We start from the raw sequence: 72,089 nt of genomic DNA on the forward strand, positions 1-72,089 counted from the left end.
AGCAACCTCCAGTTCCCTACTCTCCCCTGACTCACCGATCTCCAGCCCCCTTCTCTCCCCTCGGTCACCAGCCTCCAGTCCCCTTCTCTCCCCTGACTCACAAACTCCAGTCCCCTACTCTCCCCTGACTATCCATCCTCCAGTCCCCTACTCTCCCCTGACTCACCGATCTCCAGTCCCCTACTCTCCCCTGACTCACTGACCTCCAGTCCCCTACTCTCCCATGACCCACCAACCTCCAGTCCCTACTCTCCCCTGACTCACCATTCTCCAGTCCTCTACTCTCCCCTGACCCACCAAACTCCAGTACCCTACTCTCCCCTGACTCACCAACCTCCAGTCCCATACTATACCCTGATTCAGCAACCTCCAGTCCCCTACTCTACCCTGACCCACCAACCTCCAGTCCCCTACTCTCCCCTGACCAATGAATCTCCAGTCCCCTACTCTCCCCTGACTCTCCAATCTCCAGTCCCCTACTCTCCCCTGATCCAACAACATCCAGTCCCCTACTCTCCGCTGACTCTACAATCTCCAGTCCGCTACTCTCCCCTGACCCACCAACCTCCAGTCCCCTACTCTCCACTGACGCAGCAACCTCTAGTCCCCTACTCTCCCCTGGGTCACCAAACTCCTGACCCCTACTCTCCCCTGGGTCACCAACCTCCAGTCCCCTACTCTTCCCTGACTCACCAACCTCCAGTCCCCTACTCTCCCCTTACTCACCGATCTCCATTCACCTCCTCACCCCTGACTCACCAACCTCCAATCCCCAACTCTCCCCAGACCCACCAACCTCCAGTCCCCTAATCTATCCTGACTCACCTATCTCCAATCCCCTACCCTCCACTATTCCACCAACTTCCAGTTCCCTACTCACACCTGACTCACCAACCTCCAATCCCCTACTCTCCTCTGGGTCACCAACCTCTAGTCCCCTACTCTCCCCTGACTCACCAATCTCCAGTCCCCTACTCTCCCCTGACTCACCAATCTCCAGTCCCCTACTCTACCCTGACTGACCAACCTACAGTCCCCTATCCCCTGGGAGACCAACCTCCAGTCCCCTACTCTCCCCTGACTCACCAACCTACAGTCCCCTAATCTCCCCTGACTCAGCAAACTCCAGTCCCCTATTCTCCCCTGACCCACCAACCTCCAGTCCCCTACTCTCCCCTGACTCATCAACCTCCAGTCCCCTACCCTCCCCTGACCCACCAATCTCCAGTCCCCTACTCTCCCCTGACTCTACAATCTCCAGTCCCCTACTCTCCCCTGACTCACCAACCTCCAGTCGCCTACTCTCCCCTTCTCACTGATTTCCTGTCCTCTACTCGCCCCTGACTCACCCACCTCCATTTCCCTACTCTCCCCTGCCTCACCAACCTCCAGTCCACTTCTTTCCCCTGACTCACCAAACTCTAGTTCCCTACTCTCTCCTGACTCATCAACCTCCAATACCCTACTCTCCCCTGACTCACTGAACTCCAGTCTCCTACTCTCCCCTGACCCACCAACCTCCAGTCCCCTACTCTCCCCTTGATCACCAACCTCCAGTCCCCTACTCTCCCCAGACTCTCCAACCTCCTGGCCCCTAATCTCCCCTGACTCACCAGCCTCCAATCCCCTACTCTCCTCTGGCTCACCGATCTCCAGTCCCCTACTCCCACCTGGGTCAACAACCTCCAGTCCCCTACTCTCCTCTTACTCACTCATATCCAGTCCCCTAGTCTCCCCTGACCGACCAACTTCCAGTCCCCTACTCTCCCCTGGGTCACCAACCTCCAGTCCCCTACTCTCCCCTGACTCACCAACCTCCTGTCTCCTACTCACCCCTGACTCACCAGCCTCCAGTCCCCTACTCTCCCCTGGCTCACTGATCTCCAGTCCCCTACTCCCCCCAGACCCACCAATCTCCAATCCCCTACTCTCCCCTGACTCACCAATCTCCAGTCCCCTACTCTCCCCTGACTCACCAACATCCACTCCCCTACTCTCCCCTGAATCACCAACCTCCAGACCCCTACTCTCCCCTTAGCCACCAAACTCCAGTCCCATACTCTCCCCTCACTGACCATTCTCCAGTCCCCTACTCTCCCCTGACCCATCAACGTCCAGTCCCCTACTCTCCCCAGACCCAGCAACCTCCAGTTCCCTATTCTCCCCTGACTCACAACCGCCAGTCCCCTACTCTCCCCTGACTATGCAACCTCCAGTCCCCTACTCTCCCCTGACTCACCGATCTCCAGTCCCCTACTCTCCCCTGACTCACTGACCTCCAGTCCCCTACTCTCCCCTGACCCACGAACCTCCAGTCCGCTACTCTCCCCTGACTCACCAATCTCCAGTCCTCTACTCTCCCCTGACCCACCAAACTCCAGTACCCTACTCTCCCCTGACTCACCAACCTCCAGTCCCATACTATCCCCTGATTCAGCAACCTCCAGTCCCCTACTCTCCCCTGAATCACCAACCTCCAGTCCCCTACTCTCCCCTGCCTCACCAACCTGCAGTCCACTTCTTTCCCCTGACTCACCAAACTCCAGTTCCCTACTCTCCCCTGACTCATCAACCTCCAATCCCCTACTCTCCCCTGACTCACTGACCTCCAGTCTCCTATTCTCCCCTGACCCACCAACCTCCATTCCCCAACTCTCCCCTGACTCACCAACCTCCAGTCCCTTCTCTGCCCTGACTCACCAGCCTACAGCCCACTATCCCCTGGGACACCAACCTCCAGTCCCCTACTCTCCCCTGACTCACCAACCTACAGTCCCCTAATCACCCCTGACTCAGCAAACTCCAGTCCCCTATTCTCCCCTGACCCACCAACCTCCAATCCCCTACTCTCCCCTGACTCACCAACCTCCAGTCCCCTACCCTCCCCAACCCACCAAACTCCAGTCCCCTACTCTCCCCTGACTCATCAACCTCCAGTCCCCTACTCACCCCTGGGTCACCAACCTCCAGTACCCTACTCTCCCCTGACACACCAATCTCCAGTCCCCTACGCTCCCCTGTCTCACCAACCTCCAGTTCCCTACTCTCCTCTCTCTCACCAACCTCCAGTCCCCTACTCTCCCCTGACCCTCCAACCTCCAGTCCCCTACTCTCCCCTTGATCACCAACCTCCAGTCCCCTACTCTCCCCTGACTCACTGATCTCCAGTCCTCTACTCACCCCTGACTCACCCACCTCCAGTCCCCTACTCTCCACTGCCTCACCAACCTGCAGTCCACTTCTCTAGCCTTACTCGCCAACCTCCAGTTCCCTACTCTCCCCTGACTGATCAACCTCCAGTCCACTACTCTCCCCTTGATCACAAACCTCCAGTCCCCTACTCTCCCCTGTCTCACAAACCTCCAGTACCCTACTCTGCCCTGACTCACCAACCTACAGTCCCCTATCCCCTGGGACACCAACCTCCAGTCCCCTATTCTCCCCTGACTCACCAACCTACAGTCCCCTAATCTCCCCTAACTCACCAACCTCCAGTCCCCTATTCTCCCCTGACCACCAACCTCCAGTCCCCTACTCACCCCTGACAAACCAACCTCCAGTCCACTACTCTCCCCTGACTCACCGATCTCCAATCCACTACCCTCCACTGATCCACCAACTTCCAGTTCCCTACTCACAACTGACTCACCAACCTCCAATCCCCTACTCTCCTCTGGGTCACCAACCTCTCGTCCCCTACTCTCCCCTGACTCACCAACCTCCAGTCCCCTACTCTCCCCTGACTCACCAATCTCCAGTCCACTACTCTCCCCTTGGTCTCCAACCTCCAGTCCCCTACTCTCCCCTGACCCACCAACCTCCAGTCCCCTACTCTCCCCTGACTCACCAACCTCCAGTCCCCTACTCTCCCCTGGATCACCAACCTCCAGTCCCCTACTCTTCCCTGACACACCAATCTCCAGTCCCCTACTCTCCACTGACTCACCAACCTCTTGTCCCCTACTCTCCCCTGACTCACCGATCTCCAGTCCCCTACTCACCCCTGTGTCACCAACCTCCAGTCCCCTACTCTCCCCAGACTCTCCAACCTCCTGTCCCCTAATCTCTCCTGACTCACCAGCCTCCAATCCCCTACTCTCCTCTGGCTCACCGATCTCCAGTCCACTATTCCCCCCTGGGTCACCAACCTCCAGTCCCCTACTCTCCTCTTACTCACTCATCTCCAGTCCCCTACTCTCCCCTGACTACCAACCTCCAGTCCCCTACTCTCCCCTGGGTCACCAACCTCCTTTCCCCTACTCTCCCCTAACTCACCAAACTCCTGTCTCCTACTCTCCCCTGACTCACCAGCCTCCAGCCCCCTACTCTCCCCTGGCTCACTGATCTCCAGTCCCCTAGACCCCCCAGACCCACCAATCTCCAATCCCCTACACTCCCCTGACTCACCAATCTCCTGTCCCCTACTCTCCCCTGACTCACCAACCTCCAGTACCCTACTCTACCCTTACTCACCAATCTCCATTCACCTCCTCACCCCTGACTCACCAACCTCCAATCCCCAACTCTCCCCAGACCCACCAACCTCCAGTCCCCTAATCTATCCTGACTCACCTATCTCCAATCCCCTACCCTCCACTATTCCACCAACTTCCAGTTCCCTACTCACACCTGACTCACCAACCTCCAATCCCCTACTCTCCTCTGGGTCACCAACCTCTAGTCCCCTACTCTCCCCTGACTCACCAATCTCCAGTCCCCTACTCTCCCCTGACTCACCAATCTCCAGTCCCCTACTCTACCCTGACTGACCAACCTACAGTCCCCTATCCCCTGGGAGACCAACCTCCAGTCCCCTACTCTCCCCTGACTCACCAACCTACAGTCCCCTAATCTCCCCTGACTCAGCAAACTCCAGTCCCCTATTCTCCCCTGACCCACCAACCTCCAGTCCCCTACTCTCCCCTGACTCATCAACCTCCAGTCCCCTACCCTCCCCTGACCCACCAATCTCCAGTCCCCTACTCTCCCCTGACTCTACAATCTCCAGTCCCCTACTCTCCCCTGACTCACCAACCTCCAGTCGCCTACTCTCCCCTTCTCACTGATTTCCTGTCCTCTACTCGCCCCTGACTCACCCACCTCCATTTCCCTACTCTCCCCTGCCTCACCAACCTCCAGTCCACTTCTTTCCCCTGACTCACCAAACTCTAGTTCCCTACTCTCTCCTGACTCATCAACCTCCAATACCCTACTCTCCCCTGACTCACTGAACTCCAGTCTCCTACTCTCCCCTGACCCACCAACCTCCAGTCCCCTACTCTCCCCTTGATCACCAACCTCCAGTCCCCTACTCTCCCCAGACTCTCCAACCTCCTGGCCCCTAATCTCCCCTGACTCACCAGCCTCCAATCCCCTACTCTCCTCTGGCTCACCGATCTCCAGTCCCCTACTCCCACCTGGGTCAACAACCTCCAGTCCCCTACTCTCCTCTTACTCACTCATATCCAGTCCCCTAGTCTCCCCTGACCGACCAACTTCCAGTCCCCTACTCTCCCCTGGGTCACCAACCTCCAGTCCCCTACTCTCCCCTGACTCACCAACCTCCTGTCTCCTACTCACCCCTGACTCACCAGCCTCCAGTCCCCTACTCTCCCCTGGCTCACTGATCTCCAGTCCCCTACTCCCCCCAGACCCACCAATCTCCAATCCCCTACTCTCCCCTGACTCACCAATCTCCAGTCCCCTACTCTCCCCTGACTCACCAACATCCACTCCCCTACTCTCCCCTGAATCACCAACCTCCAGACCCCTACTCTCCCCTTAGCCACCAAACTCCAGTCCCATACTCTCCCCTCACTGACCATTCTCCAGTCCCCTACTCTCCCCTGACCCATCAACGTCCAGTCCCCTACTCTCCCCAGACCCAGCAACCTCCAGTTCCCTATTCTCCCCTGACTCACAACCGCCAGTCCCCTACTCTCCCCTGACTATGCAACCTCCAGTCCCCTACTCTCCCCTGACTCACCGATCTCCAGTCCCCTACTCTCCCCTGACTCACTGACCTCCAGTCCCCTACTCTCCCCTGACCCACGAACCTCCAGTCCGCTACTCTCCCCTGACTCACCAATCTCCAGTCCTCTACTCTCCCCTGACCCACCAAACTCCAGTACCCTACTCTCCCCTGACTCACCAACCTCCAGTCCCATACTATCCCCTGATTCAGCAACCTCCAGTCCCCTACTCTCCCCTGAATCACCAACCTCCAGTCCCCTACTCTCCCCTGCCTCACCAACCTGCAGTCCACTTCTTTCCCCTGACTCACCAAACTCCAGTTCCCTACTCTCCCCTGACTCATCAACCTCCAATCCCCTACTCTCCCCTGACTCACTGACCTCCAGTCTCCTATTCTCCCCTGACCCACCAACCTCCATTCCCCAACTCTCCCCTGACTCACCAACCTCCAGTCCCTTCTCTGCCCTGACTCACCAGCCTACAGCCCACTATCCCCTGGGACACCAACCTCCAGTCCCCTACTCTCCCCTGACTCACCAACCTACAGTCCCCTAATCACCCCTGACTCAGCAAACTCCAGTCCCCTATTCTCCCCTGACCCACCAACCTCCAATCCCCTACTCTCCCCTGACTCACCAACCTCCAGTCCCCTACCCTCCCCAACCCACCAAACTCCAGTCCCCTACTCTCCCCTGACTCATCAACCTCCAGTCCCCTACTCACCCCTGGGTCACCAACCTCCAGTACCCTACTCTCCCCTGACACACCAATCTCCAGTCCCCTACGCTCCCCTGTCTCACCAACCTCCAGTTCCCTACTCTCCTCTCTCTCACCAACCTCCAGTCCCCTACTCTCCCCTGACCCTCCAACCTCCAGTCCCCTACTCTCCCCTTGATCACAAACCTCCAGTCCCCTACTCTCCCCTGTCTCACAAACCTCCAGTACCCTACTCTGCCCTGACTCACCAACCTACAGTCCCCTATCCCCTGGGACACCAACCTCCAGTCCCCTATTCTCCCCTGACTCACCAACCTACAGTCCCCTAATCTCCCCTAACTCACCAACCTCCAGTCCCCTATTCTCCCCTGACCACCAACCTCCAGTCCCCTACTCACCCCTGACAAACCAACCTCCAGTCCACTACTCTCCCCTGACTCACCGATCTCCAATCCACTACCCTCCACTGATCCACCAACTTCCAGTTCCCTACTCACAACTGACTCACCAACCTCCAATCCCCTACTCTCCTCTGGGTCACCAACCTCTCGTCCCCTACTCTCCCCTGACTCACCAACCTCCAGTCCCCTACTCTCCCCTGACTCACCAATCTCCAGTCCACTACTCTCCCCTTGGTCTCCAACCTCCAGTCCCCTACTCTCCCCTGACCCACCAACCTCCAGTCCCCTACTCTCCCCTGACTCACCAACCTCCAGTCCCCTACTCTCCCCTGGATCACCAACCTCCAGTCCCCTACTCTTCCCTGACACACCAATCTCCAGTCCCCTACTCTCCACTGACTCACCAACCTCTTGTCCCCTACTCTCCCCTGACTCACCGATCTCCAGTCCCCTACTCACCCCTGTGTCACCAACCTCCAGTCCCCTACTCTCCCCAGACTCTCCAACCTCCTGTCCCCTAATCTCTCCTGACTCACCAGCCTCCAATCCCCTACTCTCCTCTGGCTCACCGATCTCCAGTCCCCTATTCCCCCCTGGGTCACCAACCTCCAGTCCCCTACTCTCCTCTTACTCACTCATCTCCAGTCCCCTACTCTCCCCTGACTACCAACCTCCAGTCCCCTACTCTCCCCTGGGTCACCAACCTCCTTTCCCCTACTCTCCCCTAACTCACCAAACTCCTGTCTCCTACTCTCCCCTGACTCACCAGCCTCCAGCCCCCTACTCTCCCCTGGCTCACTCTTCTCCAGTCCCCTAGACCCCCCAGACCCACCAATTTCCAATCCCCTACACTCCCCTGACTCACCAATCTCCTGTCCCCTACTCTCCCCTGACTCACCAACATCCACTCCCCTACTCTCCCCTGAATCACCAACCTCCAGTCCCCTACTCTCCCCTTAGCCACCAACCTCCAGTCCCATACTCTCCCCTCACTGACCATTCTCCAGTCCCCTACTCTCCCCTGACCCATCAACGTCCAGTCCCCTACTCTCCCCAGACCCAGCAACCTCCAGTTCCCTATTCTCCCCTGACTCACAACCTCCAGTCCCCTACTCTCCCCTGACTATCCAACCTCCAGTCCCCTACTCTCCCCTGACTCACTGACCTCCAGTCCCCTACTCTCCCCTGACCCACCAACCTCCAGTCCCCTACTCTCCCCTGACTCACCAATCTCCGGTCCTCTACTCTCCCCTGACCCACCAAACTCCAGTACCCTACTCTCCCCTGACTCACCAACCTCCAGTCCCATACTATCCCCTGATTCAGCAACCTCCAGTCCCCTACTCTCCCCTGACTCACCAACCTCCAGTCCCCTACTCTCCCCTGCCTCACCAACCTCCAGTCCACTTCTTTCCCCTGACTCACCAAACTCCAGTTCCCTACTCTCCCCTGTCTCATCAACCTCCAATCCCCTACTCTCCCCTGACTCACTGAACTCCAGTCTCCTACTCTCCCCTGACCCACGAACCTCCAGTCCCCTACTCTCCAATGACTCACCAACCTCCAGTCCCTACTCTGCCCTGACTCACCAACCAACAGTCCCCTATCCCCTGGGACACCAACCTCCAGTCCCCTACTCTCCCCTGACTCACCAACCTACAGTCCACTAATCACCCCTGACTCAGCAAACTCCAGTCCCCTATTCTCCCCTGACCTACCAACCTCCAGTCCCCTACTCTCCCCTGACTCACCAACCTCCAGTCCCCTACCCTCCCCTGACCCACCAACCTCCAGTCCCCTACTCTCCCCTGACTCATCAACCTCCAGTCCCCTACTCACCCCTGGGTCACCAACCTCCAGTACCCTACTCTCCCCTGACACACCAATTTCCAGTCCCCTACGTTCCCCTGTCTCACCAACCTCAAGTTCCCTACTCTCCTCTCACTCACCAACCTCCAGTCCCCTACTCTCCCCTGACCCACCAACCTCCACTCCCCTACTCTCCCCTTGATCACCAACCTCCAGTCCCCTACTCTCCCCTGTCTCACCAACCTCCAGTCCCCTACTCTGCCCTGACTCACCAACCTGCAGTCCCCTATCCCCTGGGACACCAACCTCCAGTCCCCTATTCTCCCCTGACTCACCAACCTACAGTCCCCTAATCTCCCCTGACTCACCATCCTCCAGTCCCCTCTTCTCCCCTGACTCACCGATCTCCAATCCCCTACCCTCCACTGATCCACCAACTTGCAGTTCCCTACTCTCACCTGACTCATCAACCTCCAATCCCCTACACTCCTCTGGGTCACCAAACTCTAGTCCCCTACTATCCCCTGACTCACAAACCTCCAGTCCCCTACTCTCCCCTGACTCACCAATCTCCAGTCCTCTACTCTCCCCTGACCCACCAAACTTCAGTACCCTACTCTCCCCCGACTCACCAACCTCCAGTCCCATACTATCCCCTGATTCAGCAACCTCCAGTCCCCTACTCTCCCCTGACCCACCAACCTCCAGTCCCCTACTCTCCCCTGACCAATGAATCTCCAGTCCCCTACTCTCCCCTGACCCACCAATCTTCAGTACCCTACTCTCCCCGACTCACCAATCTCCAGTCCCCTATTCTCCCCTGATCCAACAACATCCAGTCCCCGACTCTCCCCTGACTCTACAATCTCCAGTCCCCTTCTCTCCCCTGACTCACCAACCTCCAGTCCACTACTCTCCCCTGACTCACCAACCTCCAGTCGCCTACTCTCCCCTTCTCACTGATCTCCAGTCCTCTACTCGCCCTGACCCTCCCTACTCCAGTCCGCTACTCTCCCCTGCCTCACCAACCTCCAGTCCACTTCTTTCCCCAGACTCACCAAACTCCAGTTCCCTACTCTCCCCTGACTCATCAACCTCCAATCCCCTACTCTCCCCTGACTCACTGACCTCCAGTCTCCTACTCTCCCCTTACCCACCAAACTCCAGTCCCCTACTCACCCCTTGATCACCAACCTCCAGTCCCCTACTCTCCCCTGACTCACCAACCTCCAGTCCCCTACTCTGCCCTGACTCACCAACCTACAGTCCCCTATCCCCTGGGACACCAACCTCCAGTCCCCTACTCACCCCTGACTCACCAACCTACAGTCCCCTAATCTCCCCTGACTCAGCAAACTCCAGTCCCCTAGTCTCCCATGACCCACCAACCCCCTGTCCCCTACTCTCCCCTGACTCACCAACCTCCAGTACCCTACTCTCCCCTGACTCACCAACCTCCAGTCCCCTACTCTCCCCTGCCTCACCAACCTCCAGTACCCTCCTCTCCCCTGACACACCAATCTCCAGTCCCCTACGCTCCCCTGTCTCACCAACCTCCAAACCCCTACTCTCCTCTCACTCATCAACCTCCAGTCCCCTACTCTCCCCTGACCCACCAACCTCCAGTCCCCTACTCTCCCCTAGATCACCAACCTCCAGTCCCCTACTCGCCCCTGTCTCACCAACCTCCAGTCCGCTACTCTGCCCTGACTCACCAACCTACAGTCCCCTATCCCCTGGGACACCAACCTCCAGTCCCCTATTCTCCCCTGACTCACCAAACTACAGTCCCCTAATCTCCCCTGACTCACCAACCTCCAGTCCCCTATTCTCCCCTGACCCACCAACCTCCAGTCCCTACTCTCACCTGACTCACCAACCTCCAGTCCCCTACTCTCCCCTTACTCACAGATCTCCAATCCACTACCCTCCACTGATCCACCAACTTCCAGTTCCCTACTCTCACCTGACTCACCAACCTCCAATCCCTTACTCTCCTCTGGGTCACCAACCTCTAGTCCCCTACTCTCCCCTGACTCACCAACCTCCAGTCCACTACTCTCCCCTGACTCACCAATCACCAGTCCCCTACTCTCCCCTTGGTCACCAACCTCCAGTACCCTACTCTCCCCTGACCCACCAACCTCCAGTCCCCTACTCTCCCCTGACTCACCAACCTCCAGTCCCCTACTCTCCCCTGGATCACCAACCTCCAGTCCCCTACTCTCCCCTGACACACCAATCTCCAGTCCCCTACTCTCCCCTGGCTCACTGATCTCCAGTCCCCTACTCCCCCCAGACCCACCAATCTCCAATCCCCTACTCTCCCCTGACTCACTGATCTCCAGTCCCCTACTCACCCCTGTGTCACCAACCTCCAGTCCCCTACTCTCCCCTGGATCACCAACCTCCAGTCCCCTACTCGCCCCTGACACACCAATCTCCAGTCCCCTACTCTCCCCTGACTCACCAACCTCTAGTCCCCTACTCTACCCTGACTCACCGACCTCCAGTCCCCTACTCTCCCATGACTCACCGATCTCCAGTCCCCTACTCACCACTGTGTCACCAACCTCCAGTCCCCTACTCTCCCCAGACTCTCCAACCTCCTGGCCCCTAATCTCCCCTGACTCACCAGCCTCCAATCCCCTACTCTCCCCTGGCTCACCGATCTCCAGTCCCCTACTCCCCCCTGGGTCACCAACCTCCAGTCCTCTACTCTCCTCTTACTCACTCATCTCCAGTCCCCTACTCTCCCCTGACCGTCCAACCTCCAGTCCCCTACTCTCCACTGACTCACCAACCTCCTGTCTCCTACTCTCCCCTGACTCACCAGCCTCCAGTCCCCTACTCTCCCCTGGCTCACTGATCTCCAGTCCCCTACTCCCCCCAGACCCACCAATCTCCAATCCCCTACTCTCCCCTGACTCACCAATCTCCAGTCCCCTACTCTCCCCTGACTCACCAACATCCACTCCCCTACTCTCCACTGAATCACCAACCTCCAGTCCCCTAGTCTCCCCTTAGCCACCAACCTCCAGTCCCATACTCTCCCCTCACTGACCATTCTCCAGTCCCCTACTCTCCCCTGACCCATCAACGTCCAGTCCCCTACTCTTCCCAGACCCAGCAACCTCCAGTTCCCTACTCTCCCCTGACTCACCGATCTCCAGCCCCCTTCTCTCCCCTCGGTCACCAGCCTCCAGTCCCCTACTCTCCCCTGACTCACAAACTCCAGTCCCCTACTCTCCCCTGACTATCCATCCTCCAGTCCCCTACTCTCCCCTGACTCACCGATCTCCAGTCCCCTACTCTCCCCTGACTCACTGACCTCCAGTCCCCTACTCTCCCCTGACCCACCAACCTCCAGTCCCTACTCTCCCCTGACTCACCCTTCTCCAGTCCTCTACTCTCCCCTGACCCACCAAACTCCAGTACCCTACTCTCCCCTGACTCACCAACCTCCAGTCCCATACTATACCCTGATTCAGCAACCTCCAGTCCCCTACTCTACCCTGACCCACCAACCTCCAGTCCCCTACTCTCCCCTGACCAATGAATCTCCAGTCCCCTACTCTCCCCTGACTCTCCAATCACCAGTCCCCTACTCTCCCCTGATCCAACAACATCCAGTCCCCTACTCTCCCCTGACTCTACAATCTCCAGTCCGCTACTCTCCCCTGACCCACCAACCTCCAGTCCCCTACTCTCCACTGACGCAGCAACCTCTAGTCCCCTACTCTCCCCTGGGTCACCAAACTCCTGACCCCTACTCTCCCCTGGTTCACCAACCTCCAGTCCCCTACTCTTCCCTGACTCACCAACCTCCAGTACCCTACTCTCCCCTTACTCACCAATCTCCATTCACCTCCTCACCCCTGACTCACCAACCTCCAATCCCCAACTCTCCCCAGACCCACCAACCTCCAGTCCCCTAATCTATCCTGACTCACCTATCTCCAATCCCCTACCCTCCACTATTCCACCAACTTCCAGTTCCCTACTCACACCTGACTCACCAACATCCAATCCCCTACTCTCCTCTGGGTCACCAACCTCTAGTCCCCTACTCTCCCCTGACTCACCAATCTCCAGTCCCCTACTCTCCCCTGACTCACCAATCTCCAGTCCCCTACTCTGCCCTGACTGACCAACCTACAGTCCCCTATCCCCTGGGAGACCAACCTCCAGTCCCCTACTCTCCCCTGACTCACCAACCTACAGTCCCCTAATCTCCCCTGACTCAGCAAACTCCAGTCCCCTTTTCTCCCCTGACCCACCAACCTCCAGTCCCCTACTCTCCCCTGACTCATCAACCTCCACTCCCCTACCCTCCCCTGACCCACCAACCTCCAGTCCCCTACTCTCCCCTGACTCTACAATCTCCAGTCCCCTACTCTCCCCTGACTCACCAACCTCCAGTCGCCTACTCTCCCCTTCTCACTGATTTCCTGTCCTCTACTCGCCCCTGACTCACCCACCTCCATTTCCCTACTCTCCCCTGCCTCACCAACCTCCAGTCCACTTCTTTCCCCTGACTCACCAAACTCTAGTTCCCTACTCTCTACTGACTCATCAACCTCCAATACCCTACTCTCCACTGACTCACTGAACTCCAGTCTCCTACTCTCCCCTGACCCACCAACCTCCAGTCCCCTACTCTCCCCTTGATCACCAACCTCCAGTCCCCTACTCTCCCCTGACTCACCAACCTCCAGTCCCCTACTCTGCCCTGACTCACCAACCTACAGTCCCTATCCCCTGGGACGCCAACCTCCAGTCCCCTACTCACCCCTGACTCACCAACCTCCAGTCCCCTACTCTCCCCTGACTCACCAACCTACAGTCCCCTAATCTCCCCTGACTCAGCAAACTCCAGTCCCCTATTCTCCCCTGAACCACCAACCTCCAGTCCCCTACTCTCCCCTGACTCACCAATCTCCAGTCCCCTACGCTCCCCTGTCTCACCAACCTCCAGTTCCCTACACTCCTCTCACTCAACAACCTCCAGTACCCTACTCTCCCCTGACCCACCAATCTCCAGTCCCCTACTCTCCCATGGGTCACCAACCTCCAGTCCACTACTCTCCCCTGACTCACCAATCTCCAGTCCCATACTCTCCCCTGACCCACCAACCTCCAGTCCCCTACTCTCCACTAACGCAGCAACCTCTAGTCCCCTACTCTCCCCTGGGTCAACAACCTCCAGACCCCTACTCTCCCCTGAGTCACCAACCTCCAGTCCCCTACTCTCCCCTGACTCACCAACCTCCAGTCCCCTACTCTCCACTGACTCACCAATCTCCAGTCCTCCACTCTCCCCTGACCAACCAAACTCCAGTACCCTACTCTCCCCTGACTCATCAACATCCAGTCCCATACTATCCCTGATTCAGCAACCTCCAGTCCCCTACTCTCCCCTGACCCACCAACCTCCAGTCCCCTACTCTCCCCTGACCAATGAATCTCCAGTCCCCTACTCTCCCCTGACCCACCAATCTCCAGTACCCTTCTAACCCCTGACTCACCAATCTTCAGTCCCCTACTCTCCCCTGATCCAACAACATACAGTCCCCGACTCTCACCTGACTCTACAATCTCCAGTCCCCTACTCTCCCGGACTCACCAACCTCCAGTCCACTACTCTCCCCTAACTCACCAACCTCCAGTCGCCTACTCTCCCCTTCTCACTGATGTCCAGTCCTCTACTCGCCCCTGACTCACCCTACTCCAGTCCCCTACTCTCCCCGGCCTCACCAACCTCCAGTCCACTTCTTTCCCCAGACTCACCAAACTCCAGTTCCCTACTCTCCCCTGACTCATCAACCTCCAATCCCCTACTCTCCCCTGACTCACCAACCTCCAGTCCCCTACTCTCCCCTTGATCACCAACCTCCAGTCCCCTACTCTCCCCTGACTCACCAACCTCCAGTCCCCTACTCTGCCCTGACTCACCAACCTACAGTCCCCTATCCCCAGGGACACCAACCTCCAGTCCCCTACTCTCCCCTGACTCACCAACCTACAGTCCCCTAATCTCCCCTGACTCAGCAAACTCCAGTCCCCTATTCTCCCCTGACCCACCAACCTCCAGTCCCCTACTCTCCCCTGACTCACAAACCTCCAGTCCCCTACCCTAACCTGACCCTCCAACCTCCAGTCCACTACTCTCCCCTGACTCACCAACCTCCAGTCCCCTACTCTCCACTGGGTCACCAACCTCCAGTACCCTACTCTCCCCTGACTCACCAACCTACAGTCCCCTAATCTCCCCTGACTCACCAACCTCGAGTCCCCTATTCTCCCCTGACCCACCAATCTCCAGTCCCCTACTCTCCCCTGACTCAACGATCTCCAATCCCCTACCCTCCACTGATCCACCAACTTCCAGTTCCCTTCTCTCACCTGACTCACCAACCTCCAATCCCTTATACTCCCCTTGGTCACCAACCTCCAGTCCCCTACTCTCCCCTGACCCACCAACCTCCAGTCCCCTACTCTCCCCTGACTCACTAACCTCTAGTCCCCTACTCTACCCTGACTCACCGACCTCCAGTCCCCTACTCTCCCCTGACTCACCGATCTCCAGTCCCCTACTCACCCCTGTGTCACCAACCTCCAGTCCCCTACTCTCCCCAGACTCTCCAACCTCCTGGCCCCCAATCTCCCCTGACTCACCAGCCTCCAATCCCCTAGTCTCCCCTGGCTCACCGATCTCCAGTCCCCTACTCCCCCCTGGGTCACCAACCTCCAGTCCCCTACTCTCCTCTTACTCACTCATCTCCAGTCCCCTACTCTCCCCTGACCGACCAACCTCCAGTCCCCTACTCTCCCCTGGGTCACAAACCTCCAGTCCCCTTCTCTCCCCTGACTCACCAACCTCCTGTCTCCTACTCTCCCCTGGCTCACCAACCTCCAGTCCCCTACTCTCCCCTTAGCCACCAACCTCCAGTCCCATACTCTCCCCTCACTGACCATTCTCCAGTCCCCTACTCTCTCCTGACCCACCAACCTCCAGTCCCCTACTCTCCCCTGACCCACCAATCTCCAGTACCCTACTCTCCCCTGACTCACCAATCTCCAGTCCCCTAATCTCCCCTGATCCAACAACATCCAGTCCCCTACTCTCCCCTGACACTACAATCTCCAGTTCCCTACTCTCCCCTGACTCACCAACCTCCAGTCCCCGACTCTCCCCTTCTCACTGATCTCCAGTCCTCTACTCGCCCCTGACTCACCCACCTCCAGTCCCCTACTCTCCACTGCCTCACCAACCTCCAGTCCACTTCTTACCCCTGACTCACCAATCTCCAGTTCCCTACTCTCCTCTCACTCAACAACCTCCAGTACCCTACTCTCCCCTGACCCACCAATCTCCAGTCCCCTACTCTCCCATGGGTCACCAACCTCCAGTCCACTACTCTCCCCTGACTCACCAATCTCCATTCCCATACTCTCCCCTGACCCACCAACCTCCAGTCCCCTACTCTCCACTAACGCAGCAACCTCTAGTCCCCTACTCTCCCCTGGGTCAACAACCTCCAGACCCCTACTGTCCCCTGAGTCACCAACCTCCAGTCCCCTACTCTTCCCTGACTCACCAACCTCCAGTCCCCTGCTCTCTCCTTACTCACCAATCTCCATTCCCCTACTCACCCCTGACTCACCAACCTCCAATCCACAACTCTCCCCAGACCCACCAACCTCCAGTCCCCTAATCTATCCTGACTCACCTATCTCCAATCCCCTACGCTCCACTGATCCACCAACTTCCAGTTCTCTACTCACACCTGACTCACCAACCTCCAATCCCCTACTCTCCTCTGGGTCACCAACCTCTAGTCCCCTACTCTCCCCTGACTCACCAACCTCCAGTCCCCTACTCTCCACTGACTCACCAATCTCCAGTCCTCCACTCTCCCCTGACCAACCAAACTCCAGTCCCCTACTCTCCCCTGCCTCACCAACCTCCAGTCCACTTCTCTCCCCTGACTCACCAACCTCCAGTTTCCTACTCTCCCCTGACTCATCAACCTCCAGTCCACTACTCTCCCCTTGATCACCAACCTCCAGTCCCCTAATCTCCCCTGTCTCACCAACCTCCAGTACCCTACTCTGCCCTGACTCACCAACCTACAGTCCCCTATCCCCTGGGACACCAACCTCCAGTCCCCTATTCTCCACTGACTCACCAACCTACAGTCCCCTAATCTCCCCTAACTCACCAACCTCCAGTCCCCTATTCTCCCCTGACCACCATCCTCCAGTCCCCTACTCACCCCTGACAAACCAACCTCCAGTCCACTACTCTCCCCTGACTCACCGATCTCCAATCCACTACCCTCCACTGATCCACCAACTTCCAGTTCCATACTCACACCTGACTCACCAACCTCCAATCCCCTACTCTCCTCTGGGTCACCAACCTCTAGTCCCCTACTCTCCCCTGTGTCACCAACCTCCAGTCCCCTACTCTCCCCAGACTCTCCAACCTCCTGGCCCCTAATATCCCCTGACTCACCAGCCTCCAATCCCCTACTCTCCTCTGGCTCACCGATCTCCAGTCCCCTACTCCCACCTGGGTCACCAACCTCCAGTCCCCTACTCTCCTCTTACTCACTCATGTCCAGTCCCCTAGTCTCCCCTGACCGACCAACTTCCAGTCCCCTTCTCTCCCCTGGGTCACCAACCTCCAGTCCCCTACTCTCCCCTGACTCACCAACCTCCTGTCTCCTACTCACCCCTGACTCACCAGCCTCCAGTCCCCTACTCTCCCCTGGCTCACTGATCTCCAGTCCCCTACTCCCCCCAGACCCACCAATCTCCAATCCCCTACTCTCCCCTGACTCACCAATCTCCAGTCCCCTACTCTCCCCTGACTCACCAACATCCACTCCCCTACTCTCCCCTGAATCACCAACCTCCAGACCCCTACTCTCCCCTTAGCAACCAACCTCCAGTCCCATACTCTCCCCTCACTGACCATTCTCCAGTCCCCTACTCTCCCCTGACCCAGCAACCTCCAGTTCACTATTCTCCCCTGACTCACAACCGCCAGTCCCCTACTCTCCCCTGACTATGCAACCTCCAGTCCCCTACTCTCCCCTGACTCACCGATCTCCAGTCCCCTACTCTCCCCTGACTCACTGACCTACATCCCCTACTCTCCCCTGACCCACGAACCTCCAGTCCGCTACTCTCCCCTGACTCACCAATCTCCAGTCCTCTACTCTCCCCTGACCCACCAAACTCCAGTACCCTACTCTCCCCTGACTCACCAACCTCCAGTCCCATACTATCCCCTGATTCAGCAACCTCCAGTCCCCTACTCTCCCCTGAATCACCAACCTCTAGTCCCCTACTCTCCCCTGCCTCACCAACCTCCAGTCCACTTCTTTCCCCTGACTCACCAAACTCCAGTTCCCTACTCTCCCCTGACTCATCAACCTCCAATCCCCTACTCTCCCCTGACTCACTGACCTCCAGTCTCCTATTCTCCCCTGACCCACCAACCACCATTCCCCAACTCTCCCCTGACTCACCAACCTCCAGTCCCTTCTCTGCCCTGACTCACCAGCCTACAGCCCACTATCCCCTGGGACACCAACCTCCAGTCCCCTACTCTCCCCTGACTCACCAACCTACAGTCCCCTACCCTCCCCAACCCACCAAACTCCAGTCCCCTACTCTCCCCTGACTCATCAACCTCCAGTCCCCTACTCACCCCTGGGTCACCAACCTCCAGTACCCTACTCTCCCCTGACACACCAATCTCCAGTCCCCTACGCTCCCCTGTCTCACCAACCTCCAGTTCCCTACTCTCCTCTCACTCACCAACCTCCAGTCCCCTACTCTCCCCTGACCCTCCAACCTCCAGTCCCCTACTCTCCCCTTGATCACCAACCTCCAGTCCCCTACTCTCCCCTGACCCTCCAACCTCCAGTCCCCTACTCTCCCCTTGATCACCCACCTCCAGTCCCCTACTCTCCACTGCCTCACCAACCTCCAGTCCACTTCTCTAGCCTTACTCGCCAACCTCCAGATCCCTACTCTCCCCTGACTCATCAACTTCCAGTCCACTACTCTCCCCTTGATCTCAAACCTCCAGTCCCCTACTCTCCCCTGTCTCACAAACCTCCAGTACCCTACTCTGCCCTGACTCACCAACCTACAGTCCCCTATCCCCTGGGACACCAACCTCCAGTCCCCTATTCTCCCCTGACTCACCAACCTACAGTCCCCTAATCTCCCCTAACTCACCAACCTCCAGTCCCCTATTCTCCCCTGACCACCAACCTCCAGTCCCCTACTCACCCCTGACAAACCAACCTCCAGTCCACTACTCTCCCCTGACTCACCGATCTCCAATCCACTACCCTCCACTGATCCACCAACTTCCAGTTCCCTACTCACACCTGACTCACCAACCTCCAATCCCCTACTCTCCTCTGGGTCACCAACCTCTCGTCCCCTACTCTCCCCTGACTCACCAACCTCCAGTCCCCTACTCTCCCCTGACTCACCAATCTCCAGTCCACTACTCTCCCCTTGGTCACCAACATCCAGTCCCCTACTCTCCCTTGACCCACCAACCTCCAGTCCCCTACTCTCCCCTGACTCACCAACCTCCAGTCCCCTACTCTCCCCTGGATCACCAACCTCCAGTCCCCTACTCTTCCCTGACACACCAATCTCCAGTCCCCTACTCTCCACTGACTCACCAACCTCTTGTCCCTACTCTCCCCTGACTCACCGATCTCCAGTCCCCTACTCACCCCTGTGTCACCAACCTCCAGTCCCCTACTCTCCCCAGACTCTCCAACCTCCTGTCCCCTAATCTCCCCTGACTCACCAGCCTCCAATCCCCTACTCTCCTCTGGCTCACCGATCTCCAGTCCCCTATTCCCCCCTGGGTCACCAACCTCCAGTCCCCTACTCTCCTCTTACTCACTCATCTCCAGTCCCCTACTCTCCCCTGACTACCAACCTCCAGTCCCCTACTCTCCCCTGGGTCACCAACCTCCTTTCCCCTACTCTCCCCTAACTCACCAAACTCCTGTCTCCTACTCTCCCCTGACTCACCAGCCTCCAGCCCCCTACTCTCCCCTGGCTCACTGATCTCCAGTCCCCTAGACCCCCCAGACCCACCAATCTCCAATCCCCTACACTCCCCTGACTCACCAATCTCCTGTCCCCTACTCTCCCCTGACTCACCAACATCCACTCCCCTACTCTCCCCTGAATCACCAACCTCCAGTCCCCTACTCTCCCCTTAGCCACCAACCTCCGGTCCCATACTCTCCCCTCACTGACCATTCTCCAGTCCCCTACTCTCCCCTGACCCATCAACGTCCAGTCCCCTACTCTCCCCAGACCCAGTAACCTCCAGTTCCCAATTCTCCCCTGACTCACAACCTCCAGTCCCCTACACTCCCCTGACTATCCAACCTCCAGTCCCCTACTCTCCCCTGACTCACTGACCTCCAGTCCCCTACTCACCCCTGACCCACCAACCTCCAGTCCCCTACTCTCCCCTGACTCACCAATCTCCGGTCCTCTACTCTCCCCTGACCCACCAAACTCCAGTACCCTACTCTCCCCTGACTCACCAACCTCCAGTCCCATACTATCCCCTGATTCAGCAACCTCCAGTCCCCTACTCTCCCCTGACTCACCAACCTCCAGTCCCCTACTCTCCCCTGCCTCACCAACCTCCAGTCCACTTCTTTCCCCTGACTCACCAAACTCCAGTTCCCTACTCACCCCTGTCTCATCAACCTCCAATCCCCTACTCTCCCCTGACTCACTGAACTCCAGTCTCCTACTCTCCCCTGACCCACCAACCTCCAGTCCCCTACTCTCCCCTGACTCACCAACCTCCAGTCCCTACTCTGCCCTGACTCACCAACCAACAGTCCCCTATCCCCTGGGACACCAACCTCCAGTCCCCTACTCTCCCCTGACTCACCAACCTACAGTCCACTAATCACCCCTGACTCAGCAAACTCCAGTCCCCTATTCTCCCCTGACCTACCAACCTCCAGTCCCCTACTCTCCCCTGACTCACCAACCTCCAGTCCCCTACCCTCCCCTGACCCACCAACCTCCAGTCCCCTACTCTCCCCTGACTCATCAACCTCCAGTCCCCTACTCACCCCTGGGTCACCAACCTCCAGTACCCTACTCTCCCCTGACACACCAATTTCCAGTCCCCTACGTTCCCCTGTCTCACCAACCTCAAGTTCCCTACTCTCCTCTCTCTCACCAACCTCCAGTCCCCTACTCTCCCCTGACCCACCAACCTCCAGTCCCCTACTCTCCCCTTGATCACCAACCTCCAGTCCCCTACTCTCCCCTGTCTCACCAACCTCCAGTCCCCTACTCTGCCCTGACTCACCAACCTGCAGTCCCCTATCTCCTGGGACACCAACCTCCAGTCCCCTATTCTCCCCTGACTCACCAAACTACAGTCCCCTAATCTCCCCTGACTCACCAAGCTCCAGTCCCCTATTCTCCCCTAACCCACCAACCTCCAGTCCCCTACTCTCCACTGACTCACCAACCTCCAGTCCCCTCTTCTCCCCTGACTCACCGATCTCCAATCCCCTACCCTCCACTGATCCACCAACTTGCAGTTCCCTACTCTCACCTGACTCATCAACCTCCAATCACCTACTCTCCTCTGGGTCACCAAACTCTAGTCCCCTACTATCCCCTGACTCACAAACCTCCAGTCCCCTACTCTCCCCTGACTCACCAATCTCCAGTCCTCTACTCTCCCCTGACCCACCAAACTTCAGTACCCTACTCTCCCCCGACTCACCAACCTCCAGTCCCATACTATCCCCTGATTCAGCAACCTCCAGTCCCCTACTCTCCCCTGACCCACCAACCTCCAGTCCCCTACTCTCCCCTGACCAATGAATCTCCAGTCCCCTACTCTCCCCTGACCCACCAATCTCCAGTACCCTACTCTCCCCGACTCACCAATCTCCAGTCCCCTATTCTCCCCTGATCCAACAACATCCAGTCCCCGACTCTCCCCTGACTCTACAATCTCCAGTCCCCTTCTCTCCCCTGACTCACCAACCTCCAGTCCACTACTCTCCCCTGACTCACCAACCTCCAGTCGCCTACTCTCCCCTTCTCACTGATCTCCAGTCCTCTACTCGCCCCTGACCCTCCCTACTCCAGTCCGCTACTCTCCCCTGCCTCACCAACCTCCAGTCCATTTCATTCCCCAGACTCACCAAACTCCAGTTCCCTACTCTCCCCTGTCTCATCAACCTCCAATCCCCTACTCTCCCCTTGATCACCAACCTCCAGTCCCCTACTCTCCCCTGACTCACCAACCTCCAGTCCCCTACTCTGCCCTGACTCACCAACCTACAGTCCCCTATCCCCTGGGACACCAACCTCCAGTCCCCTACTCACCCCTGACTCACCAACCTACAGTCCCCTAATCTCCCCTGACTCAGCAAACTCCAGTCCCCTAGTCTCCCATGACCCACCAACCCCCTGTCCCCTACTCTCCCCTGACTCACCAACCTCCAGTACCCTACTCTCCCCTGACTCACCAACCTCCAGTCCCCTACTCTCCCCTGCCTCACCAACCTCCAGTACCCTCCTCTCCCCTGACACACCAATCTCCAGTCCCCTACGCTCCCCTGTCTCACCAACCTCCAAACCCCTACTCTCCTCTCACTCATCAACCTCCAGTCCCCTACTCTCCCCTGACCCACCAACCTCCAGTCCCCTACTCTCCCCTAGATCACCAACCTCCAGTCCCCTACTCGCCCCTGTCTCACCAACCTCCAGTCCGCTACTCTGCCCTGACTCACCAACCTACAGTCCCCTATCCCCTGGGACACCAACCTCCAGTCCCCTATTCTCCCCTGACTCACCAAACTACAGTCCCCTAATCTCCCCTGACTCACCAACCTCCAGTCCCCTATTCTCCCCTGACCCACCAACCTCCAGTCCCCTACTCTCACCTGACTCACCAACCTCCAGTCCCCTACTCTCCCCTTACTCACAGATCTCCAATCCACTACCCTCCACTGATCCACCAACTTCCAGTTCCCTACTCTCACCTGACTCACCAACCTCCAATCCCTTACTCTCCTCTGGGTCACCAACCTCTAGTCCCCTACTCTCCCCTGACTCACCAACCTCCAGTCCACTACTCTCCCCTGACTCACCAATCACCAGTCCCCTACTCTCCCCTTGGTCACCAACCTCCAGTACCCTACTCTCCCCTGACCCACCAACCTCCAGTCCCCTACTCTCCCCTGACTCACCAACCTCCAGTCCCCTACTCTCCCCTGGATCACCAACCTCCAGTCCCCTACTCTCCCCTGACACACCAATCTCCAGTCCCCTACTCTCCCCTGACTCACCAACCTCTATCCCCCTACTCTACCCTGACTCACCGACCTCCAGTCCCCTACTCTCCCCTGACTCACCGATCTCCAGTCCCCTACTCACCCCTGTGTCACCAACCTCCAGTCCCCTACTCTCCCCTGGATCACCAACCTCCAGTCCCCTACTCGCCCCTGACACACCAATCTCCAGTCCCCTACTCTCCCCTGACTCACCAACCTCTAGTCCCCTACTCTACCCTGACTCACCGACCTCCAGTCCCCTGCTCTCCCATGACTCACCGATCTCCAGTCCCCTACTCACCCCTGTGTCACCAACCTCCAGTCCCGTACTCTCCCCAGACTCTCCAAACTCCTGGCCCCTAATCTCCCCTGACTCACCAGCCTCCAATCCCCTACTCTCCCCTGGCTCACCGATCTCCAGTCCCCTACTCCCCCCTGGGTCACCAACCTCCAGTCCTCTACTCTCCTCTTACTCACTCATCTCCAGTCCCCTACTCTCCCCTGACCGTCCAACCTCCAGTCCCCTACTCTCCACTGACTCACCAACCTCCTGTCTCCTACTCTCCCCTGACTCACCAGCCTCCAGTCCCCTACTCTCCCCTGGCTCACTGATCTCCAGTCCCCTACTCCCCCCAGACCCACCAATCTCCAATCCCCTACTCTCCCCTGACTCACCAATCTCCAGTCCCCTACTCTCCCCTGACTCACCAACATCCACTCCCCTACTCTCCCCTGAATCACCAACCTCCAGTCCCCTAGTCTCCCCTTAGCCACCAACCTCCAGTCCCATACTCTCCCCTCACTGACCATTCTCCAGTCCCCAACTCTCCCCTGACCCATCAACGTCCAGTCCCCTACTCTTCCCAGAGCCAGCAACCTCCAGTTCCCTACTCTCCCCTGACTCACCGATCTCCAGCCCCCTTCTCTCCCCTCGGTCACCAGCCTCCAGTCCCCTACTCTCCCCTGACTCACAAACTCCAGTCCCCTACTCTCCCCTGACTATCCATCCTCCAGTCCCCTACTCTCCCCTGACTCACCGATCTCCAGTCCCCTACTCTCCCCTGACTCACTGACCTCCAGTCCCCTACTCTCCCCTGACACACCAACCTCCAGTCCCTACTCTCCCCTGACTCACCATTCTCCAATCCTCTACTCTCCCCTGACCCACCAAACTCCAGTACCCTACTCTCCCCTGACTCACCAACCTCCAGTCCCATACTCTACCCTGATTCAGCAACCTCCAGTCCCCTACTCTACCCTGACCCACCAACCTCCAGTCCCCTACTCTCCCCTGACCAATGAATCTCCAGTCCCCTACTCTCCCCTGACTCTCCAATCTCCAGACCCCTACTCTCCCCTGATCCAACAACATCCAGTCCCCTACTCTCCCCTGACTCTACAATCTCCAGTCCGCTACTCTCCCCTGACCCACCAACCTCCAGTCCCCTACTCTCCACTGACGCAGCAACCTCTAGTCCCCTACTCTCCCCTGGGTCACCAAACTCCTGACCTCTACTCTCCCCTGGGTCACCAACCTCCAGTCCCCTACTCTCCCCTTACTCACCAATCTCCATTCACCTCCTCACCCCTGACTCACCAACCTCCAATCCCCAACTCTCCCCAGACCCACCAACCTCCAGTCCCCTAATCTATCCTGACTCACCTATCTCCAATCCCCTACCCTCCACTATTCCACCAACTTCCAGTTCCCTACTCACACCTGACTCACCAACCTCCAATCCCCTACTCTCCTCTGGGTCACCAACCTCTAGTCCCCTACTCTCCCCTGACTCACCAACCTCCAGTCCCCTACTCTCCCCTGACTCACCAATCTCCAGTCCCCTACTCTGCCCTGACTGACCAACCTACAGTCCCCTATCCCCTGGGAGACCAACCTCCAGTCCCCTACACTCCCCTGACTCACCAACCTACAGTCCCCTAATCTCCCCTGACTCAGCAAACTCCAGTCCCCTATTCTCCCCTGACCCACCAACCTCCAGTCCCCTACTCTCCCCTGACTCATCAACCTCCAGTCCCCTACCCTCCCCTGACCCACCAACCTCCAGTCCCTTACTCTCCCCTGACTCTACAATCTCCAGTCCCCTACTCTCCCCTGACTCACCAACCTCCAGTCGCCTACTCTCCCCTTCTCACTGATTTCCTGTCCTTTACTCGCCCCTGACTCACCCACCTCCATTTCCCTACTCTCCCCTGCCTCACCAACCTCCAGTCCACTTCTTTCCCCTGACTCACCAAACTCTAGTTCCCTACTCTCTCCTGACTCATCAACCTCCAATACCCTACTCTCCCCTGACTCACTGAACTCCAGTCTCCTACTCTCCCCTGACCCACCAACCTCCAGTCCCCTACTCTCCCCTTGATCACCAACCTCCAGTCCCCTACTCTCCCCTGACTCACCAACCTCCAGTCCCCTACTCTGCCCTGACTCACCAACCTACAGTCCCTATCCCCTGGGACACCAACCTCCAGTCCCCTACTCTCCCCTGACTCACCAACCTACAGTCCCCTAATCTCCCCTGACTCAGCAAACTCCAGTCCCCTATTCTCCCCTGACCCACCAACCTCCAGTGCCCTACTCTCCCCTGACTCACCAACCTCCAGTCCCCTACTCTCCCCTGACCCACCAACCTCCAGTCCCCTACTCTCCCCTGACTCACCAACCTCCAGTCCCCTACTCTCACCTGGGACACCAACCTCCAGTACCCTACTCTCCCCTGACACACCAATCTCCAGTCCCCTACGCTCCCCTGTCTCACCAACCTCCAGTTCCCTACTCTCCTCTCACTCAACAACCTCCAGTACCCTACTCTCCCCTGACCCACCAATCTCCAGTCCCCTACTCTCCCCTGACCCACCAACCTCCAGTCCCCTACTCTCCACTAACGCAGCAACCTCTAGTCCCCTACTCTCCCCTGGGTCAACAACCTCCAGACCCCTACTCTCCCCTGAGTCACCAACCTCCAGTCCCCTACTCTTCCCTGACTCACCAACCTCCAGTCCCCTGCTCTCTCCTTACTCACCAATCTCCATTCCCCTACTCACCCCTGACTCACCAACCTCCAATCCACAACTCTCCCCAGACCCACCAACCTCCAGTCCCCTAATCTATCCTGACTCACCTATCTCCAATCCCCTACGCTCCACTGATCCACCAACTTCCAGTTCTCTACTCACACCTGACTCACAAACCTCCAATCCCCTACTCTCCTCTGGGTCACCAACCTCCAGTCCCCTATTCTCCCCTGACTCACCAACCTACAGTCCCCTAATGTCCCCTGACTCACCAACCTCCAGTCCCCTATTCTCCCCTGACCCACCAACATCCAGTCCCCGACTCTCCCCTGACTCACCAACCTCCAGTCCCCTATTCTCCCCTGACCCACCAACATCCAGTCCCCGACTCTCCCCTGACTCACCAACCTCCAGTCCCCTACTCTCCCCTGACTCACCGATCTCCAATCCCCTACCCTCCACTGATCCACCAACTTCCAGTTCCCTACTCTCACCTGACTCACCAACCTCCAATCCCCTACTCTCCTCTGGGTCACCAACCTCTAGTCCCCTACTCTCCCCTGACTCACCAACCTCCAGTCCCCTACTCTCCACTGACTCACCAATCTCCAGTCCTCCACTCTCCCCTCGCCAACCAAACTCCAGTACCCTACTCTCCCCTGACTCATCAACATCCAGTCCCATACTATCCCCTGATTCAGCAACCTCCCGTCCCCTACTCTCCCCTGACCCACCAACCTCCAGTCCCCTACTCTCCCCTGACCAATGAATCTCCAGTCCCCTACTCTCCCCTGACCCACCAATCTCCAGTACCCTACTAACCCCTGACACACCAATCTTCAGTCCCCTACTCTCCCCTGATCCAACAACATACAGTCCCCGACTCTCACCTGACTCTACAATCTCCAGTCCCCTACTCTCCCGGACTCACCAACCTCCAGTCCACTACTCTCCCCTAACTCACCAACCTCCAGTCGCCTACTCTCCCCTTCTCACTGATGTCCAGTCCTCTACTCGCCCCTGACTCACCCTACTCCAGTCCCCTACTCTCCCCGGCCTCACCAACCTCCAGTCCACTTCTTTCCCCAGACTCACCAAACTCCAGTTCCCTACTCTCCCCTGACTCATCAACCTCCAATCCCCTACTCTCCCCTGACTCACCAACCTCCAGTCCCCTACTCTCCCCTTGATCACCAACCTCCAGTCCCCTACTCTCCCCTGACTCACCAACCTCCAGTCCCCTACTCTGCCCTGACTCACCAACCTACAGTCCCCTATCCCCTGGGACACCAACCTCCAGTCCCCTACTCTCCCCTGACTCACCAACCTACAGTCCCCTAATCTCCCCTGACTCAGCAAACTCCAGTCCCCTATTCTCCCCTGACCCACCAACCTCCAGTCCCCTACTCTCCCCTGACTCACAAACCTCCAGTCCCCTACCCTAACCTGACCCTCCAACCTCCAGTCCACTACTCTCCCCTGACTCACCAACCTCCAGTCCCCTACTCTCCACTGGGTCACCAACCTCCAGTACCCTACTCTCCCCTGACTCACCAACCTACAGTCCCCTAAACTCCCCTGACTCACCAACCTCGAGTCCCCTATTCTCCCCTGACCCACCAATCTCCAGTCCCCTACTCTCCCCTGACACAACGATCTCCAATCCCCTACCCTCCACTGATCCACCAACTTCCAGTTCCCTTCTCTCACCTGACTCACCAACCTCCAATCCCTTATACTCCCCTTGGTCACCAACCTCCAGTCCCCTACTCTCCCCTGACCCACAAACCTCTAGTCCCCTACTCTCCCCTGACTCACTAACCTCTAGTCCCCTACTCTACCCTGACTCACCGACCTCCAGTCCCCTACTCTCCCCTGACTCAGCGATCTCCAGTCCCCTACTCACCCCTGTGTCAACAACCTCCAGTCCCCTACTCTCCCCAGACTCTCCAACCTCCTGGCCCCCAATCTCCCCTGACTCACCAGCCTCCAATCCCCTAGTCTCCCCTGGCTCACCGATCTCCAGTCCCCTACTCCCCCCTGGGTCACCAACCTCCAGTCCCCTACTCTCCTCTTACTCACTCATCTCCAGTCCCCTACTCTCCCCTGACCGACCAACCTCCAGTCCCCTACTCTCCCCTGGGTCACAAACCTCCAGTCCCCTTCTCTCCCCTGACTCACCAACCTCCTGTCTCCTACTCTCCCCTGGCTCACCAGCCTCCAGTCCCCTACTCACCCATGGCTCACTGATCTCCAGTCCCCTACTCCCCCCAGACCCACCAATCTCCAATCCCCTACTCTCCCCTGACTCACCAATTTCCAGTCCCCTGCTCTCCCCAGACTCACCAACATCCACTCCCCTACTCTCCCCTGAATCACCAACCTCCAGTCCCCTACTCTCCCCTTAGCCAACAACCTCCAGTCCCATACTCTCCCCTCACTGACCATTCTCCAGTCCCCTACTCTCTCCTGACCCACCAACCTCCAGTCCCCTACTCTCCCCTGACCAATGAATCTCCAGTCCCCTACTCTCCCCTGACCCACCAATCTCCAGTACCCTACTCTCCCCTGACTCACCAATCTCCAGTCCCCTACTCTCCCCTGATCCAACAACATCCAGTCCCCTACTCTCCCCTGACACTACAATCTCCAGTTCCCTACTCTCCCCTGACTCACCAACCTCCAGTCCCCGACTCTCCCCTTCTCACTGATCTCCAGTCCTCTACTCGCCCCTGACTCACCCACCTCCAGTCCCCTACTCTCCACTGCCTCACCAACCTCCAGTCCACTTCTTACCCCTGACTCACCAAACTCCAGTTCCCTACTCTCTCCTGACTCATCAACCTCCAATCCCCTACTCTCCCCTGACTCACTGACCTCCAGTCTCCTACTCTCCCCTGACCCACCAACCTCCAGTCCCCTACTCTCCCCTGACTCACCAACCTCCAGGCCCTACGCTGCCGTGACTCACCAACCTAGAGTCCCCTATCCCCTGGGACACCAACCTCCAGTCCCCTATTCTCCCCTGACTCACCAACCTACAGTCCCCTAATCTCCCCTGACTCAGCAAACTCCAGTCCCCTATTCTCCCCTGACCCACCAACCTCCAGTCCCCTACTCTCCCCTGACTCACCAACCTCCAGTCCCCTACCCTCCCCTGACCCACCAACCTCCAGTCCCCTACTCTCCCCTGACTCACCAACCTCCAGTCCCCTACTCTCACCTGGGACACCAACCTCCAGTACCCTACTCTCCCCTGACACACCAATCTCCAGTCCCCTACGCTCCCCTGTCTCACCAACCTCCAGTTCCCTACTCTCCTCTCACTCAACAACCTCCAGTACCCTACTCTCCCCTGACCCACCAATCTCCAGTCCCCTACTCTCCCATGGGTCACCAACCTCCAGTCCACTACTCTCCCCTGACTCACCAATCTCCAGTCCCATACTCTCCCCTGACCCACCAACCTCCAGTCCCCTACTCTCCACTAACGCAGCAACCTCTAGTCCCCTACTCTCCCCTGGGTCAACAACCTCCAGACCCCTACTCTCCCCTGAGTCACCAACCTCCAGTCCCCTACTCTTCCCTGACTCACCAACCTCCAGTCCCCTGCTCTCTCCTTACTCACCAATCTCCATTCCCCTACTCACCCCTGACTCACCAACCTCCAATCCACAACTCTCCCCAGACCCACCAACCTCCAGTCCCCTAATCTATCCTGACTCACCTATCTCCAATCCCCTACGCTCCACTGATCCTCCAACTTCCAGTTCTCTACTCACACCTGACTCACAAACCTCCAATCCCCTACTCTCCTCTGGGTCACCAACCTCCAGTCCCCTATTCTCCCCTGACTCACCAACCTACAGTCCCCTAATGTCCCCTGACTCACCAACCTCCAGTCCCCTATTCTCCCCTGACCCACCAACATCCAGTCCCCGACTCTCCCCTGACTCACCAACCTCCAGTCCCCTATTCTCCCCTGACCCACCAACATCCAGTCCCCGACTCTCCCCTGACTCACCAACCTCCAGTCCCCTACTCTCCCCTGACTCACCGATCTCCAATCCCCTACCCTCCACTGATCCACCAACTTCCAGTTCCCTACTCTCACCTGACTCACCAACCTCCAATCCCCTACTCTCCTCTGGGTCACCAACCTCTAGTCCCCTACTCTCCCCTGACTCACCAACCTCCAGTCCCCTACTCTCCACTGACTCACCAATCTCCAGTCCTCCACTCTCCCCTCGCCAACCAAACTCCAGTACCCTACTCTCCCCTGACTCATCAACATCCAGTCCCATACTATCCCCTGATTCAGCAACCTCCCGTCCCCTACTCTCCCCTGACCCACCAACCTCCAGTCCCCTACTCTCCCCTGACCAATGAATCTCCAGTCCCCTACTCTCCCCTGACCCACCAATCTCCAGTACCCTACTAACCCCTGACTCACCAATCTTCAGTCCCCTACTCTCCCCTGATCCAACAACATACAGTCCCCGACTCTCACCTGACTCTACAATCTCCAGTCCCCTACTCTCCCGGACTCACCAACCTCCAGTCCACTACTCTCCCCTAACTCACCAACCTCCAGTCGCCTACTCTCCCCTTCTCACTGATGTCCAGTCCTCTACTCGCCCCTGACTCACCCTACTCCAGTCCCCTACTCTCCCCGGCCTCACCAACCTCCAGTCCACTTCTTTCCCCAGACTCACCAAACTCCAGTTCCCTACTCTCCCCTGACTCATCAACCTCCAATCCCCTACTCTCCCCTGACTCACCAACCTCCAGTCCCCTACTCTCCCCTTGATCACCAACCTCCAGTCCCCTACTCTCCCCTTGATCACCAACCTCCAGTCCCCTACTCTCCCCTGACTCACCAACCTCCAGTCCCCTACTCTGCCCTGACTCACCAACCTACAGTCCCCTATCCCCTGGGACACCAACCTCCAGTCCCCTACTCTCCCCTGACTCACCAACCTACAGTCCCCTAATCTCCCCTGACTCAGCAAACTCCAGTCCCCTATTCTCCCCTGACCCACCAACCTCCAGTCCCCTACTCTCCCCTGACTCACAAACCTCCAGTCCCCTACCCTATCCTGACCCACCAACCTCCAGTCCCCTACTCTCCCCTGACTCACCAACCTCCAGTCCCCTACTCTCCACTGGGTCACCAACCTCCAGTACCCTACTCTCCCCTGACTCACCAACCTACAGTCCCCTAATCTCCCCTGACTCACCAACCTCGAGTCCCCTATTCTCCCCTGACCCACCAATCTCCAGTCCCCTACTCTCCCCTGACTCACTAACCTCTAGTCCCCTACTCTACCCTGACTCACCGACCTCCAGTCCCCTACTCTCCCCTGACTCAGCGATCTCCAGTCCCCTACTCACCCCTGTGTCACCAACCTCCAGTCCCCTACTCTCCCCAGACTCTCCAACCTCCTGGCCCCCAATCTCCCCTGACTCACCGGCCTCCAATCCCCTAGTCTCCCCTGGCTCACCGATCTCCAGTCCCCTACTCCCCCCTGGGTCACCAACCTCCAGTCCCCTACTCTCCTCTTACTCACTCATCTCCAGTCCCCTACTCTCCCCTGACCGACCAACCTCCAGTCCCCTACTATCCCCTGGGTCACAAACCTCCAGTCCCCTTCTCTCCCCTGACTCACCAACCTCCTGTCTCCTACTCTCCCCTGGCTCACCAGCCTCCAGTCCCCTACTCACCCATGGCTCACTGATCTCCAGTCCCCTACTCCCCCCAGACCCACCAATCTCCAATCCCCTACTCTCCCCTGACTCACCAATTTCCAGTCCCCTGCTCTCCCCTGACTCACCAACATCCACTCCCCTACTCTCCCCTGAATCACCAACCTCCAGTCCCCTACTCTCCCCTTAGCCACCAACCTCCAGTCCCATACTCTCCCCTCACTGACCATTCTCCAGTCCCCTACTCTCTCCTGACCCACCAACCTCCAGTCCCCTACTCTCCCCTGACCAATGAATCTCCAGTCCCCTACTCTCCCCTGACCCACCAATCTCCAGTACCCTACTCTCCCCTGACTCACCAATCTCCAGTCCCCTACTCTCCCCTGATCCAACAACATCCAGTCCCCTACTCTCCCCTGACACTACAATCTCCAGTTCCCTACTCTCCCCTGACTCACCAACCTCCAGTCCCCGACTCTCCCCTTCTCACTGATCTCCAGTCCTCTACTCGCCCCTGACTCACCCACCTCCAGTCCCCTACTCTCCACTGCCTCACCAACCTCCAGTCCACTTCTTACCCCTGACTCACCAAACTCCAGTTCCCTACTCTCTCCTGACTCATCAACCTCCAATCCCCTACTCTCCCCTGACTCACTGACCTCCAGTCTCCTACTCTCCCCTGACCCACCAACCTCCAGTCCCCTACTCTCCCCTGACTCACCAACCTCCAGTCCCCTACGCTGCCGTGACTCACCAACCTAGAGTCCCCTATCCCCTGGGACACCAACCTCCAGTCCCCTACTCTCCCCTGACTCACCAACCTACAGTCCCCTAATCTCCCCTGACTCAGCAAACTCCAGTCCCCTATTCTCCCCTGACTCACCAACCTCCAGTCCCCTACTCTCCCCTGACTCACCAACCTCCAGTCACCTACCCTCCCCTGACCCACCAACCTCCAGTCCCCTACTCTCCCCTGACTCACCAACCTCCAGTCCCCTACTCTCCCCTGAGTCACCAACCTCCAGTCCCCTACTCTCCCCTGACACACCCATCTCCAGTCCCCTACGCTCCCCTGTCTCACCAACCTCCAGTTCCCTACTCTCCTCTCACTCACCAACCTCCACTCCCCTACTCTCCCCTGACCCACCAATCTCCAGTCTCCTACTCTCCCATGGGTCACCAACCTCCAGTCCACTACTCTCCCCTGACTCAACAATCTCCATTCCCATACTCACCCCTGACCCACCAACCTCCAGTCCCCTTCTCTCCACTGACGCAGCAACCTCTAGTCCCCTACTCTCCCCTGGGTCACCAACCCCCAGACCCCTACTCTTCCCTGACTCACCAACCTCCAGTCCCCTACTCACCCCTTACTCACCAATCTCCATTCCCCTAATCACCCCTGACTCACCAACCTCCAATCCCCAACTATCCCCAGACCAACCAACCTCCAGTCACCTAATCTATCCTGACTCACCAAACTCCAGTCCCCTTCTCTCCCCTGATCCTCAAACCTGCAGTCCCCTACTCTCCCCTGTCCCACGAACCTCCAATCCCCTTCTCTCCCATGACTCACGAACCTACAGTCCACTAGACTCCCCTGACTCACCAATCTCCTGTCCCCTAATCTCCCCTGATTTAGCAACCTCCAGTCCCCTGCTCTCTTATGACTCACCAACCTCCAGTGCCTTACTCTCCCCTGACCCACCAGCCTCCAGTCCCCTACTCTCCCCTGACTCACCAATCTCCAATCCTCTACTCTCCCCTGACCCACCAAACTCCAGTCCCCTACTCTCCCCTGACTCACCAACCTCCAGTCCCATACTCTCCCCTGATTCAGCAACCTCCAGTCCCCTAATCTCCCCTGACTCACCGATCTCCAGTCCCCTACTCTCCCCTTACCCACCAATCTCCAGTCCCCTACTCTCCCCTGACAAACCAATCTCCAGTCCCCTACTCTACCCTGACCCACCAATCTCCAGTACCCTACTCTCCGCTGACTCACCACTCTCTAGTCCCCTACTCTCTCCTGATCCAACAACATCCAGTCCCCTACTCTCCCCTGACTCTACAATCTCCAGTCCCCTACTCTCCCCTGACACACCAACCTCCAGTCCACTACTCTCCCCTGACTCACCAACCTCCAGTCGCCTACTCTCCCCTGACTCACTGATCTCCAGTCCTCTACTCGCCCCTGACTCACCCACCTCCAATCCCCTACTCTCCCCTGCCTCACCAACCTCCAGTCCCCTACTCTCCCCTGACCCACCAACCTCCAGTCCCCTACTCTCCCCTTGATCAACAACCTCCAGTCCCCTACTCTCCCCTGACTCACCAACCTCCAGTCCCCTACTCTGCCTTGACTCACCAACCTACATTCCCCTATCCCCTGGGACACCAACCTCCAGTACCCTAATCTCCCCTGACTCACCAACCTACAGTCCCCTAATCACCCCTGACTCACCAACCTCCAGTCCCCTATTCTCCCCTGACCCACCATCCTCCAGTCCCCTACTCTCCCCTGACTCACCAACCTCCAGTCCCCTACACTCCCCTGACTCACCGATCTCCAATCCCCTACACTCCACTGATCCACCAACTTCCAGTCCCCTACTCTCACCTGACTCACCAACCTCCAATCCCCTACTCTCCTCTGGGTCACCAACCTCTAGTCCCCTACTCTCCCCTGACTCACCAACCTCCAGTCCCCTACTCTCCCCTGACTCACCAATCTCCAGTCCACTACTCTCCCCTGACCCACCAACCTCCAGTCCCTACTCTCCCCTGACCCACCGACATCCAGTCCCCTACTCTCCCCTTGGTCACCAACCTCCAGTCCCCTACTCTCCCCTGACCCACCAACCTCCAGTCCCCTACTCTCCCCTGACTCACCAACCTCCAGTTCCTTACTCTCCTCTCACTCACCAACCTCCCGTCCCCTACTCTCCCCTGACCCACCAATCTCCAGTCCCCTACTCTCCCATGGGTCATCAACCTCCAGTCCACTACTCTCCCCTGACTCACCAATCTCCAGTCCCATACTCTCCCCTGACCCACCAACCTTCAGTCCCCTACTCTCCACTGACGCAGCAACCTCTAGTCCCCTACTCTCCCCTGGGTCACCAACCTCCAGTCCCCTACTCTTCCCTGACTCACCAACCTCCAGTCCCCTACTCTCCCCTTACTCACCAACCTCCAATCCCCAACTCTCCCCAGACCCACCAACGTCCAGTCCCCTAATCTATCCTGACTCACCAAACTCCAGTCCCCTTCTCTCCCCTGACCCTCCAACCTCCAGTCCCCTACTCTCCCCTGACCCACCAACCTCCAATCCACTACTCACCCCGACTCACGAACCTCCAGTCCACTACTCTCCCCTGTCTCGCCAATCTCCAGTCCCCTAATCTCCCCTGACTTAGCAACTTCCAGTCCCCTACTCTCCCCTGACTCACCAATCTCCAGTCCTCTACTCACCCCTGACCCACCAACCTCCAGTCCCCTACTCTCCCCTGACTCACCAACCTCCAGTCCCATACTCTCCGCTGATTCCACAACCTCCAGTTCCCCACTCTTCCCTGACTCACCGATCTCCAGTCCCCTACTCCCCCCATACCCACCAATCTCCAGTCTCCTACTCTACCCTGACCCACCAACCTCCAGTCCCCTACTCTCCCCTGACACTACAATCTCCAGTCCCCTACTCTCCCCTGACTCACCAACCTCCAGTCCACTACTCTCCCCTGACTCACCAACCTCCAGTCGCCTACTCTCCCCTGACTCACTGATCTCCAGTCCTCTACTCGCCCCTGACTCACCCACCTCCAGTCCCCTACTCTCCCCTGCCTCACCAACCTCCAGTCCACTTCTCTCCCCTGACTCACCAACCTCCAGATCCCTACTCTCCCCTGACTCATCAACCTCCAATCCCCTACTCTGCCTGACTCACTGACCTCCAGTCCCCTACTCTCCCCTGACCCACCAACCTCCAGTCCCCTACTCTCCCCTTGATCACCAACCTCCAGTCCCCTGCTCTCCCCTGACTCACCAACCTCCAGTCCCCTACTCTGCCTTGTCTCACCAACCTACATTCCCCTATCCCCTGGGACACCAACCTCCAGTACCCTAATCTCCCCTGACTCACCAACCTACAGTCCACTAATCTCCCCTGACTCACCAACCTCCAGTCCCCTATTCTCCCCTGACCCACCATCCTCCAGTCCCCTACTCTCCCCTGACTCACCAACCTCCAGTCCCCTACTCTCCCCTGACTCACCGATCTCCAATCCCCTACACTCCACTGATCCACCAACTTCCAGTCCCCTACTCTCACCTGACTCACCAACCTCCAATCCCCTACTCTCCTCTGGGTCACCAACCTCTAGTCCCCTACTCTCCCCTGACTCACCAACCTCCAGTCCCCTACTCTCCCCTGACTCACCAATCTCCAGTCCACTACTCTCCCCTGACCCACCAACCTCCAGTCCCTACTCTCCCCTGACCCACCGACATCCAGTCCCCTACTCTCCCCTTGGTCACCAACCTCCAGTCCCCTACTCTCCCCTGACCCACCAACCTCCAGTCCCCTACTCTCCCCTGACTCACCAACCTCCAGTTCCCTACTCTCCTCTCACTCGCCAACCTCCAGTCCCCTACTCTCCCCTGACCCACCAATCTCCAGTCCCCTACTCTCCCATGGGTCACCAACCTCCAGTCCACTACTCTCCCCTGACTCACCAATCTCCAGTCCCATACTCTCCCCTGAGCCACCAACCTCCAGTCCCCTACTCTCCACTGACGCAGCAACCTCTAGTCCCCTACTCTCCCCTGGGTCACCAACCTCCAGTCCCCTACTCTTCCCTGACTCACCAACCTCCAGTCCCCTACTCTCCCCTTACTCACCAATCTCCATTCCCCTTCTCACCCCTGACTCACCAACCTCCAATCCCCAACTCTCCCCAGACCCACCAACGTCCAGTCCCCTAATCTATCCTGACTCACCAAACTCCAGTCCCCTTCTCTCCCCTGACCCTCCAACCTCCAGTCCCCTACTCTCCCCTGACCCACCAACCTCCAATCCCCTACTCTCCCCGACTCACGAACCTCCAGTCCACTACTCTCCCCTGTCTCGCCAATCTCCAGTCCCCTAATCTCCCCTGACTTAGCAACCTCCAGTCCCCTACTCTCCCCTGACTCACCAATCTCCAGTCCTCTACTCTCCCCTGACCCACCAACCTCCAGTCCCCTACTCTCCCCTGACTCACCAACCTCCAGTCCCATACTCTCCCCTGATTCAGCAACCTCCAGTCCCCTACTCTGCCCTGACTCACCGATCTCCAGTCCCCTACTCTCCCCTTACCCACCAATCTCCAGTCTCCTACTCTACCCTGACCCACCAACCTCCAGTCCCCTACTCTCCCCTGACACTACAATCTCCAGTCCCCTACTCTCCCCTGACTCACCAACCTCCAGTCCACTACTCTCCCCTGACTCACCAACCTCCAGTCGCATACTCTCCCCTGACTCACTGATCTCCAGTCCTCTACTCGCCCCTGACTCACCCACCTCCAGTCCCCTACTCTCCCCTGCCTCACCAACCTCCAGTCCACTTCTCTCCCCTGATTCACCAACCTCCAGTTCCCTACTCTCCCCTGACTCATCAACCTCCAATCCACTTCTCTCCCCTGACTCACTGACCTCCAGTCCCCTACTCTCCCCTGACCCACCAACCTCCAGTCCCCTACTCTCCCCTTGATCACCAACCTCCAGTCCCCTACTCTCCCTTGACTCACCAACCTCCAGTCCCCTACTCTGCCCTGACTCACCAATCTGCAGTCCCCTATCCCCTGGGACACCACCTCCAGTCCCCTACTCTCCCCTGACTCACCAACCTACAGTCCCCTAATCTCCCCTGACTCACTAACCTCCTGTCCCCTATTCTCCCCTGACCCACCAACCTCCAGCCCCCTACTCTCCCCTGACTCACCATCCTCCAGTCCCCTACTCTCCCCTGACTCACCGATCTTCAATCCCCTACCCTCCACTGATCCACCAACTTCCAGTCCCCTACTCTCACCTGACTCACCAACCTCCAATCCCCTACTCCCCTCTGGGTCACCAACATCTAGTCCCCTACTCTCCCCTGACTCACCAACCTCCAGTCCCCTACTCTGCCCTGACTCACCAATCTCCAGTCCCCTACTCTCCCCTGACCCACCGACCTCCAGTCCCCTACTCTCCCCTGACCCACCGAACTCCAGTCCCCTACTCTCCCCTTGGTCACCAACCTCCAGTCCCCTACTCTCCCCTGACCCACCAACCTCCAGTCCCCTACTCTCCCCTGACCCACCAACCTCCAGTCCCCTACTCTCCCCTTGATCACCAACCTCCAGTCCCCTACTCTCCCCTGACACACCAATCTCCAATCCTCTATTCTCCCCTGAGTCACCAACCTCTAGTCCCCTACTCTACCCTGACTCACCGACCTCCAGTCCCCTACTCTCCCCTGACTCACCGATCTCCAGTCCCCTACTCACCCCTGTGTCACCAACCTCCAGTCCCCTACTCTCCCCAGACTCTCCAACCTCCTGTCCCCTACTCTCCCCTGACTCACCAGCCTCCAATCCCCTACTCTCCCCTGGCTCACCGATCTCCAGTCCCCTACTCCCCCCTGGGTCACCAACCTCCAGTCCCCTACTCTCCTCTTACTCACTCATCTCCAGTCCCCTACTCTCCCCTGACCGACCAACCTCCAGTCCCCTACTCTCCCCTGGGTCACCAACCTCCAGTCCCCTACTCTCCCCTGACTCACCAACCTCCTGTCCCCTACTCTCCCCTGACTCACCAGCCTCCAGTCCCCTACTCTCCCCTGGCTCACTGATCTCCAGTCCCCTACTCCCCCCTTACCCACCAATCTCCAATCCCCTCCTCTCCCCTGACTCACCACTCTCCAGTCCCCTACTCTCCCCTGACTCACCAACCTCCACTCCCCTACTCTCCCCTGACTCACCAACCTCCAGTCCCCTACTCTCCCCTTAGCCACCAACCTCCAGTCCCCTACGCTCCCCTCACTCACCAATCTCCAGTCCCCTACTCTCCCCTGACCCATCAACGTCCAGTCCCCTACTCTCCCCAGAGCCAGCAACATCCAGTTCCCTACTCTCCCCTGACTCACCGATCTCCAGTCCCCTACTCTCCCCTCGGTCACCAACCTCCAGTCCCCTACTCTCCCCTGACTCACAACCTCCAGTCCCCTACTCTCCCCTGACAATCCAACCTCCAGTCCCCTACTCTCCCCTGACTCACCGATCTCCAGTCCCCTACTCTCCCCTGATCCACCAATCTCCAGTACCCTACTCTCCCCTGACTCACCAATCTCCAGTCCCCTGCTCTCCCCTGATCCACCAATCTCCAGTACCCTACTCTCCCCTGACTCACCAATCTCCAGTCCCCTGCTCTCCCCTTACCCACCAACCTCCAGTCCCCTACTCTCCCCTGACCCACCAATCTCCAATACCCTACTCTCCCCTGACTCACCAATCTCCAGTCCCCTACTCTCCCCTGATCCACCGACCTCCAGTCCCCTACTCTCCCCTGACTCACCCATCTCCAGTCCCCTACTCTCCCCTGACTCACCAATCTCCAGTGTCCTACTCTCCCCTGGGTCACCAGCCTCCAGTCCCCTACTCTCCTCTGACTCACCAATCTCCAGTCCCCTACTGTCCCCTGCCTCACCAACCTCCAGTCCCCTACTCTCCCCTAACTCACCAACATCCAGTCCCCTACTCTCCCCTGACCCATCAACGTCCAGTCCCCTACTCTCCCCAGAGCCAGCAACATCCAGTTCCCTACTCTCCCCTGACTCACCGATCTCCAGTCCCCTACTCTCCCCTCGGTCACCAACCTCCAGTCCCCTACTCTCCCCTGACTCACAACCTCCAGTCCCCTACTCTCCCCTGACAATCCAACCTCCAGTCCCCTACTCTCCCCTGACTCACCGATCTCCAGTCCCCTACTCTCCCCTGATCCACCAATCTCCAGTACCCTACTCTCCCCTGACTCACAAATCTCCAGTCCCCTGCTCTCCCCTGATCCACCAATCTCCAGTACCCTACTCTCCCCTGACTCACCAATCTCCAGTCCCCTGCTCTCCCCTTACCCACCAACCTCCAGTCCCCTACTCTCCCCTGACCCACCAATCTCCAATACCCTACTCTCCCCTGACTCACCAATCTCCAGTCCCCTACTCTCCCCTGATCCACCGACCTCCAGTCCCCTACTCTCCCCTGACTCACCCATCTCCAGTCCCCTACTCTCCCCTGACTCACCAATCTCCAGTGTCCTACTCTCCCCTGGGTCACCAGCCTCCAGTCCCCTACTCTCCTCTGACTCACCAATCTCCAGTCCCCTACTGTCCCCTGCCTCACCAACCTCCAGTCCCCTACTCTCCCCTAACTCACCAACATCCAGTCCCCTACTCTCCCCTGACTCACCGATCTCCAGTCCCCTCCTCTCCCCTGAACCATCATTCTCCTGAATCCTTGGGTAGAATCTTACTGCTCTAGTTTTGGATGTTGGAACCTTTTCACATCAGCAACCTGCAGTGCGATTCGTTGGATTTCTACTTGCAATCCACTGGCAGGTGGCCAGTTAACAGCCCACCTTTTGCATTACCTCCCAATTTGGCCAGTGAGTGTGACACCAGATTTAAAGGGCATCAGGCAGCCTTCACAGTGGCTGCATTGAGACAACCGAGGTGGTGTTTTTCAGCAGGGATCTGTGCAGGGCATGGATAACAGACAGGGTCGGGTTTCTTCTTCCATTCTTCTTCACTAATGTCTCCCTGGAGGTTATGGTACAGGGAGTGAGTGTACAGAGGCATGGAGGAAGGAGGATGCCAGCCTTCAAGGCCAAGCAGGCACGGCAGGAGGTAGCTGAGGAAGTCAGCAGGCGCAGTGTCATCAGCAGGATCTGGAAACAGTGCAGCAAGCACTTCAGTGACCTCCTGAGTGCTGGCAAGGTTAGTGCCCAGCAATTATCAGCTTGCAGCTATGATGCTCTCACCTCTTTAGCAGAAAGGAACACTGTCTACAGCAACACAGAATAATATCACCTAGGGTCTCTTTGCTACCCTTCATATACACAGATGTAACTAAAAAAGTGTTGGCCTTGCAATCCCCATTCCACAGTGAAGTTGAACTAATGTCACTGTGCATCACGATTCACACACCAAACCCTTTATATTCCTAACACTTTTTCTCATTGCAGGAGGGGAGGTCATAATTCCCCAAGAGATATTGAACCCAAATGGAGTGGCCTTACTGCCAATACTGATGCCAATGAAGGAGGTGGCGCTGGAGATTGGCAGGATGACAACAGGACTGAAGAATTGAGGGAGCAGAGGGAGTGTATGAAAGCATGATGCTGTAAAGATTCAACTGGATCTAAGCAGCGTTTTCAGTCTTACAATTGTATCCATGAGTGAATTTTCAAGTTCAGCAACATGCGAGGGCGTGAAAGCAATTGTGCCCAGGTGCTTCACTAACTGAGGTCTTCTCCCTCCCACAAGTGCAATGTCAGAGGCACAACATGAGACCTCAGAGAAAGAGCTGCACTCTGAAGTGCACTGTCATATGAGTCATGAGCACCCTCCCCCAGCGCAGAAACACTCACCTCAATAAGGCCTCAGCCAAGGCTAGAACAGGTGGCGCTAGGTAAGGAGCACTTGGTAGTTCGCAGGGGCAGGTGATGAAGCAGTGACAGATGTGGGCAGTGCCCATCAGAGGACTGAGGACAGCTCTATCCAGACTCAGCTGGACACAGATGCTGACCCTCAGGGTGGGGGCTGGGGTGAGTTATTTATGAAGCAGGTGCTTGTGCAGCAGCTTAGGAAGATGTGTGTCTGTTTGTCAGAGTTTTCTGAGGAAGTGCACACGCTTGGGCAGGTGAGGGAGGGTGTCCATCCTTCTCATGAGTGTCATGATATCTCAAGCGTCTGAGAACATGATCTCCTCCATTGAAAGATTGGCCACCTGTATGCACCCTTAAGTGCATCGACGAGCAGAGGGATCTGGGTGTACAGGTCCACAGGTCACTGAAAGTGGCAATGCAGGTGGGTAAGGTAGTCAGGAAGGCATATGGAATGCTTGCCTTCATCGGCAGGGGTATTGAGTACAAAAGCTGGGAAGTCATGCTGCAGCTGTATAGAACCTTGGTTAGGCCACACTTGGAATATTGCGTGCAATTCTGGTCGCCACATTACCAGAAGGATATGGAGGCGTTGGAGAGGGTGCAGAGGAGGTTTACCAGGATGCTGCCTGGTCTGGAGGTTATTAGCTATGAGGAGAGGTTGGAGAAACTCGGATTGTTCTCACTAGAGCGACGGAGATTGAGGGGCGACTTGATAGAAGTTTACAAGAGTAGATAGTCAGAAGTTTTTTCCCAGGGTGGAAGAGTCAATTACTAGGGGTCATAGATTTAAGGTGAGAGGAGAAAACTATAAAGGTGATGTGCGGGGCAAGTTTTTTACGTAGAGGGTAGTGAGTGTCTGGAATTCGCTGCCAGAAGAGGTGGTGGAAGCACCTCTTAACAACATTAACCACACTGATTCAGTGATGGATCAGAAACACTGAGAGCTGCTCTCCTGCCATTGGTTAGCAGGGATGTGCATGTGGATCTTGAAAGGTTAAAGGTAAGCAGGGTTGATGGCAATGGGAGTTCTCCTCAAGGGCCCCCTCCTAACTCCAGTCTCCTGCAGTCTTCCCGGCTGCTCTGAAAGGTACAAACACTGTCTCTTGCCACTGCACAGATGCAGATGAGCCAATCTGTGGCAGGCCCTCACTGACACTCTCATCTTGGGCATCATAGCCACAGTAGCACAGAAATGAGCAGGCAGCCAATACATCTGCTCCAACCACAGGGGTAACAACATGTAGAAGGAAGAGAATCTGGAAACAGACTATACGTTCAGCTCGGGACTGATGGCAGCTTCATAAATCTGTAAAGGTTCAAGACTCACACAAAGATCACAATACGACATGAACTCTTTTTTGCTGACTACTGTGTTCTGACAGCACACGCTCCAGAGGACATCCCACTGCTTATTGACAGCTTTTCTCCAGCTTCAAAATGCTTCAACTTTCCAATAAGTCTGAAAAACTATTGCCTAGCAAAAGCCAGCAGACAAACTCACCCACAGGCTTTGGAGAGAGCTTGGAGTTTGTTTCAAAGCAAAGACCAAAGACAACCAGGCAGTTCTTCTGCCATCTCTTCCCAATGGGTGTGAAACATGGACAACCTCCTGGCATCACATAAAGAAGTGAGATACATTCCACCTTTGCTGTCTAAGACCCATCTGTAACAGCAAGCAGCAGGACAAAGTCCTAACATTGAAGTTTTTATCTGGTATCGAAAGCTTGCTCATCAGAACTCAGCTTCACTGGATTGGCCGTGTGGTTCACATGGAGGATTCCCACACCCCAAAAGCAGTATTCTTCATCCAGCTGAGTGTGAAAACCCACACCATAGGATGCCCAAAACTCAGATGCAAAGATATTCCAAAACCCATTCTCAGAACCCATAAGCTGGACCCTATGGCATGGGAAATATAACCCTGCACAGATCGAAATAGAGTAGTCTCTGTCATCAATCAATCTCAACATTTGAATAGAACAGAGTCAGGTCTGTACAGGGCAAGTGAGCACGCCACTAAGCCAGTGCCTTCACCCACCTCTCCAACAGTGATTTCATGTGCAATATTTGCAATCAGATTTGCAAATCAAGATTTGGTTTAACATCATGAATGAGACCTCACCGGCCTAGATATTAAAAAACTGGGGTGTCCTTGCTGAACTTTCCTCTGTTGAAGTGGTGGGAGAATCCACCAGTGCCCCCATCGCAAATTGACATTGGGGAGCGGCCTGGATGTGAGAGCAAAGAATATCATGTTTTAAAGTGGAAGGGGTAGAAGATTGAGTTGTTTTAAAACAAGGTGATCTGTATGTTACAATGGACTTGTAACTGTGGCTAAGTGATGTCACAGGAGCCCAAGTGCCAAGAGTACAGTCTAGGAAGCCCCGCACTCAGGTATGATTTGACTGGATGAGGGCATCAAAAGCTTCATGGACATCTAGGTCAATGGGCACAGATATTGGTGGGACATCTGGAAGGGCATGGTTTGCCAGTTGATCAACATTTTCCTTCTCCTCCCCCTCTGTGGATGCCGAGTGGTCTCCACTATCCTCCGCCACCAGCTCCCGTTGTCTCCATTGCACCAAGTTTCCCTGAGTGCAGCACACCACTTTTGAAGGACTGTATTCAAAGGGGCCCCAGAATGGTCAAGACACTGGAATTACACTTTCAGCAAGTCAATGAGCTGCTCAATGGTTACCTGGTTGTTAGTTGGCAATGATTGTATCTATCGTATGCCTCTCTGGTGGGTTCCACATTGATGTCATCAGTTATGTTTTGCAGTTGATTTGTATTATTCTCACTCCTCCAAGTTTGGTATCATCAGCAAATTTTGAAATTTGACTTCGTATTCCAGTATCCAGGTCATTTATTGAGTGACCCTAGCACTGACCCTTAGGGAACATCACTGTCTGTAGTCCAGTATGTCCAGTATGAAGAACAACCATTTACCATGATTCACTGTTTTCTGTCCTTAAGCCAATTTTTTTATCCAATTGTACACTGACCTTCCTGTTCTATGAGCGCCAATTTGGTTAACCAGCCTTTTTTGTGGTACTTTGTCAAACACTTTCTTAAAACCCATTTAGACAACATCCACTGCATTCCCTTCATCAACCTTCTCTGTTACTTCATCAAAAAATTCAATTTGATTAGGCAAGCCTTTTACAAATCTGTGCTGGCTCTCCTTAATTAACTTAAACCTCTCCAAGTGCCTTTTGATTTTTTTTCCCTTATATGGATTCTAAAACTTTACCCACCACTGATGTTAAACTAACTGGTCTGTTATTGTTAGCAGTGTCCTTGCATCCTTTATTGAATAAGGGTGTCATGTTCTTAAATCCTCTGACACCTTCCCTAAGAGAAGCCATTGGAAGTGACACTCTGGCTATGGTTAGATAAGAATAGAACCACATGAGAGCAATCCCACCCAGCTGGGCACAGTGGAGGGGAGTTGATGGAGGATGGTATAGTCACTGTGTTAAAGCTGCAGACAAGTCAAGAAGGATGAGGAGGGAAAGTTTACCTTTGGTCACAGTCACTCAGGACGTCATTACTGACTGTGAGAAAAGCCATTTTGGTAGTGTAGCAGGGGCTGAAACCAGATTGGAGGGATTCAAGTATGGAGTTCTGGGAAAGATGAGGATGGATTTGAGAGACAACAACATGTTTAAGGATTTTGTAGATGAAAGGGAGGTTGGAGATGGGATGGTAGTTTGCAAGGATGGGTGGGTCAAGGATTTGTTTTTGAGGAGAGGGACGCTGATGGCAGATTTAAAGGAGAGAGGGACAACACCTGAAGAGAGAGGACCATTTATGATATTGACCAACAAGGGGAGCAGGTTCGAGAGAGATTAGGGAGGTCAGTAGTGTGGGAATTGGGTGGAGGGAGCAGGATGTGGGTCTCATCAGGATGAGCTTGGAAAGGGCATGAGGGGAAATAGGAGGGAAAGTATAGACAAAGAAAGAGTTTGGGCTAGGGCTGGGAGGATCTTTAGAGTTAATTTGTCCGTTGGGCCACTGAAAGGGAATGAAGCTGCAGCTGATCAGATGGTCATGATCTGCGTGACAGAAAATTCCAAGAGCTCCTCACACTTGTTGGAAATGAGGGTGGGAGACAGGGGGGAGGTCATAAGGGACATATAGGCCCAAATCTGCTGAGCATTGGCAATGATCATTGGATTGCTGCTGCATTCATAAATTTCCCCAATTCGATGCTGCTACCCATCTCTTCCGGGTTTTTTGATCCCGGCTTTCACAGAAATTCTCAGTACAGTGTTCCTCGGGGAACTCCATCAGAGTGGAGTAGAGTCCAGGGAAGACAGGACATGTCACCTTTTAATGGCATTAGCTGTCGTAAGATAAGGTGTGTCCAGTTTGAATATTAGTGAGTGAATGGGTGAGGTGGGTAAGTGAATGAATAGGTAGGTGGGTAGTGGGTAGGGGAAAGTGTGTAGGTGGGTGAGTGGATAGTCCATTTAGGGGGTAACCAGGTCTGGTTGGGAGGGTAGTTGGGTGGTTGGGTGGGGTAGTTAGCTCAGGGGTTATTTGGGTTGCTTATGGGGGGTGGTTGGGGGTAGTTGGATCGGGTGTGGAGTTAGCTGAGTGGTCAGAGGTTGTTGTTGAGTCAGATGCCGGTTGTGTTGAGTATTAGTCGGATGTTTGGGGGTGTTGTTGGGGCAGTGCTGATTGGGTCAGGAAGGGGAGGGTTTGTCGAGTGGTCAGAGGGTAATTGCAGAGTTCAGGGAAGGTGACTGGGGAGTCAGTTGTGTAGTTACCCAGGTGTTAGACTAGGTTTTAATCTGTCTACCATTTCCTGAGTAACCACCAGGTAAGTACTGTGGAACTGTCTGAAGTCTCTGACTGTAACTCAGAGTTAGAGAAATTCACAGAGGGTCCTGGGGAGCAGGGGAATTGTCTGTTGGAAATTTAAATTCCCAGGCAATTCTAACGTAGGTCTGTGCAGCAGGACTTCCACAGGTCCCAACGCTACTTTATGCCTGGCCTCTGATGAATCTGGAGACAGGAAGATTTGCTCCAATGTTATATTGTATTGAAGAAGTTATCAATATCTGGAACTGAATTTTAATTTTTGATGCATTAAGTTTTGATGAAGTTACAGTTTATTAATATTGAACCAGTAAGATGAGGGAACTTATTAGTTCTTTTTAATTAACAACACCAGCTGTTAATTATTAATATAAACAAGGCAGTTGCCAGGGTAACTGTTTCTCAGAGCTGATTAATGAGCCGGCTTCCCTTCTCCATATTAGCCATTGTAATGATTTGAAGGCAAATATGAAGCTGTCACTCCAACACCTTTACTTCTTGCACCCGAGCTGAACCTCGGCTCACCACCTCCGCTCTGAAGTCACTCATTCGCATGTTGCTGAACCTGTGCTGTCTGGACACGAGACACAGGGTGAGGTTCAGAGCCCTTCACCTTTACTTCTTGTGGAGCAATTGTCTGGAGGGGAGAGAGGAGGGGGAGGCAGATGGAAAGCAATGTGCAACACTGCAGGGACCTTGAAACCAGGCGTGGGGATCACAATGTGTTCAATGTGATGCAGGCAGCATGCCAACTTCATGCTGGCCACTAATTAACAGGGTTGCAGTGTTGCAAGCATTTCTAATCTTCTTGTTAAGTGAGAGTCCTCATGGCTCAGCAGAGGACCCAAAATAGTCAGAGCCTAGCAACACTTAAAGCCAGACTGTATTACTCAAAATCACCCTGCACTTCTTCAAAGGGAAGTGCATCGTGACTGGAGCAAGCATGGAAGCTGGTACACAACTGACTATGACCTAGAAAGAGAAATGGCACAACATAGGCATGAGCAGGCTCCAAGGTTTTCAAACTGGAGGCCTTGATAGAGGAGGTGAAAAGTAGGAGTGTCAGCCCATATTGCAGGAGGTCCTCCAAACGCATTCAGAAGGTAGTGGGAGCAGATAGTCGTGGAGGTCAATGCCAGGAGTCAAACCCTGAGGGTTTGTGCACAAAAAGTTCAGTGACCTCACACGAATGATCAAGGTCAGTGAATGCATCTTCATATGTCATATCCTACCAACTGTACCACTAACCTCAGACATTCTTCAATTCACCAAAGCTCCACCACTCGCTTACCAAAAATCTCAACTCGAGCTCATTCTTCACTTTGATATCTTCACTACGTCCCCGCACATTTAGTAGTGCTCCAAGTCAGATATCCACATCTCACAGCTTCCCCGCACTGTCAGCTATTCCACTATGACAGCACATCACTTTCACACACACTTTTGCTGACACTTTTCTTTTTGCAAGACAGGGTGGCACCCAATCAGAGGCAGCAAAACTTAACTGGAGGAGAGCACAAAATGCACAAGGATAATTAGTTGGTGTCTGTATGCAATACTGAATGGTTTGATTTATAAATTTAGTTTGAAATGTTTGTTTTTTGGTGGCTTCTATTTCCGAATTGTGGCAAAGTGAACAATGTGATGATGAGTAACAGGTGGAAGGTAAGGTGTGGGACTGTTGGCGAATGGAGAATTGGGGTTACACCTACTAGTATCACACTCAGTTGAGTTCTTCAGGAACAGCCTAGCCAGAAAGGACAAGTATAGATTGCCTCCTCCATTCCCCTTCCCCCTCCTCAAAAACGCGTGCTTATTGGATAACCTGCAGGCCCGGTTTCTCATGAGCCAAAGAATCAAAAGTTCATGACACATAAATGACCAAAAAACAATCCTGTACACTACATTACTTCATGTTTGACAAATTTATTAGAGTTTTATTAGTTTTTTTTGACATATGAATACTTTGCACCTGTCTTTACCAAGGGACAAGATGCTGTGCAGGTCATGATGAAAGAGGAGGTAATTGAAATTAAATTAATTAATTAAAGAGACACTTGAAGGGTTTAACATTGAAAAAGTGGAGGTATTGGATATGCTGCCTGTACTAAAGCTAATAAGGCACCGGGACTGGATGTGATGCATCCAAGGATACTGAGGGAAGTGAGAGTGGAAATTGCAGAGGCACTGGCCAAAACCTTAAACTCAGGGGTGGTGCCAGAGGATTGGAGAATTGTATAAGTCAGGCCTAGCAACTACAGGCCAGTCAGTTTAACCTCAGTGGTGGGAAGCATCTCAAAACAATGATTCAGGAGAAAATTAAGTCACTTGAACAAATGCGGGTTAATTAAGGAAAGCCAACACTGATTTGTTAAATCATGTTAAACTAACTTGCTGGAATTTTTTGAAGAAGTAAGAGAGAAGCTTTATGAGGGCAATGCTGTTGATTTAGTTTACATGGACTTACGAAAGACATTGGATACAGTGCCACACAACAGGCTTGTGAGCAAATTTAGCTCATGGAATAAAAGGGATAGTAGCAACATGGATACAAAATTGGCTGAGTGACAGGAAACAGAGAGTAGTGGTTAATGGATGTTTTTCAGACTTGAGGAAGGTATGTAGTGGAGCTCCCCTGGGGTCAGTGTTTTTTCTGATATATATTAATGACCTAGACCTTGTTGTGTAGGGCACAATTTCACAATTTCAAGCTGGAGTTTTGTATCCAGTTCTAGACGCCACACTTTGGGAAAGATGTGAAGGCATTAGAGAGAATGCAGAAAAGATTCACGAGAATGGTTCCAGGGATCAGGAACTTCAGTTACATAGAAAGGTTGGAGAAGTTGGGACTGTTTTCCTTGGAGAAGAGAGGGTTGAGAGGAGATTTCATAGAGACTTTCAAAATCATGAACAGCCTGGATAGAGTAGATGGAGAGAAACTGTTCCCATTGGTGGAAGGATCAAGAACAAGAGGGCACAGATTTAAGGTAATTGGTAAAAGAAACAACGATGACATGAGGAGAAACTTTATCACACAGCGAAAGGTTAGGATCTGCAATGCACTGCCTGAGAGTGTGGTGGAGGCAGGTTCAATCAAAGCATTCACGAGGGAATTAGACTGTTATCTGAAAAGGAAGAATGTGCAGGGTTACGGGGAGAAGGCAGCGGAATGACACTAGGTGAGTCACTCATTCGGAGAGCTAGTGTCGACATGATGGGTCAAATGGCCTCTTTCTGCATGGTAACAATTCTGCAATTCTGTGATTCTGCTTCAGAGATTGAAGGACAGTGTATGAACCTTTGTCCCAGAGTGACAAACACACAGTACCAGTGTATGAAAGAACAGTGTCTGACTCACTGTCCCAGAGCGTTATTTTATTCGCTCTGGGCATGTGAGCATCACTGGCTAGGCAGCATTTATTGCCCATACCTAATAGCCCTTGAGAATGTGGTGATGAGCTGTCTTCTTGAACCACTGCAGTCCATATGGTGTAGGTACACCCACAGTGCTGTTAGGGAGGGAGTTCCAGGATTTTGACCCAGTGACAATGAAGGAACGGTGATACATTTCCAAGTGGCTTGGAGGGGAACTTGCAGGTGGTCGTGTTCCCAAGCATCTGCTGTCCTTGTCCTTCTAGGTGGTAGCAGTCGTGGATTTGCAAGGTGCTGTCGAAAGAGCCTTGATGAGAAAGGAGATAGAAATTAAGATAAAAAAGAAAAAGTGTGCTTATAACTCGTGTCAGGTAGAAAATAAAATTGAGAACCAAGAGGAATACAGAAGGTTCAGAGGGGAGGTGAAAAAACATATTAGAGAAGCGAAGAGGGATTATGAGAAAAGACTGGCAGCCAACATAAAGGGGAATCCCAAAGTCTTCTATAGGCACATAAATAGTAAAAAGGTGGTAAAGGGAGGAGTAGGGCCAATTAGGGACCTAAAAGGGAATTTACACATGGACAAAGGGGCCATGGCTGAGGTCTTAAATGAATACTTTGCAACCTCCTTTACCAAGGAGGTAGATGCTACCCAGGCCATGGTGACAGACGAGGAAACTCTGTCACTGGAAGGATTCAAAATTGACAAGGAGGAAGTGTTGAATATACTGTCAGTGCTGAAAGTTGACAAGTCACCGGGACCAGACGAGATGAATGCAAGGATATTGCAGGGGCACTGGCAATATTTTTCAGCCTTCCCTAGTCTCAGGGGAGGTGCCAGAGGAGTGGAGAATTGCAAATATTATGCCCTTGTTCAAAAAACGTTGTAAGGATAAGCCCAGCAATAACAAAACTGGAGTCAAAAGGAATCCGGGGGAAAACTCTCCGCTGGTTAGAGTCATACCTAGCACAAAGGAAGATGGTTGTGGTTATTGGAGGTCAATCACCTCAGTTCAGCACAATGTTCAGCACCATTCGCGACTCCTCAGATGCTGAACAAGTTCATGTCCAAATACAGCAAGACCTGGACAATATCCAGGCTTGGGCTGACAAGTGTCAAGTAACATTTGTGCCACACAAGTGCCAGGCAATGACCATCTCCAACAAGAGAGAATCTTGACATTCAATGGCATTACCATCACTAAATCCCCCACCATCAACATCCTGGGGGTTACCATTGACCAGAAACTGAACTGGACTAGCCATATGGATACTGTGGCTACAAGAACAAGTCAGAGGCTGGGAATCCTATGGCGAGTAACTCACCTCCTGACTCCCCAAAACCTGTCCACCATCTACAAGGCATAAGTCAGGTGTCTCCTAGAATACTTTCCACTTGCCTGGATATTCAAGAAGCTTGACACATCCAGGACAAAACAGCCTCCTTCAATGACACCCCATCAACAAACATTCACTCCCTCCGCCACTGACGCACAGTAGCAGCAGTGCCATCTACAAGATGCGCTGCAGCAACTCATCAAGGCTCCTTAGACAGCACCTTCTAAACCCACAACTGCTACCATCTAGAAGGACAAGGGCAGCAGGCATATGGGAACATCGCCACCTGCAAGTTCCCAGCCAAACCATTCACCACCCTGACTTGGAAATATAACACTGTTCATTCACTGTTGCTGGGTCAAAATCCTGGAACTCCCTCCCTAACAGCACTGTGGGTGTACCTACACCACATGGACTGCAGCAGTTCAAGAAGGCAGCTCACCACCACCTTCTCAAGGGCAATTAGGGATGGGCAATGAATGCTGACCTAGTCAGCGATGCCCGCATCCCGTAAATGAATAAAATAAAGGTCTGTTTGGATTCATTCCTTTTAGACTTTTAGCGGTTTGATAAAACTGAGTGACTTGCTCGGCCATTTTAGAGTCAACCATATTGCTGGGGGCCTGGAGTCACATGTAAGCCAGTCCAGGTAAGGACGGCAGATTTCATCCCCTCAAGGACATTAGTGAACTAGATAAGTTATGATGACAATGGTTTGATTGTCATCATCAGACTTTTAAATCCAGATTTTGATTGGATTCAAATGTTACCATCTGCTGTGGCAGGATTTGAACCCCAGGGTGTTACCCTGGGTCTCTGGATTACCAGACCAGTGACAATATCACTATTCCATTGCCTCCAAGTGCCCTGGATGGATACTTGAGGCAAATAAACTTGCAGGGCTCAAGGGACATAAGGGGAGAATGGGAATGATTGGATTGCTCTAGAGAGAGCCAGCATGGACCTGATGGGATGAATGGTCTCATTTTATCTCCTGTTGACTTTATGATAACTCCACATCATCTCCTTCCCTCTACCTCTGCGCCCCCCTCCCACCATCTCCTTGGGACAAATTCTGCCCAGGAGATGATGGTAAGGGGCTCTGAAATTCCCCTGGCGTTCATGTCTGAACTGTACAGGCTCAGCACCATGTGACTGAGCTCCTCCTGGGTGGGTTAGGGTGCACAGCTTACCTGGGATTCGAGGTGTTGGAGTGACAGTTTGTTTGAGCGTTGGCCAATGCATCATTACAATGGTCCAGGTTTTCCGGAGTGCTGTACCCCAGAGGTACCCGAGAAGATGCACTCAGGAATCCCTCGGTAGTCCCCATGAAAGGACAGCATGGGAATTTCCTGGGAAAGTTCAACTTCTGTCTGGCCCTGGTCAGATCATTGTCCTGGTTCTGTCCCTGGTTAGATCAGGGGAGGTGGAGGCATAGTGATATTGTCACTGGATTAGTATTCCAGAGACCCAGGGTAATGCTCTGGGGACCCGGGTTTGAATCCCACCACAGCAGATGGTGAAACTTGAATTCAATAAAAATCTGGAATTAAGAGTCTAATGATGACCACAACGCCATTGCCGATTGTCATAAAAACCCATCTGGTTCATTAATGTCCTTTAGGGAAGGAAATCTGTTGTCCTTACCTGGTCTGGCCTACATGTGACTCCAGACCCACAGCAATGTGGTTGACTCTTAAATGCCCTGTGAACAAGGGCAATTTAGGGATGGGTAATAAATGCTGGCCTAGCCGGTGATGCCCACATCCCCTGAATTAATTAAAAAGATCGTTGCCCTGGTTGTCCATGGCCAGATCATTGTCCAGGACTGTCCCTGGTCTAATGGATGCCACGTCTTGAGTTACTAGATCTATTAGAAATCAGTTAGCACGGTGGTAGTGCCACACACACACAATGGAGAGTATCCTCAACGTGAAGACAAGGCTTTGTTTCCACAATGACTGTGCAGTGGTCACTCCTACTGATACTGTCATGGACAGAAACATGTCCGGCAGGCAGGTTGGTGACGATGAGATCAAGCATGTTTTAACTCTCTTGTTGGTTCCCTCACCACCTGCTGCTGACCCAGTCTAGCAGCTATGTCCTTTAGGTCTCGGCCGGCTCGGTCAGTAGTGGTGCTACCGAGCCATCCCTAGTGATGGACATTGAAGTCCCCCACCCAGAGTACATTCTGCGCCCTTGCCACCCTCGGTGCATCCCCACATAGTGTTCAACATGGAAGAGCACTGATTCATCAGCTGAGGTATGTGGTAATACAATTCTAAAAGGGGGTGCAGGAGCAGAGAGCCCAGGGGTATCTGAGCACAGATTATTAAAGGTGGCAGGACAGGTTGGGAAAGTGGCATATGGGTTCCTGAGCCTTATGCATAAAGACATAGACTACAATTGCAAGGACATTATGGGAATCTTTATCAAACTCTAGCTCAGCCTCAACTGTAGTATTGTGTCCAATTCTAGGCACACTTTAGGAAGAATGTGAAGGCATTGGAGAGGGTGCAGAAAGTATTTGTGTGAATGATTTCAAGGATAAGAGACTTCAGTTATGTGGATAGATTGGACAATCTGATTGTTCTCCCTAAAGAAAAGGGTGAGAGGAGATTTGATAGCAGTATTCACAATCATGAGGGGTCTGGACAGAGACAATGGAAATAAATGATTCCAATTGGTATAAGGGTTGAGAACCAGAGGATGCCAATTTAAGGTGAATGACAAAAGAACCAATGGTGACAAGGGGACAATCTTTTCACAAATCGAGTGGTTAGGATCTGGGATACGTTGCCTGAGAATGTGTTGGAGACAGGTTCAATCAAGGGTTTCAAAAGGGAGTTGGGTAATTATCTCAAGGGAAAGAATTTGCAGGGTTACAGGGAAAGGGCAGGGGAATGGGACCAACTAGATTGGTCTTGTGAAGAGTTGGCATGGACAGGCAGGCCGAATGGCCTCCTTCTGTGCTGTAACCATTCTATAATTCTATGGTCAGTTCATTGTCTTAATTCTGATCCCAGTCAGGTTTCCTGGCCAGGTTCTGGTTTTAAAAACATCAGAAAATAAGAACATAAACAACAGGAGCAGGAGTAGACCATACGGCCCACTGAGCCTGCTCCACCATTCAATACGACCATGGCAAATCTTCAACTTCAACTCCACTTTCCTGTCCACTTCCCATGTCTCTTGATTCCCTGAGAGACCAAAAATCTATGGCAACCTTAAAAACATTCAATGAAGGAACATCCACAACCATGGATGCAAGTATCATCATCATCCTCATCAGCATCGTGCTCTGCCTGAAGGCAGCTCCGTGGTCCATAGTAGTCTTTTCATATCTCTCTATCCTTTGCCATTCATTCCATTTTCCAATTTTCAAGCAGCCCAGCATTAATATTCTCTTCCTTCCTCTATTTCTTGAAATCTTTTCTCCATAACATCGCTTACAAATCTGTTTCCTCTCGAGATTTGTCCTGCCCAGTTTTTCAGCCTTTTCCTAATTACGTCCAACAAATTTCTTTGTTCATTCTCTCCTCAGAACTTCATTTGTTACTTTTTCTGTCCAGCTTATCTTTTTCATTCTCCTTCATATCCACATTTCAAAGTTATTTTGCAAGTTGGTCTCCTCTTTCCGTAAAGTCTCTGCCTCACATCCATACAAGACAACACTCTAAATCAAGCTCTTTACAACTTACTTCTTGAGTTGTTTATTCACCTTTCTGGTTGTCTTGTCTTATCAAATACGGCCTTTCTTATTGCTATCCTTGATCTTATTTCTTTGTTGCATCTTCCACCTGCAGATATGATGCTTCCTAAACATTTGAATTCTTGAACCTTTTCTATTTCTCTTCCTCTTATCAATGTATGAATAATTTTTGATAATTTTGGTTTTGCTGATGTTCACTTTTGTTCCGAAGTTCATGCCTGGTCTATCTATTAATCCTTCTACTGTGCTTGATACAACTGCTTTGTGAAATCTAACTGATGTTATCATTCACCACCCCAACCTTAAAACCTGATTCTGTGTCTTCAAACACTTCATTGATCATTGCTTCTGCATAGACATTGAAGAATGATGAATGGTGATAAAGTAGACCCTTGTCAAACCCCTCGTGTTTCAACTTCCCCGTTGGCTACTCTCATTGACGCTGTTTGTCCTATGTACAGATTTCTTATGGGTTGTCTACCTCTCCAGTCTACGCCTTTCAGAACTGTCACGAGCTTAATCCAAACAACATGATCAAATGCTTTTTCAAAATCTACAATGCAAACATATAATTCCTGTCCAAACTTTAAACTGCGTTCACTCATTGATCTTACAATGCAGATTGCTTCTCTTGCCCCTCTTCTTCCATGGAATGCAAACTGGTAAGGTTTATTAGCAGTAGTAAAGCTTATTAGTGATAGCATTTATTAATTAATTAGGAAACAAATTAATTAACACATAATGAAGACAGCAGGGCAGGTGATGTGTTGTGGCTGCAGTATGTGGGTACTTTATATGTCTTGAGTCTATGAGTTCACTAGTTGAGTAAACTTGAATTGCACAACTTCATACCCATTTGTTAGTTGATGCTTATTATCAGTAACAGAGAGAGACCGACCTAAGAACAAACTGTGATTGCTTATTGGAACAGAGGGCAGAGCATTAAATCCTTATGTGCTTCCCAAACCACCTCCAGCTCCAGACTACAGTTAATCAGTAGCCCACGCTGTACCATCATTGATCAGTACTGTCATATGGTTAGTCCACTTGCATTCTCTTAAAGGTACATAGTACTCCACTTTACCACATCCTCTCTCTTTACTTAAAAAATACAGCTGACAAACTTAATAACAGGTGAACTGTTTACACTAGTGACTATTATAAATCAAGTCTCTCTGGAGGCTTTCTCGGATGTGTTGAGTGTTCAACAACCTCGGCTGGTTTTTCCGAGACCTCTTTTTCAGGGGACAGTTGTCCACTAGGTTCCTCAGTGGAAATTGTCAGGTTTGTGTCCCCGACCCCCTTGGGTCCCACAGGCCCCACCAGTACTTCTAAATCATGTGACATTGATATAGGAAGCGACAAGGTATTGGAGGTGTTGGCAGGCTTAAAAGTGGACAAATCTCCAGGTCCAGATGATTTGTCTCCCAGGCTGCTGAGGGAGGCAAGGGAGGAGATCGCAGGGGCTCTGACCCAAATTTTTAATTCCTCTCTGGCCATGGGGGAGATGCCAGAGGACTGGAGAACAGCTAATGTGGTTCTGCTATTTGAGAAGGGTTATAGAGAAGCCAGGGAACTACAGGCCAGTGAGTCTCATGTCAGCGGTCGGGAAACTATTGGAGAAAATTCTGAAGGAGAGAATCTATCTCCACTTGGAGAGGCAAGGTTTGATCAGGGATAGTCAGCATGGCTTTGTCAGAGGGAGGTCATACCTAACTAATTTGATTACATTTTTTGAGGAGGTGACCAGGTGTGTAGATGAGGGTAGTGTAGTTGATGTAGTCTATATGGATTTCAGCAAAGCCTTTGACAAGGTCCCACATGGGAAACTTATAATGAAGGCAAATGCACATGGGATACAGGGTAATTTGATGAGGTGGATTCAAAATTGGCTTAGTTGTAGGAGACATAGGGTGATGACAGAAGGATGCTTTAGTGACTGGAAGCCAGTGTCCAGTGGCGTACCACAGGGATCTGTGCTGGGTCCCCTATTATTTGTCATTTATATAAACAACATAAGATGACTATGTGGGGGGTAGGATTAGTATGTTTGCGGATGACACAAAGATTGGCCGGGTGGTCAACAGTGAGGTTGAGTCTCTTGGGCTACAGGAAGATATAGATGGGATGGTCAAATGGGCAGATAAGTGGCAGATGGAATTTAACCCTGAAAAGTGTGAGTGGATACACTTTGGAAGGAGTAATTTGACAAAGAAGTATTCAATGAACGGCATGACACTAGGAAGTTCTGAGGAACAAAGGGACCTTGGTGTGTGTGTGTCCATCGATCTCTGAAGGCAGAAGGGGCATGTTAGTGGGGTGGTGAAAAAGGCATATGGGTCACTTGCCTTTATCAATCAAGGCATCGATTACAAAAGTAGGGAGGTCATGTTGGAGTTGTATAGAACCTTGGTGAGGCCACAGCTGGAGTACTATGTGTAGTTCTGGTCGCCACATTATAGGAAGGATGTGATTGCACTGGAGGGGGTGCAGAGGAGATTCACCAGGATGTTGCCTGGGATGAAACATTTAAGTTAAGGAGAGAGGTTGGATAGACTTGGGTTGTTTTTGTTGGAGCAGAGAAGACTGAGGGGTGACCTGATTGAGTGTACAAGATTATGAGGGGCACGGACAGGGTGGATAGGGAGCAGCTGTTCCCCTTAGTTGAAGGGTCAGTCACAAGGGGACATAAGTTCAAGGTGAGGGGCAGGAAGTTTAGGGGGGATGTGAGGAAAAAATTTTTTACCCAGAGGGTGGTGACGGTCTGGAATGCGCTGCCTGGGAGGGCGGTGGAGGCCTCACATCCTTTAAAAAGTACCTGGATGAGCACTTGGCACGTCATAACATTCAAGGCTATGGGCCAAGTGCTGGTAAATGGGATTAGGTAGGTAGGTCAGGTGTTTCTCATGTGTCGGTGCAGACTCGATGGGCTGAAAGGCCTCTTCTGCACCGTGTGATTCTGTGATTCTGTGACCTGCCCTCTACATGCAGCACAGACTCAAGCGTAGATGAAGACTGAATTTCTTCTCGTGGGACTGGCGTTCCTTTGCGGAGATGATCCATGTGTCATCTAATTATTCAGCCATTCACCAATACATTATAGGAGAGGGCTCCAGTCACTGCACTTACATCGCCTAACAGCCGATTGGACCCATCTCCAATGCTCTTCGCGAGGACCACGTCTCCCACCGTGAAAGTTCTTTCCTGACCATGACCATCGTGCCTGGTCTTCTGTACCTCTTGGCTTTTCTCCACCCTCCCCTTTACATTCGGCTGGATAAGGGTCAGGAGAGGGCAGAGATGTCTCTTCATTAATAGTTCTGTAGGGGTAATGCCGGTGGTTGTGTGTGGCGTGGCTCGGTATGCAAACAAGAACCGGGACAATCTCATGCCGATGGAATCTCCTTCCATCTTTTTCACCCCGGTTTAAAGGTTTGGACTGCCCGCTCAGCCATGCCATTCAATGCTGGATGGTAGGGTGAGGCTTTGATATGGGTAACGCCGTTAAGGGTCGTGAACCTGTGGAACTCCCTGCTGGTAAAAACGGTCCTGTTGTTGGACATGAGAACCTTCGGCAACCCATGTACTGCAAAACTCTGCCGCAGTCTATGGTAGCAGCCGACATGGGACTTCATTTGGAGTGGAGTCAATCAGTAAAAGGAACATTGTGCCCAAGAAGGGTCCCACGTTATCGAGGTGGAGGCGCAGCCATGGCCGCCCTGGCCATTCCCATGGGCACAATGGAGCTAAGGGAGGGAACTTTTAAGGGAAGTCATGCTGCAGCTGTATAGAACCTTGGTTAGGCCACACTTGGAATATTGCGTGCAATTCTGGTCGCCACATTACCAGAAGGATATGGAGGTGTTGGAGAGGGTGCAGAGGAGGTTTACCAGGATGCTGCCTAGTCTGGAGGTTATTAGCTATGAGGAGAGGTTGGAGAAACTCGGATTGTTCTCACTAGAGCGACGGAGATTGAGGGGCGACTTGATAGATGTTTACAAAATTATGAGTGGCATGGACAGAGTAGATAGTCAGAAGCTTTTTCCCAGGGTGGAAGAGTCAATTACTAGGAGACATAGATTTAAGGTGAGAGGAGAAAACTATAGAGGAGATGTGCGGGGCAAGTTTTTTACGCAGGGGGTAGTGAGTGTCTGGAATTCGCTGCCAGAGGAGGTGGTGGAAGCAGGTACCATAGTGGTGTTTAAGAGGCAGCTTGACAAATACATGAATAGGATGGGAATAGAGGGATATGGACCCCGGAAGTGCAAAATGTTTTAGTTGATGGGCAATATGATCGGCGCAGGCTTGGAGGGCCGAAGGGCCTGTTCCTGTGCTGTACTTTTCTTTGTTCTTTGTTTTTTTGACCAAAGTTTCTGTATCCAAGTCCATGCCTGGCCACCAGAAATATCTGTGTGCGAGCATCTTCATTCTGCTAGTGCCCGGGTGAGCGCTATGTAGCTCGGCTAATAGCGGCCTTCGCCCCCTTGGGCATGATAACCCTGGCTCCCCAGAGTAACATGCCGTCCTGGCAGGAGAGTTCATATTTGCGATCAGAATAGGGCTTCATCTCCTCGGATTTAGATCCACCTGACCAACCATCCAAGACCTGCTCCCGGATGTTAGACAACTGTAGGTCCTGGCTTGTCCACTCCTGGATTTGTCTGGCCTGAACAAGGGAGGAATCCAGAAAATGTAGCACTAAGACCAGTTCCTGGGGAATCAGAGCCTCCCTGTTATTAGCTGACAGGAGAAGGCAGCTCAGTGCGTCGGCAAGTGAGATTGGAGTTCCCGATCGGTGAACAAAAGTGCATTTGTAGGCGGCTAATATTAGTGCCCATTTCTGGATGCCAGCCGATGCGATAGGTGGTATCGCTTTATCTTCTCCAAATAATCCCAGTAGGGGCTTGTGGTCGGATATAATATGGAAATGGCGACCTTGGAGAGATTGATGAAACTTCCGGACGCCGAACACAATAGTTAAGCCCTGCTTTTCATTCTGGGAATATTGTCACTCTGCGACACTTGAGTATGCGAGATGAATAACCAATGGGTCATTCAGAGCCATCCACCTTCCGATGTGAAAGGCAAGCCTCTATTGCATAAGAGGTCGCATCACATGTTAAAATTAATTCCTTCTTGGGGTCAAAGTGGACCAACAAGGCCGACGACCTTAACAATCACTTCACTTTCAGGAGGGCATCCTGGTGCAGGACTTGCCAACTCCATTTCTGGTTCTTCTTAAGCTGGCCGTACAATGGGGCCAGCACAGTCGCGAGATGTGACAGGAATCGGCTATGGTGGTTTACCATGTCCAAGAAGGCCTTAAGCTCTGTGGTGTTTCTCAGGGCAGGTGCCTCGCGAATGGCCTGGATTTTTTCTTCCACAGGATGCAGGCCCTGCACATCAACCTTGTGGCCCAAGTAAACTACCTCCTTAGCTTGGAACAGACACTTCTCTCATTTTAAATGTACCGCAGCTTGTGCGAAGCGTTTGAGCACCTCTTGTAGATTTGTTAAGTGTTCATCGTCAGTCAGTCCCGTGAACAATACGTCATCTAAGTAAACGATAACATGGGGCAATCCTTGGAGCAGATTTTCCATCGTTCTTTGGAAAATAGCACATGCTGAGGAGACCCCAAAGGGTAGACGTGTATATTGATACAATCCTCGGTGTGTATTAATGGTGATGAATTCCCTAGTGCCCTTTTGAATTGGCTTGGTCATAGAAGACAGAGGGTAGCAGTGGAAGGGTGCTTTTCTGAATGGAGAGCTGTGACTAGTGGAGTTCTGCAGGGATCAGTGCTGGGACCTTTGCTGTTTGTAGTATAAGTAAATGATTTGGAGGAAAATGTAACTGGGCTAATTAGTAAGTTTGCAGACGACACTAAGGTTGGACGAGTTGCAGATAGTGAAGAGGATTGTTAAAGGATACAACGGGATATAGATCGGTTGGAGACTTGGGCGGAGAAATGGCAGATGGAGTTTAATCCGGACAAATGCGAGGTAATGCATTTTGGAAGGTCTAATACAGGCTGGAATTATACAGTAAATGGTAGAACCCTTAAGTGCATTGACGGGCAGAGGGATCTGGGTGTACAGGTCCACAGGTCACTGAAAGTGGCAACGCAGGTGGATAAGGTAGTCAGGAAGGCATATGGCATGCTTGCCTTCATCAGCAGGGGTATTGAGTATAAAAGCTGGGAAGTCATGCTGCAGCTGTATAGAACCTTGGTTAGGCCACACTTGGAATATTGCATGCAATTCTGGTCGCCACATTACCAGAAGGATATGGAGGCGTTGGAGAGGGTGCAGAGGAGGTTTACCAGGATGCTGCCTGGTCTGGAGGTTATTAGCTATGAGGAGAGGTTGGAGAAACTCGGATTGTTCTCACTAGAGTGACGGAGATTGAGGGGCGACTTGATAGAAGTTTACAAAATTATGAGTGGCATGGACAGAGTAGATAGTAGAAGCTTTTTCCCAGGGTGGAAGAGTCAAGTACTAGGGGACGTAGATTTAATGTGAGAGGAGAAAACTATAGAGGAGATGTGCGGGGCAAGTTTTTTACGCAGAGGGTAGTGAGTGTCTGGAATTCGCTGCCAGAGGAGGTGGTGGAAGCAGGTACGATAGTGGTGTTTAAGAGGCAGCTTGACAAATACATGAATAGGATGGGAATAGAGGGATACGGACCCCGGAAGTGCAAAATGTTTTAGTCTGATGGGCAATATGATCGGCGCAGGCTTGGAGGGCCGAAGGGCCTGTTCCTGTGCTGTACTTTTCTTTGTTTGTTCTTTTCCAACTCTACCTGCTGGTAGGCATGGCTCATGTCTAATTTTGAATATGTGATACCCCCTGCCAACTTCGAATACTTCAATCTTGGGTGTCAGATACCTATCAAGTTCGGCTACCTTATTGACAGTTAGTCACCGCCTAAACGCACACTTTGGTCCAGCTTCAGTGCAGAATTTCCCACTCAGAAAATTGCACTGGTTGTAGGATGCCCAAGTTTTCCAGTCTGTCCAGTTCAATTTAAACTTGTCCCATAGAGCATAAGGGACTGGTCTGGCTCTTATAAATCTGGGAGTTGTGTTTGGGTCTACATGGATTCTGGCCTGTAGCCCTTGAATCCTCCCTAACTCATCGATGAAAATGGAAGCATCACTTCCTGTAAGTCTTCCGTTGTAATTTGAAAAATTTCCGCCCATTTCAATTTTCGAGCCATTTGCAGCCTATTAAGCTGGGGCCCCCTCCAGCTACCACTAACAAGGGCAGCCTTTCAGATCGATCTCCATATGTCACTGAGACTTGACATAACCCTTTCAGTCTCATTTCTTCACCTGTGTATGTTCTCAGTTTAGTGTCTGAAACTTCCAATCTTAAAGGATGGATTCCTTGATTCAAGTATCTGAGTGTATGTTCTCCAATGACAGACATCGATGCTCCAGTATCAACTTCTATCTTACCAGGTTGTCCATTAACTATAATGACTACTTGGATTGGCTCAGTTCTACCCACTTTCAGGGTATATAATGAATGGATGTCTGATTCTATTTCTTCTGGTTCTTCCATGAGGCACATGTCACAATTTCTCCCTTTGTTTTTAAAATGCTGCCTCAGCCTTTCTCTGCAGCGCCGCCTTTTGACCATAGCAGTGGCAGAAAAAGCATTTGCCTTGTTTGAATTGTCGTTTGCCCACTGGATGCATTTCTCTCATTCATTTTGTGGGTTTTCACTGTGGAAAAGCTGTTTTTTACTGATCTGTACATCGGGGCGTTTCCCGGCTTTCCGTGGAGTCCGATGTTTCGCGCCTTTTGTTGCTGGTCTGTCCTGCCCTACCAGATGGACGGCACCATTTTGTGCATCTCTTATAGCTTCTGAGTTTCTAACAGCACTCTGCATGGCTGTGAAGTCTAGATTAGCTTCAGCTAGCAAACGCCTTTGAATAGTACCATCTCCAATCCTGCACATCAGTTGGTCTCTCAACACATCACTAATGGACGTTCCAAATTCGCAATGCTCAGTTTGTGCCTTTAAACCGGCCACATTGTCAGCTATTGTCTCCTCTGGAAGCCTGTTCCTTGAATTGAACTTGAGGCGCTGCTTGGTAACTGAGGGCTTTGATCTCAGGTGGTTTTGCACAATTTTTAGTAACTCGTCGAAAGTCTTCGAGTCGGGGGTGTTAGGTGACGTGAGGCTGCGGATCAGCCCATATGTTTTCTCCTGCATGAGGACAAAAGAATCACCCTCTTCTTCTCCTCCCCCGTGATGTCGTTAGCGGTAAAAAAGAACGCTAGGTATTCGACATACTGAGACCAGTCACCTTAAATGGAGTCGAATGGATCGACACACCCGAATTGCAGCGTCATGAATGACTGCAAGGGGACTGATCTTCTGATGGGCTTTCCGGGTAATGACAAATTCAGATGTTTGTCCTCTGGCCAGTGGAACCTGTGCTGGCCCCGCCTGGGAGGAAGTGGCCAGTGCCACGGCTGGCATCTCCCCAGTCATCACAGCCTCATCAGATGCCACAGTTACTGGCAGAGGGGTGGAGGAGCTGCTGCCCTCATCCAGAGCGCCCTGAGAGGAGCCCACAGAGACAACAGGCAGCTCGTGCACCAACCTGAGGTCGCTCTGGACCTCCCTGCTCACCATTGATGGACGGGCACCTAGCTGGGATCCATCCATCTCACACATGGACACTGACCAGCTGAGCTCAGTGCCTGTGTGAGGGCTGCAGGTCTGAGCGCAACCCCAGGGACCCCTGATTCTGTCCCTGGAGCTGCCTCTCCATGAGAATTGCCATTCTCTCAATGGAGGAGGCAGTACACTCCGCCATGAGGGTCAACACAGTGCTCATGCTCTGCATGGACTCCTCCATCATGGAGACCATGGCACACACACCCTCATGGGTCTCCGTCAGATCCTTACGCTTATCTCACTGGACATCCAGCATCTGCTGCCGAATGGATGACTCCAGAGGCTCATCATTTGCCCTTGACTCAGCATCATCCTGGTCCCCAACATCCTCCGACAGCTGGCGCCCTGGGCACTCTCTGCCTCCGCCTGCACCTCAAGCAAGTGTGAAGTGCCCTCACCAATGTGCACCAAGATACTAGCCACTGATCTAATGCCCACCGAGGTGCTTGTATCTGCACTGATGCCTGCTGCAGAGCGTGGGTGTGACAGTGGTCCTTTGGTGTCAGGGGTGGCCCTTCGGGGTCCAGAGAGCGAACGCCTGCTGGTGAACATAAAAGGGAGAACAAGGACATGTCATTAGTTAAACTAATGTTTTAACTGAAACTGTCGCTGTGCATGTCAGGCACCCTGGTGAGACAATGGAGATCTGCATCATGGTGCCATCGTCTTTCAATGATCAATGGAGACTCCAGGTTCGAGGCTCCCATCAATGAAGAGACTGCACTAGAATGGTTACACAATCTGAAACTCTCACCTCTGTGCCCTGCGCTCTTACCTTCATGTGGCACCCCCGCCTCTCCACGCCCGGTTGCACGGGGAGTGTGCCAGCTCTCCAGCTCCAGGGTGTCCTGCTGGAACCTGCTGAACAGCAGCAGGGTGGCCGGGCCTCGGCCTGTATGTACCCTCTCTGCTTGGTTATGGCTTGTCTCCTCCTGAAAGGACAGGGGAGCATTGATTAGTCCCCTCTCTATCTGCAGCGCCATTGCAGCCTGGCCAACCCCAGCTGAGGAACACCCCGCAGGGCACATTCGAGTTGTGGCCCTCAAGCCGCAAGGCCCTCAGTCCAAGCAGCCTGGGCTCACCCCTTGGCCAGCCCCATTTGACAGCTAGCGCTCAGACTCTAACACCCCTGAGATCCAGGGGGGATGGCCACACCTTAACACTTCACCACACTGACCCACGCCAACACGGTATTCACCCTGCCTGAGTGAAGCAGGTCATTGAAATGCTTCTGGCACTGAACCCATGTGCATCGCACCACATCATGGTTACTCACCCAGGCTGCCACCTCCTCCCAAGCCCTTGTTATTGGGTGTAGTGGCCTCCTCCTCCCATCCCTGGGGACGAGGGTGACCCTCCTGGCAGCCACCTCCTCCAGTAGAATGGTGAGGCACTTGCCTGAAAAGCGGGGGCTGAGTGCCCACCGGTCCTGCCCTCTCGCCTGCCGTGTCCAGCTGCACTCGACTCCGTATCTTGGGTTTGGGAACGCAGAGGAGACGTCCTTTCCCGACAGCCTTCCAGGGGCTGCCTGGTCCCTTTTTAAACCAGCTGCCGGGGTCACCATTGGACCCAGTGACCAACAGACCCCCACACGGCCCTTCCCAACCAGTGCAGAGCCACGTTTCATGCTGGACGGGCATTAATTGGACCCAGCGTGAAATCGCGGTTGGAGGCCGAACACAGGGGGTGGCTTCTTTCCCGGCTGCTCCCGGGCCCGCCCACCGTACCCACCCATAGACCTCAAAATCCTGCCCCGGGGTAAGAAACCTTTTTCCTTTCAAGGGCCACTCACGCATAGGTAAAATCAGTCATGGGCCACAGACACATAAAAACCAACTTAATTTACTTTCTGAGAGACAATATAGAAACATTCAATTCACCCACTGCTTTGATGGGATGTCTGAGTTTGCTTTTCCTTAATGAATCTTGTTATCTCTCCTGGCACTGATGATGCTGCTACTCGCAACTGGCTTTCCAAATTCACGCCTGTTACTCTGGCCCTCAGACAATTCTTTGCAAGAAAAAATTTTGAGAAGTCTGCTCCCAGCAGTGTGTAGTTCCAGACAGCGATACAATTTTCAGCATGTGTCTCCTCAAGTTTGGAAATTCAACGGTGCCCACACAGAGTCTGTAGAATTCCAGCAGAAGCAGGTTATTGTATTTGGCCTTAAGCTCAATGTTGCTTTGCAGTTCCATGATGTCATGTTGAAGGTCTTCAGGTACATTGTCTCCTTCAATATTGAGCAGTGCAGCAAAAATGTTTAATTCCAGTTCCTTCATGAATTCAAACTAGATAACACCCAAAAAAGCCCAGAGTAGCACAGGTTCTGTGTCTCAATCACACCACTCTTGAAATTCAGCTCAACTTTTTGCTTGCCTTCTTTTCCCATTCTCTCTCTCTGTCTCTCTCTCTCTCTCCTTTCCCACTCTGTCTCACCCCCAAACCAGCCCAGGGCAGTGACTCAACAACCCAATGCTCTGGCCAACTCCCAGTCTGAGGTTGCACCTGGGCCTCAATCTGCAGGGGCTGATCCCCTGTCCTGGGACACCAATGGAGCTGGGAAGGGGAGGGAGTGGTGATCTGCCAATGGAGCTGGGTGTCCTGCTCCCTTTCTCCCCCGCCCTGGGTTACTCACACTTCACCACCCAATCAGCAGCTGGCAGCTCCCCATCCCTGCCCTGCACTCTGATCCCAGGTCTCAGGCCTTGCACTCTCCCCACAGCCTGGGTCTCTGGTGACTGTGGCTGAGGCTCAGCATCAGAACATGGTGGCGGCTGGCCCAGAGTGCAGCATGCAGGGGGAGTAGGGCCAAATTTCACCATGGGCCTGATGAAAAAGTGCAATCGGCCGGATCTGGCCCCGAGGCTGGGGTTTCTTACCCCTGTTGTAGATGGTACACTCTGCTGCCACTGTGCATCAGTGGTGGAAGGAGTGAATGTTGAAGGTGGTGGAAGTGGTGCCAGTCAAGAGGGCTGATTGTCCTGGATGGTGTCAGGTTTCTTGAGTGTTGTTGGAGCTACACTCATCCAGGCAAGTGGGGAGTACTCCATCACACTCCTGACTTGTGCCTTGTAGATGGTGGAGAGTCAGGAGGTGAGTTACCCACCACAGGATCCCTAGTCTATGACCTGCTCTTGTAGCCAAATAATTTATATGGCTAGTCCAGTTCAGATTCTGGTCAATAATAACTCCCACGATGTTGATAGTAGGGGGTTCAGAGATGGTTATGCCATTGACTGTCAAGGGGAGATGGTCAGATTCTCTCTTGTTGGAGATGGCCCTTGCCTAGCACTTGTGTGGTGCAAATATTACTTTCTACTTGTCAGTCCAAGCCTGAATATTGTCCGGGTCTTGCTGCATTTGGACATGGACTGCTACAGTATCTGAGGAGTCACGAATGGTGCTGAACATTGTGCAATCATCAGCGAACATCCCCACTTCTGACCTTATGATGGAAGGAATCGTTGATGAAGCAGCTGAAGATGGTTGGGCCGAAGACATTACTCTGAGGAACTCCTGCAGTGATGTCCTGGAACTGAGATGATTGACCTCCAACAACCACAACCATCTTCCTTTGTGCTAGGTATGACTCCAACCAGCAGAGTTTTCCCCCTGATTCCCATTGACTCCAGTTTTGCTAGGACTCCTTGATGCCACACTCGGTTAAATGGGGCCTTGATGTCAAGAACAGTCACTCTCACCTCACCTCGGGAGTTCAGCTCTTTTGTCCATGTTTGAACCAAGGCTGTAATGAGATCAGAGGTTGAGTGACGCTGGCAGAATCCAAACTGAGCATCAGTGAGCAGATTGATAGCACTCTTGACCCCTTCCATTACTTAACTGATGATCGAGAGTAGACTGATGCGGTGATAATTGGCAGGGTTCAATTTGTCCTGCTTTTTGTGTACAGGACATACCTGGGCAATTTTCCACATTGCTGGGTAGATGCCAGTGTTGTAGTGATACTGGAACAGCTTGGCTAGGGGCACAGCAAGTTTTGGAGCACAAGTCTTCAGTACTATTGCTGGAAGATTGTTTGGGCCCATCTCCTTTGCAGTATCCAATGCCATCAGCTATTTATTGAGATCACTTGGAGTGAAGCGAATTGGCTGAAGACTGGCATCTGTGATGCTGAGGACCTCTGGAGGAGGCCAAGATGGATCCTCCACTTGGCGCTTCTCGCTGAAGATTGTTGCAAATGCTTCAGCCTTATCTTTTGCACTGAGGCTCCTAGGCTCCTCCATCATTGAGGATGGGGATATTTGTGGAGCCTCCTTCTCCAGTGAGTAGTTTAATTGCCCACCACTATTCACGACTGGATGTGGCAGGACTGCAGAGCTTAGATCTGATCCGTTGGTTGTGGAATCGCTTAGCTCTGTCTATCGCTTGTTGTTTATGCTGTTTGGCACGCAAGTAGTCGTGTGTTATAGCTTCACCAGGTTGACACCTCATTTTTAGGTATGACTGGTGCTGCTCCTGGCATGCCCTCCTGCACTCTTCATTGAATGTCAAGAGGTGATGGTTAGTTCCTCTCTTGCTGGAGATGGCCATTACCTGGCACTTGGTGTGGCATGAATTCTATTTGCCACTTGCCTAAGCCTGACTATTGCCCTGGGCTTTCTGCATTTGGGCATGGACCGCTTCAGTATCTAAGGAGTCGGAAATGATGCTGAACATTGTGCATCAGTGAACATCCCCACTTCTGACCTTTCCAGTCACGTGGACTTGAAACGTTAACTCTGTCTTTCTCTCCACAGATGCTGTCAGACCTGCTGAGATTTTCCAGCATTTTTTGTGTTTATGTTAGTAATTCGGAGGCCCAGGCTAGTGCTCTGGGAACTTGGGTTCAAATGTCATCACAGCAGCTGGTGGAATTTAACTTCAGTTAGTAAACCTGGAATATAAAGTTAGTCTCAGTAATGGTGACCATGGGACTATCATTGATTGTTGTAAAAACCCATCTGGTTCACTAATGTCCTTTAGGGAAGTATATCTTCCATCCTGACCTAGTCTGGCCTAAATGTGACTCCAGATCTACAGTGATGTGGTTGTCTCTTAACTGCCCTTTGAAATGACCTAGCAAGCTAATCAGTTCAAGGGCAATTAGGGATGGGCAAAAATGACTGGCCTTGTCAACGGTGCCCACATCCCATGAAAGAATAAGTGATAATAAAAAAAGAAAGTGCACCAGCAGATAAGGCCTGAAATTGCAAAAATGGTAAAAGAGTTAAAAGCTTTGTGTCTGAATGCATGAATGCATGCAGCATTCACAACAAAATAGATGAATTGCTAGCACAGATAGAAATAAATACCTATGACCTGTTAGCTATTACAGAGATGTGGTTGTAAGGCGACCAAGGCTGAGGCCTGAATATTGAAGGGTATTTGACATTTTGAAAAGACAGGAAGCCAGGGAAAGGTGGTGGGGTAGCTCTGTTAATTAAGGATGTCATTAGTACAGTTGTGTGAGATGACCTAAGCTCGAAAGATGTAGAATAAATAGTCTATAGACCTCCTAACAGTATTACAATGTAGGACAGAATATACAAAAAGAATTAAATGGGACATGTAACAAATGTAGAAATGTACCACAATAATCATGTGTGACTTTAATCTCTATGTAGATTGGATGTATCAGGTCTGCAAAGGTAGTCTGAAAAATTAGATCGTAGAGTATATTCTGGACAATATTTTTAGATCAATACATTCTAGTGCAACCAGACAGCAGGCTATTCTAGACCTGGTAATATGCAATGAAGCAGGATTAATCAATAACATCATAATAAAGAAACTTCTAGATGACAGCGATCATAACATGATAGGATTTCATGTTCAGTTTGAAGGTGTGAAGTGTGGGAACAAGGCTAGTGATTTAAGCCTAAATAAAGGTAATTATAGGGGTATGAAGGCAGAGTTGGCTAAATTGAACTGGGAAACTATGTTAAAAGGTAAGACGCAGTGTTGGACTTTTAAGGAGATAACCCTCAGCAAAGATTTATCACAGTGAGAAAGGCTTTAGGAGAAGGATGCATCATCTGTGGCTAAAAAAGGAAGTTGATGATAGTATTAAATTGAAAGAAGCACTGTACAGATAGATCTGCGAAGGTCAGAGATTGGACAGATTTTAAGAACCAGCAAAGAACGACTAATCAATAATAAAGAAGGAGAAATTAGTGTACGTGAGAAAGCTAGCTAGAAATATAAAAAACATTAGTAAGAGTTTCTACCAGTATTCAAATAGGAAAAACATAACGAAAGTGAGTGTTGGTCCTTTAGAGAGTCTGGGAATTATTAGTGGGAAACAAGGAAGTTCACTGTAGAAGATTCTGAAAACTTCCTAAAGATACTTGAAAATCAATAAGTGAAAGGGAGGGAGGAACATAAAGTGATCATCATCACTAGAGAAAAGATGATGGGAAACCATTAATACTAAAAGCTGACAAGTCCCCAGGACCTAATGGCATGCACTGTAGAGACTTTAAAAATTGTGGAAGGAGGCATTGCAGGGTATCACATAGAAAAGATAGAGAAGGAAAAGCGGACATATAGTAGCTGTACTTGACATAACTTAATAGCAGTAGAGAAAAGGGATGCAGCTATCAGCAAGACAAAAATAGAATCCATAAAGATAGAGATAAAAGTTAATAAAGGATTCAACACACTGATAGACGTCATCTACAGACCACCTAACATGGAAAGGAGGTGGGGGAAGAAATATGCAGATAGATTAGGGAATTGAGCAAAAAACATTGGAATAAAGATCAGGGGAGATTTCAACTACCCTGATATTAATTGAACGGAAAGGGTAGGCAAAGGGGATAAGGGAACGGAGTTCCTACAATATGTACACGACATGAAAATATCACAGCTGTGCGTAAGCAGGACAGCCCGGAGGGCTCATCTACAGAGGCCATATGGGTGGAGCTGAGGAATGGGAAAGGTGTGACCACACTAATAGGGTTGTATTAAAGACCGCCCAATAGTCAGAGAGAATTGGAGGAGCAAATCTGTAGAGAGTTAGCAGACCGATGTAAGAAACAGAAAGTTGTGATTGTAGGAGATTTTAACTTTCCACATATTGACTGGGACTCTCATACTGTAAAAGGGCTGGATGGCTTGGAGTTTGTCAAATGTGTTCAGGAAAGTTTTCTAAATCAATATATAGAGGTACCAACGAGAGAGGATGCAATACTTGATCACCTATTAGGGAACCAGACAGGTCAGGTGACAGAAGTATGTGTAGGCGAACATTTTGGGTCCAGTGACCACAATGTCATTAGTTTTAAGCTAATTATGGATAAGGATAGGTCTGGTCCTAGAGTTGAGATTCTAAATTGGAGAAAGGCCAATTTTGTGGAAATGAGAAAGGATCTTGGAAGAGTGGATTGGCATAAGTTGTTTTCTGGCAAGGATGTGTTCAGTAAGTGGAAGGCATTCAAAGGCGGACTTTTAAGAGTGCAGAGTTTGCATGTTCCTGTCAGGATTAAAGGCAAAGTTAACAGGCATAGGGAACCTTGGTTTTCAAGGGATATTGGCGATCTAGTTAAGAAGAAGAGAGAGGTGTATAGCAGGTATAGGCAACAAAAAGCAAATGAGGTACTTGTAGAGTATAGAAAATGTAAGAAAATACTAAAAAAGGAAATCAGGAAGGCAAAAAGAAGACATGAGGTTGCTTTGGCAGATAATGTGAAGGTAAACCCGAAGGGTTTCTACAAGTATATTAAGAATAAAAGGATAGTAAGGGACACAATTGGTCCCCTTGAAGATCAGAGTGGTCGTCTATGTGTGGAGCCTCACGAGATGGGGGAGATCTTAAACAGTTTTTTTGCATCAGTATTTACTCAGGAAACTGGCATAGTGTATAAGGAAGGAAGGGAAACAAGCAGTAGTTTCATGGAACATATAGAGATTAAAGAGGAGGAGGTGCTTGCTGCCTTACAGCGAATAAAGGTAGATAAATCCCCCGGGCCTGACATGATATTCCCTCGGACCTTGAGGGAGACTAGTGTAGAAATTGCAGGGGCCCTGGCAGAAATATTTAAAATGTCCTTAGCCACGGGTGAGGTGCCGGAGGATTGGAGGGTAGCTCATGTTGTTCCGTTTTTTAAAAAAGGCTCCAAAATTAAACTAAGTAATTACAGGCTAGTGAGTCTGACGTCAGTAGTAGGTAAATTATTGGAAGGTGTTCTGAGAGATCGGATATATAATTATTTGGACAGCCAAGGGCTGATTAAGGATAGTCAGCATGGCTTTGTGCGTGGTAGGTCGTGTTTAACGAACCTTGTAGAGTTTTTTGAGGAGGTTACCAAGAAAGTAGATGAAGGAAAGGCTGTGGATGTTGTCTAAATGGACTTTAGTAAGGTCTTTGACAAGGTCCCACATGGGAGGTTAGTTCAGAAGGTTCTGACACTTGGTATCCATGGAGAGGTTGTAAAC

Source organism: Cetorhinus maximus, chromosome 25 (genome assembly GCF_964194155.1).
Source record: "Cetorhinus maximus chromosome 25, sCetMax3.hap1.1, whole genome shotgun sequence".
NCBI lineage: Eukaryota > Metazoa > Chordata > Chondrichthyes > Lamniformes > Cetorhinidae > Cetorhinus > Cetorhinus maximus.